Source organism: Muntiacus reevesi, chromosome 1 (assembly GCF_963930625.1).
Source record: "Muntiacus reevesi chromosome 1, mMunRee1.1, whole genome shotgun sequence".
NCBI lineage: Eukaryota > Metazoa > Chordata > Mammalia > Artiodactyla > Cervidae > Muntiacus > Muntiacus reevesi.
In genome coordinates, this window is record NC_089249.1 from 204949785 (window position 1) to 205021873 (window position 72089).

Here is a 72089-nt window from a genome sequence, read left to right on the forward strand (position 1 = left end):
TAAGAAGCGCCGTTGGTGTTACACAGTGAGCTGGCTGTAAAGTCTAATTTTTAAAGAGCACCCTATACTATTGTATTTACTCACAGGATGCACTGTAGGAAACTGCCTGAAATGTCCACAGATATCATCACTATTTAAACACAAATTTCTTCCATGTCTTAGCAGATAGAATCTTCAGGGAAGTTTTTCTTCCTTTCTTTCTTGAACTTCCTTCCTTCCTTCTTTCTTTCCTCTCTTTCCCTATTTTTTCCTCCTGCCTACCTGCTTTCATTTTTATCTTCCCTTTTTGATTTAAAAAAAAAAGGGAAGGAAAAAGATAGTAATATTTATTATATTTATTGAGCACTTCTTTGATACAAGTGTTTCCATGTATATTCAACAAACATAAGGATGCTGACATAAACCCTCAATAACTGATAGCAATCCCTTGATTTAGACTGAAAAAACCTGTCTTGTTTCCAGTGAGTTCATTTCAGTGGATTTTTTTTTTTTTTTAGTAAAAGCAATTTATTAAGTGCACCATTTTAAGATGTCAAAGTCTCATCAGTGGCTTATGTCTAATCTTTAAAATTGCTAATCTCCCCTGTGATTTGCAGAGTGTACCTTTTCTGTTTTTGATGTAAAGACACACACACACACAAATAAAGAGACACAGATACGCACAAACAAGTGTCCTTTCACTATTCTGTAATGTGTATGCTAAGTTTTCTTGGCTGTGGATTCTCTCTCCCCAGTAGAACTTAATCAGCCTCTGGGAAGAATGTGTGGTGTAAGCAGCCTTGACAAAAGCAGCCTGCCTGTCCTTCCAAATAACATTCTCTGCCTTTCCCCAGCCTTCCCTTCCTCTGCCCGTACCTTGCCTCACCCTCTGTCAGCTTCCCCTGGCTCGGCGCCTACAGACCCACGTGCTCCATCTTACACGGGGCGGAGCCAAGCGTGGGAGGAAGGATCTCTGATCCTCAGTAATTTTCCAGAGAAATTCCTATTATTCCTTCAGATTAGACACCTGTGGAATGAGACAGTTACTCACACGGAAACAGGCTGTGTTTATTTAAAGGATTATGTGGCATCAGGAGAGATGGAGAGGCAGTCTCCCCAGCAGGCACCCACGTTCCCCTTGCCTCCCCTGCCTGCGCTCAGCCGCGCCACTGCGCACCTTCCTGGGCGGCCTCCAGCAGATGAGGTCTGAAGCCGCTTCTCAGACTCTCTCCAGCAAAGGGGAGTGAGTGGTCTGCAGCCTTTTCTAGGGGTTTCCTTCACTCTTCGGCAAACGTTTTTCCATTCAGTGAATTCTTTCCTTTACTGCCACTTGATCAGACTTTCTCCTTAGAAGGAATGAGATTAACCTTCAAATATGCTTTGGACCAAATAAATGTTAAAATGAAGACCTTTTTCCCTTTCCCACAGTGGCGTCTAAGCTGCACCGGGAAAAGTTCAGTTTCTCCTGGGTTGCATCAGAGCCTCGAGTTTGACAGGTGTGGTCCCTTGCTTGACCGTCTAATGATAACAACCCACACCTGTTGAGCTCTTTGCTTCCTTCATCTCCACAAAAAGTAGCAGGAAGAGATTATTTATTCCTAATCTTATGACACAGACAGGGAGAGGCTGAGCAGAGTGCCAGCCATGACTGTCTGATTGCAAATCCCAACCTTTCCCCAAGCACCTTTCCGCTTGTGTCAAGGGGGCGCTGGAGGATGGGCCCACACCTTTGTTGAGACCACCAATGCGTCGGCCATGTGCCCCAGGAGCCTTGTTTCCCGGTGGAGATGACGGTAGCAGCAATTGCCCTGCTTCTACAGAACTTGCTCTATGTGCTCTACATATTAGTTCATTTCACAGGGAGGAGGCTGAGGTTTAAGGTCTTGTGGTTGAAGCACAGGGGCTCTGTGCAAACGAAAAGAACTTTCTTGTCCTCAATTAAAAACATTTCTTCTGTTTTCCCAGATCTCATGGGGTAGGTAAGTTTAGGAACCTCTGAGAAAGAAGGTAAAGCATGTTCAGTGTCCTGAGAATGTTGGCCACGGGACCCTTGGAATGGCCAGAAGCACAGGGCTGGATGCCTGGGAGATGCTGGTCTTGGTGACCTGATTTTAATTATATTTCCAGGGCATGCATATAGATTGGCTGGTCGGGATTTTATTTTATTTTTTTTAATTCTAGAACGAAGCAGTAAATCTCCACACGTGGTGTCGCTGAGGATACCTGGAGGGGGATGACAGGGCTGAGAGAGTCGGGAGGAGGTGAAAGTGGAGATGCACACAGGTAAGAGATTTAAGCTCTTGCAGCCTTGGGTGTCTCATCTACAAAACGGTCGTGATACCTTTGCTGAAGTGTTGTAAGGGTCAGAGCAGAGAATGCCATTGGTACGGGGTATGTATGTGGTCAATGGTGGTTGTTATTTATTCTCCTGTGACATCTTATACTGAGCACTGTCATCTTGGGTAAGTTTTTAAAATAAGTGTAAGCCCCATTTCTTCTTCTACAAGGCTGAAACAAATGTCATTAAGGCTGAACTGGTATAAAGCCTAGCCTGGAACCAGGGATTCAGTGGCTGCTCAGTATATGACTGAACCTGACCTCCAGCCAGCCCTGCCTTCCCACAGGGTGACCCCCCACAACCCACTTGCCTCAGTCCTGGAGAATATGTAGATTCCCCAAGGGCATGGAAGCCTCTCAGTTCTTAATCTTTTTTCTACATTCTGCTCGGTCCAATTCCTTTATCCTGGGTTCATTAAGCTCATCCATCAAGCCTCACAGTCTGGTGAGGATCTGGTGGTTTCATTTCCATTTTTAGAGCGCCCAGCACACAGCACGCTGTGACTGAAGATCCTGGCTGACAGCACTCAGAAAATGCGTGGCAGCTGCTGTCACAGGGCCCCTAATGCACTTGCTTCCACAGCCTGAGTTTCGTGACCTCTCACCAGGGGCCAATTATAGCTGACCTGATACTGGGTCTGCCTGGGGTAGGCAGAGTCCCTGTAATTCTACTCAGTACAGAGTACCTGTCAGCACTCCACAGAATCAAATAGCTCCGTGGTGAATACTCACTTTCCCTTTTTTTTTTTTTTTTTGTTTGAAGCACAAGATTATGGACTAGGAAACACACAGCAGATAAGGGAGGATCAGCCCAGTTTTGCTTTGTACAAACATCAACAAAGTCTTGGCACAGGGGGTCGGGCTCCTGAGCGAAGCAGTGGAAACTGGGCAGTTGGCACCTTCTTTGTGGTTCTTTTTCTGTGCAATCCCATGCAGGGTTATAGCATCTGAGCAGTTTGTCTTAATTTTCAACAGAACATAACAAGTAGGTCTTATGGAAAAACTATATGCTGCAGGGTATAATTTTATCTTGCAGTTATGCTGTCTGGGGTGGACATTCCGCCCATACCAACCATTTTCACTTTGCAGAATCGAAAATTCAACCATATGCAAAGTTCATATAAGGTTTTACACACAAACCAACACGTGATGAGAGCCAGAAAAGTGGCAGCAAAGATGATGCAGTCATGTAATTTTGTGAAAAACATGTTCTTCGTGTCTCCAACTCACTAGATCGATGAATTAAAAGAGAATTCTGAAAACATTACAGAATCAAAGTGAGCATGTTTGTTTTACTCAGAAGCAGAAATGGAGCTAATAAGGATGAAGTAGTGGGGAAGTTACCTTATTGCAATCCATAAAGGTGAGAGTTTGCTATATTTGAAGCTTATGGGGGGTCATGTCTGGACATTTTACGTTCAACTGGTGCCCTCTAGTGACGCGGGAGCAGCCTCTGGCTGTGTGTTGTCTCATTTGAAAGTCAAAGAATTCCACTCCTGGTAAGGTATCCTTAGCCAGATTTACAGGGAAGAGAGAAAGGAGAAGTTGGGAAGCAAGGTGCTTGGGAGGCAAGTCCCAGCAGCCATCTGTGGTTCACGAAATAAGGGTGTTACATGCCTGGAGATAACATGTTTCTTCCACAGGTGAGGACGTTCTTTAGTCAGGTATCTCTGAGAACCTCCCTAATACGGGACCTGAGTTTTTCCAGACTGCCTCAGATAATTCTGGTATACTCCAAAAATTGCACAATTCCTCTTGGCTCTGAAACTGCAGAATAACGAGGGCAGGACACAAATATTCCACAGTCCGTAGCCAGAACAGAACATGGACCTCTCGTGAGCTGAAATCCTTTAGAGCCAGTGAGGACCATAGATGCATCTTACATATGTATCCACTGTCAGAAACCCTTCTTGCTGTCACAACAGATTCTTGGCCTGGAAAACCATCTTCAGGGATGATACTGACATAATCTGGAGGCAGATGACACTTTTTCTGAGCTGGTATTATCACCCAGCTGTGAGACATCTTGCTTTCATCTGTCCTGGACACCACTGCCTTAATCCAGGTCTTGATCTGTTCCCATTGAAACTGTTTTTATATCTCCCAAGTTGGCTTCTGTCTCCCTTGCTAATTAATACATATTTTACACTGCTACTAGCTGTTTCTACAAAAATATACATATGTGTGTGTATATATATATATATAGATGCATGTATTATACACATATATATTTATTATCTGGTAATCTTATGGGAAAATACAGTAACATGAAATGATCACAACCCACTTCTCCAGTCCCTTCTTCCATTTCCCCAGCCACAGAACATGCAGTCCTTCACTCTACACACCACATGCTCATGTTCTTGCTTTGCCCTCTATGTAGAACATTCTACCCCATGGCCATCCATCCTGACCTATGTCCTCTCCCCTAGGAAGCCTCCCCCACATCTGCTTTGACAGAAGTGCTGCTCCCACAGTCTTTGGTATCACTTGTTTATGCCTGTGTCTCTACTTTGACCTCCCCCGGAACAAAACTCGAGGCTTATTCTTTTATTTCATTTTTTAAATATTTTATTTTCTTTTATACTATACAGTACTCTACACAAAAATTTGCTAAAACTAGAGTGATAACCTAAATGCATGTTTATATTTTTATTGGGATGTAATTGACATATAGCACTAGTTTCCAATATATAACATAGTGACTGGGTATTTGTATATATTGCAAAAGTAATCAAAATAAGTCTAACTACATCTCTGTAAACAGTTTTCACATATATAATAAGCACATGATTATGTAATATATGTATTGGGTTGGCCAAGAGTTTTGTTCAGGTTTTTCCTTAACACCTTACAGAGAAACCCCAATTTTTTTTGCCAACCCAGTATGTTACAAATACGTAAGTATGCAATTAAGAGCTATAGCAATCCACTGTACATTATATTCTCAAGGCTTATTTTATAGCAGGAAGTTTGTACATTTTGATAACCTTGACCCATTTCATCCACTTCCCCACCTACCAATCTGTTTTCTGTATCTATGAATTTTTTTTTTTTTAAGATTCCACATATAGGTGAAATTATATGGTATTTGTCTTTCTCTGATTTATCACTTAGCATAATCAGGAATATTTATTTCATATGCCCCCATAGTTGCCTAGCATACAGCAGCCATACACATGAGACAGATCCAACTTTATACAACTTTGAAAATCAGCTTCATTTTATCTATATCTCATCAGTTACAATGGAAAGAACATGAAATTCAGCCCTGACAGGACAGGGTTCAAGTCTTCCTGCCACCTCTTACTAGCTGTGTGGCCTTAGGCGAGTAATGAACCTCACTTACAGGATGGAGATAATAGTGCCTTCCATGCAAAGTGAAAGCTAAATTAGGTAATGCACGTAAGCATAGAAGACCTGGAAATAGGCACTCATTGAGCGAAACTTAATCTACCTGTCTGTTACATAATATACATGTGTATATGATTAAGTGGATTTGTTCTTCCTGCAACAACAGCCGAAACTCAGAAAATCTACTTAATTGTCTCTCTGACTTCATACTGAACATTTCTACTCTTTCCACCGTGAGTACATGCACATTTTTACTTGAACTTGAATTTGGCATAGACTGTCTTTTTTTTTTTTTATACTAATGGAAGCTTATTCAAGGGGCAGTTATTACTTCATGGAAATATTTATCTACCATTCCTTAGTTTCACACTAAGAAGCAGGGAAAGGTATGTTTTTACTACCAGGCAGTTTAATCATTTTTTCTCTCTCTCACCTCCTATATATCCAACAGGGCCAAGTCAGCTGAAAAAACAAAATCATATAGGCAAACCTCTACTTCATCATCTTGTCTCAGAAACTCCTGCTGGCAACACACATTTCATATACCCGAAGTGGGGTGTTCTGAAAGAGACAGACAGACTCCAGCTCCCTAATTTACTGCCCTCTTTTTCATAGCATCAGATTCCTAAAACCTTGCCTGGGTGGCTGGCTGTTCCACTGTCAGGAGGCTGAAGCAAGCATGGGGCCGTGCAGAAAGGAGACATTAATGCCAGGTACTCATGCCAGGTCCCTGCTGACAAGAATACTTGACGACACCCTTTTAAAGCATTAGAGGCAAAGAAACAGGGGAAAAACACATGGCCTGCCAAAAAGCCATTCCGCAAACCTCAAAGTGTGGTACTGAGTTTTGCTTTATAAGTGTTCTTTCCATGACAAGCTCTGCTAATTGGTGTTTCAGCTTCAAAAGTATTTCAGTTTTTTTATGTTATAGAAGAGATTTCAGAATCTAATTAGGTATGTTTGTTAGACACACTTGATTTTTTTTTCTCCCTGTTGTTTCCATGTTAAAGAAGTGAAAATAAAAAGTTGGAGGAAGACTTGTAGGCTAATGCATTAGGTCCTAATTTTTCACAAAGTATTGGGATTTATCCTGGATACAGCAACTCTGCAAAGGCGGGAAAGAAAGAATTCTCATCTTGACACTAGTTGGAGGAAAGCATGGATGAAACAGCCCAATAAAAGGACAGGTGATCTAAGTAAGAGATAATTGAATGTAACTCTGATCTCAATATCTATAATATACATGTAGCATCCCGTGCTGCTCTGGCAAAAACCAGCTCTTGAGTTCAGTTGGTTCAAACCCACACTTTGGGGCCCCACCACACACCAGTCACAGAACTCTCCGCATTAAAAGCTTCTCAGGGGAACTGACATGCAGATTTGTACAGTCAGTTAGATTCCAACAAGTCACAATGGGAGCCCGAGACTGGATCTCAATCCTTTGGTCAGGGTTTTAAAAACTGGGCAAATTTGTTTAAAATCCTGACATCTGGATACTTTGGCAGGGGTGGGGGAGGGAATCAAATCTTGCCACTCCAGGGCCCATAGTCCCGCCGGGCAACAGTTATCTGAAGCTGAGAAATCTGTCCCTGATGTATGGGTTATGTGTATACCAGGGCAGCCCCTTAGTGTTTCCCACCTCCGTTGCCTCCCTGAACCCTACTGGCATTTGACTTTGCCTGAGACGGGTTTTTAAGTGCTTTTCGCTATAGTGGTGATTCATTTCTCACAGTTCTATTGGCTAGAAGTTCAAGTGGCCAGCAGGGTATGCTGTCTTCTGAAGCCTCTCTCCTTAGCTTGGAAATGGCTTTCTTCACACGGAGTCTTCACATGGTCTTGCCTCCACTGACCTGTATCCCAGTCCCTTCTTTTAAGGTCACCAGTCATACTAGCTTAGGATCCACCCTATAGGTCCAGTTTTACCTTCAGTTCAGTTCAGTTCAGTCGCTCAGTCGTGTCAGACTCTTTGTGACCCCATGAACTGCAGCATGCCAGGCCTCCCTGTCCATCACAAACTCCCGGAGTTTACTCAGACTCATGTCTGTCGAGTTGGTGATGCCATCCAGCCATCTCATTCTCTGTCGTCCCCTTCTCTTCCTGCCCTCAATCTTTCCCAGCATCAGGGTCTTTTCAAATGAGTCAGCTCTTTGCATCAGGTGGCTAAAGTATTGGAGTTTCAGCTGCAACATCAGTCCTTCCATTGAACACCCAGGAGTGATCTCCTTTAGGATGGGCTGGTTGGATCTCCTTGCAGTCCAAGGGACTCTCAAGAGTCTTCTCCAACACCACAGTTCAAAAGCGTCAATTTTTCGGTGCTCAGCTTTCCTCACAGTCCAATTCTCACATCCATACATGACCACTGGAAAAACCATAGCCTTGACTAGACAAACCTTTGTTGGCAAAGTAATGTCTCTGCTTTTTATATGCTATCTAGGTTGGTCATAACTTTCCTTCCAAGGAGTAAGCGTCTTTTAATTTCATGGCTGCAGTCACCATCTGCAGTGATTTTGGAGCCACAAAAATAAAGTCTGACACTGTTTCCACTGTCTCCCCATCTATTTCCCATGAAGTGATGGGACCAGATGCCATGATCTTTGTTTTCTGAATGTTGTGCTTGAACACAACACAACTTTTTCACTCTCCTCTTTCACTTTCATCAAGAGGTTTTTTAGTTCCTTTTCACTTTCTGCCATAAGGGTGGTGTCATCTGCATATCTGAGGTTATTGATATTTCTCCCAGCAATCTTGATTCCAGCTTGTGCTTCTTCCAGCCAGTTTTACCTTAGTTACCTTTAAAGATCTTATTTCCAAGTTCCTCCACTTCTAAAATACTGGGTTTAGGTATTCAACGTAAGAAGTTTGGAAGGGCACAATTAATTCAGCCCATAAAATTTCTAAAGATAACAAAGCAAATAAGTTTAGTCTCTTCTGCTACAATCCACATTTCAGTAGCAATTAGTTTAAACAAAATGGTAACTGGGTAGATATTGTCTGTGTAAACTAGAAGTCGTATTGGTTTGTCCAACTTACCTATAGCAACCGAATGCAAAATCACAAATACAGATGAGAAAAGGAATCTCTGGAGTGTACTACACTGGTTTCCAGTTCAGCAAATGTTTTTCTCTTTGGCTTGAATGAGCCCCCTGCTCTGCCTTGGAAGAGATTGTGTCATTCTCCATGACCATCCTGAGTTTTGTTCTTTATCTGGAACTCAGCCTCCTGAACTCTTCATTAGTCCTCTCCCTGTCCATAAAGCTATCTCCACCATTTTTAAAATTAGGATAAAATTGACATATATATAATATATAATTGACACTATACATTATATTGTTTCAAGTGTACAACATAATGATGCAGAACTTGCATATACTGTGAAATGATTACCACAATAAGTCTAGTTAATATCCATCACCACACAGTTAAATTTTTTCTTAAAGAACAAAAAAATCTGTTCTCTGAGTGATTTTAACATATACAATATAGTGTTAACAACTAAGTCATATGACTAAGAGCATAGTCATCATGCTACATATTACTTATATAATAAAGGTGCCCATTACCTGCATATTTAATAACTGTAAGTTTCCATTTTTGAACATTACCCATTATCATCTGCTTACCACATCCCAACACTGGAAACCACTAATAGGTTCTCTACAAGTTTGATTTTCTTAGCATTTTTTAAAAATCAGATTCCACAAGTAAATGAAGATCACAATATATTTGTCTTTCTCTCTATTTGTCTTCCACTTAGCATAATACCCTCAAGGTTCATTCATGTTGTAAGTGAAAGAATTTCATTCTTATGACTGAATAATACCCCATTATGTATATATACCACTTCATAATCAGTGGACCCTTAGGTTACTTCCATATCTTCACAATTATAAATAATTAGACAAAGAATATGAGGGTGCAGATAACTTTTTAAGTTAGTGTTTTTGTTTCCTTTGGATAAATGCCCAGAAGTAGAACTGAGGGACCCATGAAATAGTTCAATTTTAAATTTTGGGGGGGACCTCCATACTGTTTGCCACAATGGCTACAGAATTTGCATTCCTATTGACAGGAGACAAGTGTTCCCTTCTCTCCATGTCCTTGCCAACCCTTGTTAATCATTTTCCAGTTGTATTAAGGTATAATTAACATATAACACTGTACACATTTAAGGTATAAACCATTACAATGGTTTGACTTATCTGTATTGTGAAATGAACACTACCTTTAGTTAGCACCTCTCATATCACTAAGAAAACAATAAAAAGAGGAAGCCAGAAAGAAAAAAAAAGCTCCTTTTTTTTTAAACTATAACTCTTTAGGATATACTTTCTTAACTTTTATGTGTATCATACATCAGTGTTAGTTATAGTCACCCTCTTGTACATTTTATCCCTAGTACATATAAGTAGAAGTTTGTCCCTTTTGACACTTGATTGAATTCCTCCTTTCCCCAATGCCCTGTCTTTGGTAAGCACAAATCTGATCTCTATTTCTATGAGGTGTTTGCTGGTTACTATTGTGGTGGTGGTGGTTTTGTGGTGCCATATATGTGACATCATATAGTATTTATCTTTTTCTGACTTTTATTATTTAGCTTAATGCCTTCCAGGTCCATCCATGTTGTTGTAAATGGCAAGATTTTCCTTCTTTTTAAGTGGATTAATATTCCATTGCATATATGCACCACATCTTCTTTATCCATTCCTCCAGCATGGATGCTTAGATACTTCCATGTTTTGGCTATTATAAATAATATTGCTATGAACATGCTAGTGCTGCTATAAATGGAATCGTTTTCTTCATTTCTTTTTTAGATAGTCATCATTAATGTATGGATGCATCACTGATTTTTGTATGTTAATTTTTTGTCCTGCAACTTTACTCATGTGGATGATTAGATCAAGATTTTTTTGGATTTTCCGTATATAAAATAATGTCATCTACAAATAGAGACAGTTGTCATTCTTCTTTTTAAATTCTGAGGACTTTTATTTCTTCCTGTTGCTTGTATTATTTGGTAGGACTTCCAATACTATGTTAAATACAAATGCTGAGGGAGCATCCTTTTCTTGTTCCTAATTTTAAAGGAAAGTTTTCAGTCTTTCACCACTGATTATCATGTTACATGTGGACTTGTTATGACCTTTATGTTGAGGTCTGTTCCTTCTGTATTTAATTTGTTCAGAGTCTACCTTGAACAGATGTTGAATTTCATTAGTTTTTGAGATGTTCATATGCTCCTCCACCCCTTCCATTCTATCAATGTCATATATCATGTTGATTTTTGTGTATGCTGAACCATCTTTGCATCCCAGGGATAAATCACAATGGATCAAAGATGAATGATCCTTTTAATGTGCTGCCAAATTCAGTTTGCTAGTATTTAAGTAAGCATCTTTGCATCTATATTCATCAGGAATATTAGCCTGTACATTTCTGGTAGCATAATTTTCTTGCTTTGGTGTCAGGGTAATAGCATCTCACAACATGAGTTTGGTAGTGTTCCTTCTAAGAATTTTTGAAAGAATTTGAGAATTGGGATTGAGTCTTCTTTAAATGTTAGGTAACATTCACCCAAGAAGACATCTGGTCCTGGGCTTTTCTTCATTGGTAGGTTTTCAGGTGCTTCCCTAGTGGCTTAGACAGTAAAGCATCTTCCTATAATGTGGAAGACCCGGGTTCAATCCCTGGGTCGGGAAGATCTCCTGGAGAAGGAAATGGCAACCCACTCCAATATTCTTGCCTGGAAAATCCCATATACAGAGGAGCCTGGTGGACTACAGTCCGTGGGGTTGCAAAGAGTCGGGCACAACTGAGCGACTTCTTTCTTTCTTTCTTTCAAGTGCTTAATTCATCCTCCTTACAGGTCTTTACCAATGTTCTGTCCTTTCTGATTCCATTGTGGTATGTTGTATGTTTCTATGAACTTCTCCTCTTTAAGACTGCCAGCTTGTTGGCATATAGTGACTGTTACAATCCTTTGTATTTTTGTGGTATCAATTATGATGTCTCATTTCTCACTTATAATTCAATTGATTTAGATTCTGTCTCTTTTTTTCCTTGTTTAGTCTAGCTAATGGCTTATTAATTTTGTTTATCTTTTCAATGATCCAACTCTTAGATTTATCTTTTCTATTGTTTTCTTGTTATCCTATTCTCTATTTCACTTATTTCTGCCCTAATCTTTTCTTATTTCCTACCTTGTACCAATTTTGGATTCAGTTTGTACTACTTTTTATAGTTCCTTAATGCATTAAGTTAGGTTAGTTTGTTTGTTTTTTTTATAGCTTTTGTGCTTAAAGTAGGCATATATTGCTATGGACTTCTCAATTAGAATTGCTTTTGCTTTATCTCAGTTTTGGTATGCTGTGTTTCTATTTCCATTTGTCTCTAGAAATTTCTTTATATCTCCTTTAATTTTTTCTTTGATCCACTGGTTGCTCAGATGAGTCTTCATATCCATGCATTTATGAATTTTCCCATTTTTCTCCAGTTATTGATCTCTAGTTCAATGATCTCTAGTTTCATGCCATGGTGGTCAGAGAGGATACTTCACCCTTCATGAGTTTGCTAAGGCTTGTTTTGTGGCCTAACACATGATCTAGCCTAAAAATTGGTTCATGCGCACTTGAGAAGAATATGTAAACTGATGCTGTCAGATAAAATGTTCTATACATGTCGCTTAGATTTCTTTGTTCTCTAGTGTTGTTTAAATCCTCTCTTATGGATTCTCTGTCTGGATGACCTAAATGTTGTTGAGAATGGAGTATTAATGTTCCATTTATGATTATTTTTAATTGGCATATAGTTAATTTATAATGTATGTTAGTTAGCTGCACAGCAAAGTGATTCAGTGATGCATATGCATGCATTCTTTTTATATATTTTTCCATTATGGTTTATACAGGATATTGAATGTAGTTCCCTATTCCATACAGTAGGACCTTGTTGTTTATCCATTCTATGTACAATAGTTTGCATCTGCTAACCTCAAATTCCCATTCCATCTTTTCCCCCCCTACTTGGTTCATCACAAGTCTGTTTTCTATGTCTGTGAGTTTGTTTCTGTTTTGTAGATAGGCTCATCTGTGGCATCATTTAATAAAAATCCACAAAAAAGTGATGACCTATGGTATTTGTCTTTCTCTGACTTCCTTCACTTAGTATGATCATCACTAAGTCCATCCTTGTTGCTGCAAATGGTATTATTTCATTCTTTTATATTGCTGCATAGTATCCCATTGTATATATGTACCACAACAATTTGGGAGTGGGGCTGTGCTGGGCCTTCATTGCTGCATGAGCTTTTCTCTAGCTGTGGTGAGCAGCACCTACTCTTTAGTTGAGGTGTGCAGGCTTCTGATTTTGGTGGTTAGTCTTGTTGTGGAGCCAGAGCTCTAGGGCACATGGACTTCAGCAATTGTCATATGTAGGCTCAGTAGTTGCAATTCCCAGGCTCTAGAGCACAGGTTCAGCGGTTACAGCTGTTCCAAGGCATGTGGAATTTTCCCAGACCAGGGATTGAACCTGTGTCTCCTGCACTGGCAGATGGATTCTTTACCACTGAGCCACCAGGGAAACCCAGTACTACAACTTCTTTATCCATTCATCTGTCAAATCAAATGGACATGCAGGTTGTTTCCACGTCTTGGGGATTCTGAGCCATGCTGCAATGAACATGAGGGTGTGGATAGCTTTTCAAGTTATTGTTGTTATTTACTTTGGATAAATGCCCAGAAGTAGAACTGAAGGATCCATGCAATAGTCCTATTTTTAACTTTGGGGGGAACCTCCTCCATACTGTTTAATAGCAATTTGCATTCCCATCAACAGTGCACAACTGTTCCCTTCTCTCCACATCCTTGCCAACACTTGTTAATTTTTTTTCCAGTTTTACTGAGGTATAATTGGCATACACCACTGTATACATTTAAGATATAAACCATTACAATGGTTTGAGTTATTGTGAAATGAACAGTGCAGTAACTTTACTAATCATCCCTCATCTCACCAAGGAAACATTAAAAAGAGGAAGCCAAAAAGAAAAAAAAAAAGTTTTAAAATGATAGCTCTTTAGGATGTACTTTCTTTACAACTTTTATATATATCATACTGCAGTATTAAGTATAGTCACTCTCTTATACAATATCCCTAGTACATATTTACAACTAGAAGTTTGTCCCTTTTGATCATGTCCCTTCCCCCAACCCCGTCTTTGGTAACCACAAATCTGATCTCTTTTTCTATGAGGACTTTGTGGTTGCTATTTTTGTGGTGGTGGTTGTTTTGTGGTTCCACATACAGGTGACATCGTTTAGTATTTGTCTTTCTGTGACCTGTATTACTTAGCCTAATACCCTCAAGGTCCATCCATGTTGTTGTAAATGGCAAGATTTTCCTTTTTTTTAAATGGAATAATATTCCATTTTATATATGCATCACATCTGCTATATTCATTCATCCATCAGGGATACTTAGGTAGTTCCATGTTTTGGCTATTATAAATAATGTTGCAAAGAATATGAGGGTACAGATAACTTTTTGAGTTAGTGTTTTCTTTCTTTCTTTTTTCATTTGGATAAACACCCAGAGTGAAACTGGTAGATCACAAAGTAATTCTATTTTGAATTTTGGTAGGAAACTCCATACTGCTGTCTGGTGGCCATGTGTATGTCTTATCTGGAAAAATGTCTACTTAGGTCTATTGCCTGTTTTGTTTATGGTTTCCTTTGCTGTACAGAAACTTGTAAGTTTGACTAGGTCCCATTTTTTAACTTTTTTTCCTACTCCATTGGGAGACTAACCTATGAGTTGTTACAGTTGTTACAATGTCAATTGACATAAATTGTTACAATCTACATCAGAGTGTTTTACCTATTTTGTTTTCCTAGAGATTTATGGTTTCATCTTATATTTAAATCTAAACGACTTTGATTTAATCTTTGTGTATGGTCTTAGAGTGTGTTCTGTCTTCATTGATTTTTACGAGGCTCTCCAGCTTTTCCAGCACCATTTGTTGAAGAGATTGTCTTTTTCACATTGTCTATTCTTGCTTCATTGGTCAAAGATACATTCTAGGTGTTTGGGTTTATTTCAGGGCTCTCTATTCTGTTCCATTAATCCATATGCCTGTTTTTGTGCCAACACCATGCTAATTTGACTTTGCAGTATTGTCTGAAATCTAGGAGCCTTTTGCCTTCTGCTTTGCCTTTTTCCTTCTGTGTTGCTTTGGCATTTCTGGGTCTTTCATGGTTCTATATAAATTGTGGTGGGGGGGGGGGGGAAGCTATTTATTCTATGAATAAGTGCCATGGGTAATTTAATTGAAATCACATTAAATCTGTACATTGCTTTGGGGACTAGGGCCATTTTGTATGAACACTAATTCTTCCAATCCATGAGAATACAATGTATTTCCATTATTATTATACGGCTATTTATTTCTTCTTTTAATTCTGTTGGCAGTCTCTGTGTCTTAAAAAGAAAATAAATCTCTTATAGGCAGCAAATCATTGGATCTTATTGTTTAATGCACTCATTTAATGCCTTTTGATCAGAGAATTTAATCCATGTATGTTTGAAGTCATTGTTGATAGGTAAGGACTTACTATTGTCATTTCCTTTATTTTTTATGGCTGTTGTGTAGAATCATTCCTGGTATCTTATCCTGCTGACTTTGTTTTGGATTCTTTTGGTATCCAAGTGCTTGATGTCTTTATCATGTTGTTTTGTGTAATTACTGTAGGTTTCCCCCTTTTGGTTACAATGAGACTTACATAAGATACTTTAAAATTATAACACCTCATTTAAAACTGATAACTTCAGTAGCATTCCTAAACTTGACACCTTCTCCTTCCCTCCACATTTTAGATTGCTGATGTTACCAATAACACCATTATTAGTGTTATGTTATTATGAATAAAATATTTTGTTAATAACATTAATATTTTATTTTATATAAATAAATTATTATAGTAATCATTATTTGAATTATGGTTATTTTCACTATTTTTAAAACTTTTATACTAGAGTTTAAGTGCATTAAGCACCACCTTTTCCATATTACAAAATCTAACTTTGACAATATACTTACCATTACCAGTTAGTTTTACACTACCTCCTTACATTTTTTTAACATGTTAATTGGTGTCTATACTTCCATTCAGAGAACTCCCTTTAGCATTTCTTGCAAGCAGGTCTAGTGGTGATGAACTCCCTCCACTTAGGTTTATTTAGGAAAGTCTTTTATCGTCTTCATTTCTGAAGAACAGTTTTATCAGATAAAGAATTCTAGGTTGAGCGAGTTTTTGATTTCAGTATTTTGAACATAACATCCATTCTGTCTTGACCTCAAATTTTTCTGTTGAGAAATCTGCCTGTAACCTTATGGGGATTCCCTTATATGTAACGTCTCTCTCTTACTGTTCTCAAAATTTTCTTCAACTTCTAACAATTTAATGATAATGTGTCACAGTCGAGCCCTATTCAGGTTCAACCTCTTTGAGGTCCTTTGTGGCTCATGGATTTCGATGCCCACTTCTCTCCCCAGGTTTGGGAAGTTTTCAACCATTGCAACTTTAAATGTCATTCCTGTCCTTTTTCTTTTCCTTCTGAAATTGACATAATGCAGATATTGTTTCTTTTGATGGCATCCCATAATTCCATAATTCCTAAAGGTTTTTTCATTCCATTTCCTCCCTCTGACTCAATAATTTCAGTGTCCGGTCTTCTAGATCATTGATTATTCTGCACAGCCAAGTCTGCGTTTGAGCTTCTGAATTTAAATCTTCAGTTTAGTTATTGTGCTTTTCTGTTCTAAGATTTCTGGATTATTTATTTTAGTGATTTCCATTTTTTGAACTTCTCATTTGTTAATGCTTTGTTTTCCTAACTTGGTTCACTTGTCATTATGTTTCTACAATTCACTGAACTTCTTTGAGGGTTTTTCGTAATTATTTGTCTGACTGTTCACAATCTCCATTTCTTTACGGTTAACTTTTAGATATGTATGTTCCCTTTGGTGGTGTCATGCTTACCTCCATTTATGTGATCCTTGATTCCTTACATTGGAATCTGTGCATTTGAGTAAGTCGTCTTTTCCAGAATTTACAGGTCCACATTGGCAGAGAAAGTTAATCACTGGTCAGCTCAGTTTGAGTGTCTGGACATGTCTGCTGGTAACATCCTTGGACAGGTGGTGCTTGCTATCAAGGTATATTTTTGGGTGAGGTCACTGCCAAGCTCTGAGGTTCAGAATGAGGATGCCACTGGCTGAAAACAGTTGGATAAAACTGCCAGCTTGATTCTCTGCCCAAGTGAGGCTATAGGATGGGCTCTGCAGCTATCTGGATTCTTTGGTCAGGCTTATTAGGCAGTCAGGGTTGGAACTATACTCAGCAAAGGAGGAGCAATGAGTTAGCTTCCCTGCTATGGCAGGACAACAGGACAGATCCCAGGGCCTGTACAGCTTGTTTTCTGGAGACCCAAATCAAGCAAAACTAAATGAATTCCCTGGTCAGCTGGGGCCAGTGGCTTTGCTTGCAGATGGGGAAAACCATGGGCTGTGTTCTCTGTGTCAAGTTCCACTGTAAGCATGGCTGTTGGATAGACTACACCACTTCCTGTGTGTTCTAGTTAGGTTCCCTTTGAGTTGGCTGATGGTTATATCTAGGAATTGGCGGTGCTTCAAATGTGTTCCCCGTCAGGACACAGAGGGAGACCAAACCTCAAGGCCAGTAAGGCTCTTAGTTTGTGGTCATGACTGGGATCATCTTGTTCCCCAAGTTCTCTGGCTGAACAGAACCACTTGGCTTGCTCTACACTCTTAAGCTCTGCCTGCCAACTCTCTGCTCAAGCATTGCTGGGCTGTGCAGCTTTTAGGCATTCATGCCAGTCTTTCTGGTCAGGCAGGGCCAAGAGCTACACCCAACACGTCTGCTGGCCTGTGTCTAAGCCCCCTTGCCTGGACTGGGGCAGAGCAGATTCCACGACTGTTTAGGCTCTTCATGTGAGGACCTCAATCAGATCGACCTGCACCTGCCAAGCTCCCTGGTCAGACTGCTCCATTCACTTGGTTCTGTGGATAAGCAAAGCTGCTCCTGGCACTTGAGTACTATAGGTATGAACTCGGTCTCCCAAGATCTGACATCTGGTTATTGCTTCTCTCTTCTCCATCACAATCAGATTCCCAGTGGTCATGCCCTTGTTTCTCCTGCACCCTCCAGTGGAGACCAGAGGAGCAGCTTCCGCAAAGCAACCCACAATACTGGGTGTCACTCCTAGGCTTTTCTCCCACCGTCGGCTCACAGCATGGTGCTGTTCCAGCCCAGGAGAGGAGCAGTGCAGCTGGTGTGTGGCCCTTCCTCTTCACCATCTAACGTGGTCTGTTTCGGCCTTGGTGGCACTGGGAAATGCTCAAGCCTCATCTCCACGACTTGGGATTCTCTTAATGGCAGCTTGTCTGTGAATAATTCTTAGTTGGTCGTCTTGTGAGAGGAGGCAAAGTCAAGAACCACCTGTGCTGCCATCTTGGTGACATGGCTGTCTGCAATATCTTAGTATATGCAGAATGAGTCAGGATTTGTACTACAGCAGTGATTCTCAAAAAGGTATTTCTAAAGCAGCCATAAGTCTTTTTACAATGTTTTATATATGGTCATTATCTTGCTTGAAAACTAGTTTAACAATGACATTTCTGGCATTTATCCTAAAAATGATACTCAAAGGTAAAACCTAGTTTAAGGTTTCCTAATTTGGGAAGTTAGAATAATCAGCTATCAGAAATATATTTTCATACCAGCAGCAAAGCCCAAAATAGCCCTCTCACACTAAAGGCATAGTTTTCCTTAAACATAATATTGTAAAATTAAAAGTACACTAGAGCAAAGTCCTCATGCCACTATTTGAATTCAGTTAGATCCAACAAATAATTGTAAGTGATTTACCTGTTAATTTCCTGAAGCAAATATTCAGGATGTCTTGGAAGAAAATGGTTTAGTAAGTCACACATTCCATTTGACTTCTCTCTCTGTAACTTGTTTGTTGTGATGATATGGGAAAAGCAGCTTAATATGATTCCATTATGTCATCTATAAAAGTTAAGTGTCTACTCCATTGTCTAACCGTAGGTACTTATCTCATAAATGTTAGCTCCTCTTTCCTTTCTGACTGCTTTAAATCCTTAAAATGAGTTCACTTTATGGATTGTTCCAAAGATTTCCTTCATCCTTAAATTATTAAATTTCCTTAATAATGACTTTACCAATTTTGTTTCTGTTGCCAAACATTTTTTCCCCTCTTCCAGTTCATTCTGAAACAAAGTATGAATTTAACAGGGCTTTTCCTGGGCTCTAAACTGCTTTTTTCTTGTCTATGTAAAACAATACTTTGTTGTTATTCAGTCCCTAAGTGTGTTGGAACTCTGCCACCCCATGGACTGCAGCACACCAGGCTGCACCGGAGTTTGAAAATGAAATCGCTCAGTTGTGTCTGACTCTTTGCAACCCCATGGACTATATATAGTCCATGGAATTCTCCAGGCCAGAATACTGGAGTGTGTAGCCATTCCCTTCTCCAGGGGATCTTCCCAACCCAGGAATTGAACTGGGGTCTCCTGCACTGCAGGCGGATTCTTTACCAGCTGAGCCACCAGGGAAGCCCCAGAGTTTGCCTTCTGTCAAATAAACAAAGCCCTCAAATCAATATCCTGTCATCTTCTGGCATGTACCCTCTCCCCACCAAAACAAAAGAAAAATCTCTTATCTTGGGATCACAGGCTCAGAATAGGAAACAGTAAAAAATAAACTTTTTTTTTTTTTTAAAGAGGATACTCCTGGAGGTCAAGGGTAAATTAAACTCATGACCAGAGAGGGTTCCTCATGAAAACAGCCTTAACTTCTTGCCTTCAACCTCCAGTGTATCCTTTTCCCACAAATATCCTGACTTCTTTAACCTTGAAGTTAGAAACTCTGGCATACAGTTACCCCTTGAACAACATGGGTTTGCACTGAGCAGGTCCACTTATAGACAGTTTTGTCAATAAATAGGCAGAACAGTACTACACAATCAGTGGTTGGTTGATCTCTGATGTGGAATGAAGGCTATGGAGAGCTAACTTTAAAGTTGTATGTGGAGTTGATGTGGACTTGTATATTTAGGGGTCAGCTCCCCAAAGCCTTCATTGTTCAAGGGTCAACTGTATTTGAATGTTACCTTTCCACTTGAAAGATGGGCAAAGTTGCTATTCCATAATTCTTGGCAGCCAGTAGCAAGTTGAGACAAAAAGGAAAATGGATCCTTCTGATATAATATGAATATGATTAACATTTGAAAAATCACTTGGGATATAAGTTGAGGTATTATTTATTTATGACATATTTACATACGTACAAAATTGGCTTTATCCAATACATCATCCTGCATCAGTTCAGTTCAGTTGCTCAGTTGTGTCCGACTCTTTGCGACCCCATGGACTGCAGCATGCCAGGCTTCCCTGTCCATTACCAACTCCCAGAGCTTATTCTCCGTATTCTGGCTGTAAATGTCCAAGGTTTTTTTTTTTTTTCTTCTTTTTTTTCCCCAAGTTTTTTAATTTATGTATAACCCAACATCTTTTAGAACATAAAATGTTACCAGTTTGGCTTCATAGAACACAAAATTCCTGTTTAGAAATTTTTCTAGCCAAGGAACAAAGTAAATTTCAACAGCATCTTAAACTAATTTAGCTGGCCCTGAGTGTATTAGTAGTTTGCATGATGTTGAATTAATGTATACAATACACTTTCATCTGCTATCTACCTATATTTACTATCATGCTACCATTTTGTCTATATCCATTCATTTCAATTTTCTACCTCATTAATCTTTGAGAGAAAGCACAAAGAAAGGGGAAGTAATAATAAGAGACTCAGAGGAGAAAACTACTGGTATTGGCTCAATCTTTTCTACCCAGAATCTGGGGCCCAGCTCTAGGTTACCCGATAAACTTAGTTAACAAGACACTATTAATATGAGTAATCTGAGTATGTTCTGTCAACTGAGGTTGATGTAAAATTACTCTTCCTGCATTTTTTTCCTATTCTCTTTCATACTTCTTAACTAAAAAGTATACAAACTTCTCAAATTCAGTAAGTAGTTCTGGGAGCACTTCAAAAGAAAAAAACAAAACAAAACACACAAACATGACCAAAACAGTAGTGGCAAAGAACTGTGTTAAAGGTAAGTAGTCCCAAGATGCTTGAGGGTGAAAAAAAGAAATAGTCTCAGCTCAACTCACCCTAAAAAATGCTAGTGGGGGAGTTATCAGGAAGCAAGCAGGAACAGAACAGGACGGCTGGATGCCTGGTGAAGGAGGCTGTGGCCTTAGGCTGATGAGCAGCACATCCCGTGCCACAATACCAACAGTAAAAGGCTGCGTGGCCCAGGATGCTGTGGTGTGCAAGAGATGACTTTTCTTATACCTTGTACAACAAGGAAATCCAAGCATGAAAAAATAAACAAGAAGCTGGGAAAGCTGACTGTGTGCAATCAGTCATGAGCATCTGCCTTTCAAAGGTAACTCTGGGCCAAAAAAGGAACAAGAGGCCAGAATGAGATCATGTATTTATCTTTTCCATCTGCCCTTCCCCCTAGTCCTTACCCACTCACAAAGAGCAGAAGGTGCAAATTAACAGCTGCCAGAAAATCAGCTGCACCCAAACCATAGGATAACTCTCATTGCTATCTGATGACCTGCAGACTGTCCTCTAATGGGATGTCAATGTTAGTTATTTTATGAAAACAATCCCCAAAAACATCAATTAAGATATTTGAGATTTGGTAAAATGAAAACTCGTATTATTTTAGGATCTGTAAAATTTCCCTATAATAGAAGGGAAAAAAGCAGAAATATGAAGTATGGGCATATGCTCCTTCATGCCTAACAGTGATGTGATAAACGGCAGCTTTTTAAAATAAAACAAACAAATGTTAGAGAAAGGCTTCCCTTAATCATGGAAAATGGAGAAAACACAGATGAAGTGTTCCATAAATACCAGTAAAAAGGGAAAATAAGTATTCTGTTCCTATTATGCTATAGCAACTGGCTACATCTGTCTTCTCTCTCTCATTATTTTTAATGACACAGATATCTGAATTGCACTCAACAATCATTATACAGGGCATGGAAATTAACACATAGGTGGAAAATTAATATGTAATTTTATCACCCTCAGGTTAAAAAAAAAAACAGAAGTCAAATCAGTACTTGAAATGATATTAAAACAAGCAAACATGACACATAATGACAGTACAAGATAACAGCTTCAACACCTTAAAAGATTTTATAAGATTGTGCTAATTTTTTTACCTCTAAGGAATTATATAGAAGAGTAAATAAAAATTAAATTACATTTATATAAGAAACAATCTTCAAAAGTTATTTAAACTTTCATATATAGAGTTCAAAAGTATATGACAAAGTATTTATTTTTGATTTGTATAAATCCAAAATTGGTAAAATATATTATTTCGGGGAAAAAGAAGCTTTCGTTAAATACAAACATAATGCACTAAATAAACCAGGTTCACTATAAAACAGTGTCTTTGAAAACCTGCATAAAAAGTAAAGGCAGAATGGCACAAAGTTAGAAGAGCAGTGTTTAAGGCAAACTAAATAAGACATGTCCTTAAAGTAAGTCATATAATCTCATAAACAATAATTTCCTCTCAAAAACTTCTCTATTACAGCTAGAGAAATAAGTTAAAACAGAAATAATGGCTGCTGTCAAGAGTTTACTTGGAAGCGCTGAATAGTATGCAAAAAATACCCAATGCTTCTAATTTAAATAGACTGGAATAATTTGCCACTTAGCTGTCACAGAGCAATGAAAAAATAAAATGTATCATCCCAATGTTTATCATATAGTATGAATGTGAAATGCTGAAACTTACTTAAAAAAAAAAGGAATTTTTCAGACCATATGTGTATAATGTGATAACCAAAAAGAAAATGATCAATTCTGCTATTCTGGCCCATGTTAAAAATATGCATAGAAAAGTGCACCATCTCCCTACAAGTAGATGTCTTACAGTCTGTTGGTGAGCCCACAGCTTAGCATCAGACCTGATCACATGCATACACGAAAAGCTTCAAAGACTGGCAGGGAAGATATCAATCATGAATTAAAAGAAACAATGCCTTTAAACAATATTCAGTAAACATGTTCTTTAGTCAACTATTTCTTAAAAAACAAAATAGTAATCAAGTACACATCATCAAGTTAAATATCTTAGCACATGAATTTGCACCTTATAAATCCGGTATATCAAACTGTCCTATAAAAATATTTATACATTTTTTGAGAACTATGGTACGTGAAATTATATAATCATAAAAAGGACCTGTTTCGTTTCACCTACTGGAATGATACCACACCTTTCTAGAAGATAAAAACTGCAGCCTATGGGAAATGATCAGAACAGCTGGACTGACTAAAGCTGCCCAGTTTAAGGGTCTGTCTCTTCTCTACCAGTAGCTCCAAGTGAGCAAGTGTCAGCAGCCCGGGGCAAGGCTTCTCACACGGTCCTGGGGGGCAGGCGCTGTTTATACATGCCCGCTATCGCTTTGGCCGCACTGTAGATCATCTGCCGACGGGACATGCCCGTGAAAGCCATATGCCAATCAGTCCGGCTGACGTTGAGTAAACTCTTCTCCAGGACTTCACCCACTGTCACCAAAAGGCCAGACCACCTCAGATTGTAGTCCTGGGGAGTCAGACTTTGAGCCTCAGGAAAAAAGAAATTGAGATTTTTAATACATTTAAAAAAAAAATGAAATGTCACTTATAGCTAGTTCCAGTAAAAGTCCCTCAAGTTACTTTTAGTAGAGATTATGACAAACCATGAGAAAAACAGCTATACTGCCGAATTATGAAATTGTAAGGCGACAAAAAAAAATTGCACGTGTGTACTTGATTTAAAATGTCCACACTAACACACTAAATTCGTTGTTAAAGCACAATCTGTCTGTCTTAAATTTTTTAAAGATATTTATTTCGGGCTGTGCTGGGTCTTCATTGGTGCGGAGGCTTTCCTGCAGTTGCATGTGCAGGCTTCTCATTGCGGTGACTTCTCTTGTGGAGCATGGGCTCTAGGGTGCGCAGGCTTCAGTAGCTGCAGCACATTTGCAGTTCCTGGGCTCTAGAGCACAGGCGCGATAGTTGTGGTGCCTGTTGGCCATTTGTATGTCTTTGGAGAAATGTCTATTTAGGTCTTCTGTCCCTTTTTGATTGGGTTTTGATACTGAGCTTTAAGAGCTGTTTGTTTATTTTGGAGATTTATCCCCTGTCAGTCACTTTGTCATTTGTAAATATTTTCTCCTGTTCTAAGGATTGTTTTTTCATCCTATTTATGATTTCCTTTGCAGTGCAAAAGCTTTTAAGTTTCATTGCTGCTATACTGCTAAGTCACTTCAGTTGTGTCTGACTCTGTGCGACCCCATCCCTGGGATTCTCCAGGCAAGAACACTGGACTGGGTTGCCATTTCCTTCTGCAATGCATAATAGTGAAAAGTGAAAGTGAAGTTGCTCAGTCATGTCCGACTCTTCGCGACCCCATGGACTGCAGCCTACCAGGCTCCTCCGTCCTTGGGATTTTCCAGGCAAGAGTACTGGAGTGGGGCGCCATTGCCTTCTCCGTTAAGTTTCATTTGGTCCCGTTTATTTTCATTACTCTAGGAGGTGGATCCAAAAAGATACTGCTGCGATTTATGTCAAAGACTCTTCTGCCTATGTTTTCCTCCAAGAGTTTTATAGTGTCCAGTCTCACATTTAGGTCTTTAATCCATTTTGAGTTGAGTTTTGTGTATGGTGTTAGGAAGTATTCTAATTTCATTCTTTCACATGTTGTTGTCCAGTTTTCCCACCACCACTTACTGAAGAGACTGTCTTTTCTCCATTGTTACTCTTGCCTCCTTTGTCACAGCTGAGGTAACCATAGGTGTGTGTGTTTATCTCTGGACTGTCTATCCTGTTTCACTGACCTATGTGTCTGTTTTTGTGCCAATATCATACTGTTTTGATTATTATGAAGTCAGGCAGCCCAATTCCTCCAGTTGATTTTATTTTCTCAAGATTGCTTTGGCTATTTGTGGTCTTTTGTGTTTCCATACAAATTGTAAAATTCTTTGTTCTAATGCTGTGGAAAATGCCATTGATAATCTGATATGTATTGCACTGAATCTGTAGACTGTTTTGGGTACTATAGCCATTTTCACAATATTGATTCTTCTGATCCAAGAACATGGTGTATCTCTGCATCTGTTTGTGTTGTCTCTTAGAACTTTAAGATGCTGATTGAGGAAGAGAGTATAAGTCTTCTTTCTGCTTAGGCAGGTTTATTCCTAAGTATTCTTTTTGATTCAGTGGTAACTGAGATTGTTTCCTTGATTTCTCTGATATTTCATTGCTAATGTATAGGAATGCAACAGATTTCTATGTATCAATTTTGTATACTGTACTTTCACTGAACTCACTGATAAGCTCTAGTAGTTTTCTGATAGCATCTTTAGGATATTCTATATGTAGTATCATGTCACCTGCAAACTGTGACACTTTTACTCTTTTCCAACTTGGATTTCTTTTCTTTTTTTATCTTCTCTGGTTTCGATGGCTAGGAATTCCAAAATTTTGTTGACTAAAAGTGCTGAGAGTGGACATCCTTGTCTAGTTCCTGACTTTAGAGGAAATGCTTTCTGTTTTTCACCACTGACAATGATGACTGCTGTGGGTTTATCATATATGTTGAGGTAGGTTCTTTCTGTGCTCACTTTCTGGAGAGTTTTTATCGTAAATGGGTGTTGATTTGATTTTATTGTAAATGGGTGCCATTGTTTGTCAAAAGCTTTTTCTGCATTTATTGAGATGATTGTTATGGTTTCTATTCTTCAATGTGTTAATATGGTGTATCATACTGGTTAATTTGCAGATATTGAAGAATTCTTTTATCCCTGAGATAAATCCCATTTGATCATGGTGTGTGAGCCTTTTAAGGTATTGCTGGATTCAGTTTGCTAGTGTTTTGTTGAAGAGTTTTGTGTGTATGTTCATCAGTGACAGTGGTTTGTAATTTTCTTTTTTTGTGATATCTTTGGTTTTGCTATCAGGGTAATGGTGGCTTGTAGAACATGCCTGAATTTTCCTTCCTCTGGGATTTTTGGGAAGATTTTAAGAAAGATGAGTGGTAACTCTTCTCGAAGTGTTTGATAGAACTTGCCTGTGAAGCCGTCTGGTTCTGGAGCTTTTTTTTTAATTATTATTATTACTGGAAGATTTTAAATCATAGTTTCAATTTTAGTACTTGTGACTGAGCTGTTCGTATCTTCTACTTCTTCCTGGTTCAGTCTATAAGGGTTGTACCTTTCTAAGAATTTGTCTATTTCTTCTAGGTTTTCCATTTTATTGGCATACAGTGGCTTATAGTAGTCTCTTAAGATCTTTTTATTTCTGCTGTGTCAGTTGTAAACATCCCCTTTTTCATTTATAATTTTATGGATTTGAGTCCTCTCTTTTTCTTGATGGCTAAAGGTTTGTCAAATTTATCTTTTCAAAGCACTGGCTTTTAGTTTCATTGATCTTTCCTATTGCTTTCTTTGTCTCTATTTCATTTACTTCTGCTCTGATCTTTATGATTTCTTTTGTCTGCTAACTTTGTGTTCTATTTCTCCTTCTTTAGTCCCTTTAGGTGTAAGGTTAGGTTGTTTATTTGAGGTTTTTCTTATTTCTTGAGCTAAGACTGTATTGCTATAAACTTCTCTCTGAGAATTGCTTTTGCTGCATCCCACGGGCTTTGGATTGTTGTGGTTTTGCTGTCATTTCTCTAGTACTTTTTGATTTCCTCAGTGATACACTGGTTATTTAGTATCACTGTTAAGCTTCCATGTATTTGTGTGTTTTTATAGTTCTTTTTCCCTGTAAATGATTTCCAACCTCATAGCGTTGTGATTGGAAAAGACACTTGCTATGGTTTCAATTTCCTTAAATTTACAGATGCCTGATTTGTGACCCAAGATGTGATCTATCCTGGAGAAATGTCCCGTTTGCACTTTGAGAGGAAAGTATACTCCTGCTACTTTCAGATGCAATGTCTTATAAATATCAATTAAGGCACATGTTTATTAATTTTCCGTCTGGATGATCTGACCAGTAGTGTAAGTGGGTTGTTAAAAACCCACTACTATTGTTATTTTTTCAATTTCTCCTTCTATGGCTGTTAACATTTACATTATATTGAGGTGCTCCTATGCTATGTGTATATATGTTTACAACTGTTCTATCTTTTTCTTGGACTGATCCCTTGACCATTGTTTTTTAATTGAGGCATTGTTGATTTACAATGTTGTATTAGTTTCAGGTATTCAGCGAAGTAGTCCAATTATACATATATATGAGTGTATCTGTTATTTTTCAGGTTCTTTTTCCCTATAGGTTACTACAAGATACTGAATAGTTTCCTGTACTATACAGTATATATTGTTATCTATTTTATACAGAGTAGTGTACAGTTATTAACCCCACACTCCTAATTTATCCCTCCCCCCAATTCCTTCCCCTTTGGCAGCCATAAGTTTATTTTTCATGTCTGAGAGTCTGCTTCCGTTTTCTAAATAAGTTCACTTGTATCTTTTTCTTTTTTTAACATATAAGTCAGATCATATGATACCACTTATGAGACTCTGATTTCCTTTGATAAACAGCCAGTCAGAAGTTCATGTAGCAATATGGACTTATGAGGTGTCTGAAAAGGAGGGAGGCAGGCAGTCTTGTAGGACTGACCCCTTAATCTGTGGGATCCACACTCTTTATAGGTAGAAAGTGTCAGAATTGGGTTGAATTATAGGATATCCAGCAGATAGTGGTGTGGGAAGAACTACCTTACCCCCTCACACACACAGAGGAAATGGTTTCAGAAACCTTTTTACTGTTCTATTTCTAAATTTTATTAATTTTACCAATTAGTTAAGTGATATTGTATTATTGTTTTTGGTTAGGTTATAAGCCAGACTCACAGAATAAAATGGAAAACTTGTACCTCTCTGCATTAGATGCATCAGTCATCTACTCTCTGAATATCTTTTATACCTCACTTGTAACACCACTGTGAGTGCGTGTGTGCCAACCTGCTTCAGTCGTGTCCGACTCTGTGTGATGCCATAAACCGTAGCCTGCTAGGCTAATCTTAGAACTCAATTTTTAGGGAGCTAGGTGAAATTTTTGCATTAAAAGGCTTCACTAAGATAATTAAGTTAAATCACATCAAACTGCCAAAATATGACTGTTTTTTCTAACTTCAAAGAGCAATTTTGTATGGTTCAACCTAATGGTTATAAACTGCCATTGTTAATTCAAGAATATTTTCCTAGAAAATCAAAAACAGTATGTAATTTTTCTAAATTGTTGGTATAGCAGTAGGCATAGCATTTGTTTACAATCTCTTAACCACCCTCATATTGGAGTGAATTTAACATTACCATGTATATATAAAAATGCTTTCTTCAACTTCTGAAAAGAAACTGTGGTAAAAATTATGATATCAGTGGTATGTTATTATGGTAACAAAACTTTAAGCAACAATTCTTATTCCCCATCTAAAATGTAAACCCCTAAGAAGGTCACAGGTGGCTTTAAAGGGCTCCATAAACACATAAGTCAAGTTTATATGTGAGTGCATACATCATACATACTTTCTCTTGGGGGAGAATCCCAAGAGAATTCACAAAAACCTAAGGTCCCAAATAACTTCTGAGAGTTTTGAAATGACATTTATGAGTATAAAGAGTCCAATGTAAATAAACTCTTACATTCCATTTTCTTCAGGAAAGGATTGAAAGTAACAAAAATGTAGAAGGAATGAAACTCATTATAGATTAATGCTTACATTCCTCTGGAAACTATGTGGATAAGTAAACATTTTTCAGGAAACTGAAAAGACATTTGCCTTTCATCCAAGGTTTGTAAACTTGATTCTAAATATGCTTCCACATGTTTTTAGCGATGAACAAATTAAAGAGGACGATGAGGACAAAGAAAAAGAAACTAGAGTAACCAGGAAAAATGAAAATGTGAGATAAATGAGACAGTATATTAAAGGTTAACAAAATCAGAATAGGTAAATTTTTTCTAACCCAAAGGTAATGAACACAATCATAAACATAAACAAGCAAAACAATGAAGAAAAGAGCAATTAACCATATAATAGATTTACCTTTTCAAAGACCGCTGGAAAATAAAAGTAGGGAGGTACTGAAACAACGTGGAAGGAACAGAAAATTGAAAAAGAAAAAAGATTAAAAGGAAAAAGAGTGAAGTAAAATCAAGAATATACCATATTTTCAATAAAAATTTTGAGAACAATATTTCAAGCTTTTCTGGAGCATAATGAAAAAGCATAAAACTAACCTGTTGTACAAACTCTAAGGGTACTGGTGTGGCTTGTGTAAATGCTTCCAGATGAATGCCATGTACAGGGTCTTCAACTATGAGACAGCCGATGTCAAACCATCTGCAACAGAACATGAGTTTCAAGTTGTGGATGTGCTAAGTAAGTTCTACGAATTGATAAAGTACTATCCTTCGGTTAAAACACTAGCAGACTAATTAAAAGATAAACCATAAAAACAACATATAAAATTGCCCTGTTGACTTAATTCCAAGAGGAGAGGGGAAAATGGGGAAGAACAAAAATAACTGAAAATCACGCAATTCCTTTTCTTGCTAAGATTTGGGGAGAAGAATGGCAATTAGAAGTGCTCAAATATGCAACAGATAAATTTATTCATCTGAAAATGCAAATAGCTTATCATAATTAAAAACATCATTTGCTAACATATAGGAAATTTTATACTACCAACTCTATGATTAGTATAAGTTACAAAGTTACTAGCTGACTTAAAAAATAAGCTCATTCAGGAAATAAATTCTCTCCTCAATCCTGATAAATCTTTCTAATCACAATTTCTGAATTGTTCACAATGAATCAGACTTTGAGGACAGCTTCATGAAATCAAGAAAACATTCTTCCATTTTAAGATACACATTAAAAAGTGATAAATTTTAAAACTGACTTAGGTGAGGTTATCAGTACATCATCAGAATTTTAATTAACCAGAAGCAGGAAATCATGGTTTTAAATGAGAAGATACCAAGCAAGAAGATTTTAAAATATGCAGATTAAAGTGCTATGAAATACAATACAGATTAGGAAACTTTTTTTTTACACATATTCAAAGAAACAACAAAACAGTAAACAGAATAACAACTTTGCTTGACTGATATAATGGCAGTTTATTATGTCTACAGTATTCATATCCTAAAACTTTGCTTCAAATTGAGAGCCTTAAATAATTTACCTTATATGAATCATTATTTTACTTGGGATATGAATGAATATTTTATTTTACACAGTTGTGTATTGTGCAGAGAACTGCAGTGACTCAGCTCCCAGGCACGGCACGGACTTCCTGAAAAGCAGCGCCCCTGAAGGTACCTCCCACAACGCCTGTGAGCACACACTAGAACTCTCCGTCTCCACCCAACTCTCATGCTCCCATGTGTCAGCCTGAGTATCCCATTCTCCTCCAACTCAAGTCTAAAGTGCCATCACTGTCATGATCACTGAGACCTCTTCAGCACCTCTCCCAAGTGCTGCTGGCCGAGGAACTTTGTCTTCTCCCCACTTCGTCCTGTCCTTCTACCCACCTCCACGCTCCACCCAGCAGGAGGAAGAGTGGTGGCCTCCACTGTTCATGCTCAAGGACAGTCACCAAGGAACACTCTCCTCCTCCTCATCCTCTCCTTGTGGCTGGTGAAATAAGGCAGACTTGGCCAAATCCTATCAGGAAGTCACCTGGACTTAAGAAGAATGGTAGTTCCAAGACTTTGGATTTTATGTAGCAGAAAAAAATCGAAATAGAACCTGAGGAGCTGATATAGGTATGCCAGTTTGTATTTTACCAAAGGACTATCCACTATCACCAGTTACTTTCCAAAAGGACATTTTAATCCATCTCACACATAACCCAATATTTTTAAACTTGATAGGTTAATTTCAGAATAAGGACAGTTCATGCTTACATAGGTATTTTTCCATTTTGGTACACATAATGCTAATTTTCCTCATGGACTGTGAACTGATGCAAAGGTCATCACAGATAGCTAGGTCTTTACTGGCTCTGCTCTGTTAGGGGCCAAACAACATTGGTCTTTTCTTGCCTTAGTTATAAGCATTCATTTCTCTATCTTCTGTGCCTTTATTTCCTATGGGTACATCACAGAGATTAGTAGCCAAAGCAAACTATGAAGTGTTTTGGGTTGTGGGTTTGCTGTTTGCTCTCATGTTCTTCCTTTATAAAGGTACCCTTTAAGACCTTCAGCTGACGCTGAGCACTACCCAGTCTGGACTCAGGTCAGTCGTGACTGCAGTGCACCAAACCACCCCTTTCACACACCTCACTGCTGTTTACTGCAGCAAACAGTGAACTGTCTCAGGATTACCTGAAGACTCTCGAGTTTCTTATAAACAATACCTGGCTTTAAAAGACTGTGAGCTGAGGCATCGACAAAGACAGCACCTTATCATTACACCAAAAGGAGGCTAAATGAGGCCCATACACTGGATTCAGCAGACAAGAATCTTTAATGACTCATACTAAAGAAAGCAGAGGTAAACGTAGTCACAATAGGAGAAAAGATATAGATATCCAATAGATAAATTGAATCTGTTTAAAAACAAAACCAGTGTATGGGCTCCACAGCAGCAGACAGGTAAATAAGAGATACTCAAACTAAAGAATAGAGAGGAAGACTAGAGTGAGCAAGTAAAGGGAAGTGGGGACTGACCACATGAGAAATGGAGGGTACAGTCAGAAGGTGAACAATGTGTCATTGGAGTCCTAGCAAGAGAAAATGGGCCAGAAGCCAATTCTGAAGGTAAAATGGCTAAGAACTTTCCAAAACACACAAAAGACATAAATCTAGTGAAAGACAGAAAGAATCAAGCTTGGTGAATCCACAGAAGTTTAATATATAAGCAAACACATGCACACCTATACATACCATAGTAAAACTGCAAAAACATAATGACAAAAAAGATCCTAAATGCAGCAAAACAACACATTTTCTTCACAGAAACAAGCTGGATAGCTGACGTAACAGAAATGATGGAAGCCAGAAAACAGTACAATGGCATCTTTAAAGTATTATATAAGAAGAGATCTGCCAACCTTGTCCAGAGAAAACACCCTACGAAAATAAAGGTATGTAAAGGCTAAGAGAACTCATGGCTAAAGTCTAATGGAGTACAAAGAATGTTTTAGGCAGAGTGAGAACGATCCCAGACCTAAAACCAAAAATGAAGGAAGGTCTTCAAAGAATAATGTAAGTGAACAGAATGCACAGAATACTAACATTATCTTGAGTTTAAAATATATGCACAATTAAGATAACTTACAATACTGCAGAAGATGTAGGGGGTAAATCATATTATCAACAGTCATAATTTGTACTATAATATAATACCTGGAAAAGGCATGATGGAATCTCTAAGGTAACCCTTACATCAATATTGAAAGGTTAATAGAGGGGGAAAAAATGAAATAATAATGACCAGTGGATTGTTGCTTGGTGCTTATACAGAAAGTTCAAACTTCCCAACAGAGTATTCAAAGCTCTTCAGTCTGTCCCAAAACTACTCCTGACTTTCTATCCAACAATGTTCAGCCAAGCTGATATAATCTCTGACACCTAAATATATCTTAATCATCTTCACACTCTTCCTCCACATAGAATGTCCTACCTATTCTTTTTCACTTATCCAAATTTTAACTACTCTTCAAACTTCAGCTCAAGAACCAATCATTCATGACTCTTATCTGACACTATTCCACATCAAATTTCCAGTGAAAATGTATGTAACATTTCCTATAAATGAAAATTTACACACTTACAGAGTCATTTAAAACTGTTTATCTTGTATATATTTTCTCTCCCACCTAGTCTATAATAAAAAATCCTCAAAGTTGGAGTACATTTTTTGTATACTATAGCTACAAAGTACTAGGCACACTGTTACTCAATACTAAAACAAAAATTAAATGCAACAAAGTGAAAGTCAAAGTCACTCAGTCATGCCTGACTCTTTGCGACCCCATGGACTGTACGGTCCATGAATTCTCCAGGCCAGAATATAGGAGTGGGTAGCCTTTCCCTTCTCCAGGGGATCTTCCAAACCCAGGGATCGAACCCAAGTCTCCCACATTCCAGGCGGATTCTTTACCAGCTAAGCCACAGGGGAAGCACAAAATCAACAAAATCACACAGTAAATAGGAAGAACGTAGGTCTCAACAGTTGCAAAATTATTTCGAAATAAGGCAATTCTGCAAATTAAAAAAAATTCTCCAATCAAAAAATCCATCTATTAAAAGTTTAATGCCCTCAAAAACAATGACAAATCATGTTGTTAGAGGTTTTTTCCCAGCCTACATAGATGAGAGGTAGTGCTCAACAGAACTCAAACCTGGTGACTGCCTCCAGGCCATCTTGCCAGACCTCCCATTACTCTGAACAGCTATGCAGGACGTTTGTGTTCGTCACGGAAGTCAGCATCCAAGTCAAAGCTACACCACTGTATCTTATTTAATTGATAATTATTAACACAGTCTTAGAATGCAGGCAACACAATGTAAATTTTATAATAAAAAAGGAGAAAACAAGAGTAGAAATGTGAGCTAAGCTACACAGGCCACGTAACTAAGGAGATGATATAGCTAGACCATAACATATTTCCTGTCTGGTTCTAAAATAAGATACATTTTTTTACTAGACATTCAGTGTGAGCAATTCTATTTTTGCTCCTAAGAGAAATGTAATAAGCCACTCACTGAACCCATCATACACCAACAAACTGGACAGACTAGAAGAAATGCATAAATTCCTAAAAACACACACAACCTACTAAGACCGAAACATGGCAGCATTATTTCCAACAACCAAGGCATGGAAACAACCTAAGTGTTTGTCCATGATAAACAAAATGTGATTTATATATACACATTCAAACACATATATATATACATGTTGTGTGGTATATATATTTATATGCATGTGCTTATAAAACAGTTATCTTATTCCATTAAAAAGTAAGGAAAACCTTGCCATTTGCAATGATATGGATGGAATTAAGGTAATTAAAGTAAGTCAGAGAAAGAAAAGTACCATATGCGCTCCCTTACCTGTGGGGGTGAGGGAAGTGAGCTCACAGAAACAAAGGACAGACTGGTGGGTGGAGAGGCAGGAGTGGGAGACAGGGTAAAACGGATAAAGGGGATTGAAAGGTACAAACTTCACGTTATAAGGTAAGTCATGAGGATGTAATGTACAGCATGGGATTAATAATGAATTTTGCATATTTGAAAGTTGCTAAGAGAAAAGATGAAAAGATCTTGTCATGAAAGTTCTCTTTGTAAGAAAAAAAAATATAAAAAAAAAAGCCTCTTACTTGTCAGGAAGCAATTCTGCAATGAAGTTTTCTACTGACACAGCAGTCTGTTTCTCATGAATCACTCCAGTTCGACGTAAGCTATCTATCCGTTCCTGGGCACCCTGAATAGAAACAGTGTGTATTAGAAACTATTTCAAGTTAATCATTGTTAAATATGCTAATTGATGATTATATACGTAATATGTGTATACATTTATACCCAACTACATATATACTCATTATAAACATGAAAACACACAGAAGAGAGTAAACAGTGAAGACGTGCGCTCACACTCCCCTTAATATTGACAGTCTACAACATATCCTCCAAGTTATTCCTATATGCATTATTATTTTGGTTACTATTGTGAAATGGATAATTTTATATTCCATGTTCTAACTGGTTATTACTAATATAAGAAAACTATGTGCTTTTTAATGTTTATCGGGCAAGAGGTCATCTTAAATGTTTCAATCCTAGTAGTTCTTCACTTGATTCTCTCAAATTTTTCTAGGCAAGCAGTCTTATCAATAATAAATATGTTGTTTCTGTTCTGAGTCCTTTTATATATATGGCCATGGATGGAGGAGCGTGGCGGGCTATACAGTCCATGGGGTTGCAAAGAGTCGGACATGACTGAGCGACTTCACTTTTAAAATATGCACCAAAATGACAGTTTTTTTTAACAGCAGTGTATTCATTACACCAAAGCTTATTCAAGAAAATAATTGCCATTTATGAAATAAAACTGAGGGGCTGAGAGTACTATACAGATAACTCAAAAATCATGAATTAAAGAATTAAATATATATCTATAGTAGGAAACTAAAACCTGGATTAATGAGGACAAGGCTGCCATTTAGTACTTTCACTTTAATCACTTCATAAAAGTACTCATGAATGATGTTATCAGAATGAGTACAAGAAGCTAAACAAAACATTTCTAAGTAAAACTAGTCATGGATAATACACCTATTTTTATCATGAACAGCAGCACTAAGCAGTGAATGAGATTATGAGGTCAATTCTTCTTCAAAAACAAAAATTAAGAAAGCCAGGGCACTTTTAGAAACAATAGAATTTATTTCAGAGACAAATTAAAAAAAAAAAAAGAAGTGACAACTGTGTGAGAACATGTAAACCAACTTGTCATTAGTTGCTAAACATGAAGATCAAAGAAGATGTGATTTAAACTACAACGGAATCAAGCTATATTTCTGCTTACGCTTGTATCTCGGCTACCTAGAATAGCATCTAATGTAACAAGTACTCAGTAAGAACTTACAACATGAAAAAGTGAACAAGAGGAACATCAAGGGCTTCTAAAGGCCTACAGAGCTAACGTTAGGAATCTAAATATGCAAATATGGCATCACTAAATTGAATGAGGAGATCACTACTGAATTTGGAAGAAAATACAGCAGCTAAGATGAACTTAATTTTTTGTATGGGATAAAGTAAATCTGCCTAATTCACTCCTCCCAAAAGGTAATTATGGCTAATTTTTATTATAAAAATGTTTAAATAAATGTTAATTCAGTAAAAACTATTAGGGGATTAGTGGGCTGTTTAGAGATTCATCCGCAACTTTTTAAAGATGGTATCTCAACTATGCACCATAAAAAAATAGTCCTAGATTATGCTCCCAGGAAACAAACTAAGTCGGTTCATTTTTTACTACCCTATAGCACAGGGTTTTATTCTGCCTAAGATTCACAAAATATTTACCTGAAATTAATTAGCACCTATGAAAGATAGGATGGTGAGTTGGGAAGACAAGTTTACTTCTTGTTTTTATTCATGGAATCCAGAAAATGTAGAGTGGGTAAATCAGCCTCTCTCCTCCTCCGACCAGAGCATTTACTTAAATGCACATCTTCTAGAGTCACAAGTAGAGACACTTTAATATTAGTCCCACGTTTTGAGAAGGGGATTTTAACTATTTTTCAGCAGTGAAGGGGGAATCAAAAACTAGGCAGTTTAAAGGCCTGGATAATTTGAAGTAATTATCTCAGGACTGAAATAAGATGCAGAAAGGCCTCTATAGAGCTTACACTGTGCTCTGAGAGCTTAACATAAGCAACTTGGTCCAAATAACCAAAATTCCACACTTCTTCATAATTTCTAATGGATGGTAACTACGTGTCTGTTGAATATAACCTATAAGACAGTGGTCATAAGTATGCCTAGTTTTTCAGTAAAATTAATATTTAGCATTAGAGAAGTCTTGGGAGCTTCCTAACTTTAATTATGGCTGATTGATTTCCTACATCAAAAAAGCAAGAGAGTTCCAGAAAAACATCTACTACTGCTTTATTGATTATGCCACAGCCTTGGACTGTGTGGACCACCACAAACTGTGGAAAATTCTTCAAGAGATGGGAATACCAGACCACCTGATCTATCTCCTGAGAAATCTGTATGCAGGTCTAGAAGCAACAGTTAGAACTGGACATGGAACAAGAGACTGGTTCCAAATCGGGAAAGGAACACGTCAAGGCTGTATATTGTCACCCTGTTTATCTAGCTTATATGCAGAGTATATCATGAGAAATACTGGACTGGATGAAGCACAAGCTGGAATCAAGATTGCCGGGAGAAATATCAATAACCTCAGATACGCAGATGACACCACACTTATGGCAGAAAGCAAAGAGGAACTAAAGAGTCTCTTAATCAAAGTGAAAGAGGAGAGTGAAAAAGTTGGCTTAAAACTCAGCATTCAGAAAACTAAGATCATGGCACCTGGCTCCATCATTTCATGGTAAATAGATGGGGAAACAATGGAAATAGTGACAGACTTTTATTTTTTGGGTGCTCCAAAATCAATGCAGATGGTGACTCCAGCCATGAAATTAAAACACACTTGCTCCCTGAAAGAAAAGTTATGACCAACCTAGACAGAGTATTAAAAAGCAGAGATATTACTTTGCCGACAAAGGTTCATCTAGTCAAAGCTATGGTTTATCCAGTAATCATGTATGGATGTGAGAGTTGGACTATAAAAAGCTGAGCACCAAAGAATTGATGTTTTTGAACTATGGTATTGGAGAAGACTCTTGAGAGTCCCTTGGACAGCAAGAAGATTCAACCAGACCATCCTAAAGGAAATCAGTCCTGAATATTCAGTGGAAGGACTGATGCTGAAGCTGAAACTCCAACACTTTGGCCATCTGATGCAAAGAACTGACTCATTTTCAAAAGACCTTGATGCTGGCAAAGATTGAAGGTGGGAGGAGAAGGGGATGACAGAGAATGAGATGGTTGGATGGCATCACTGATTCAATGGACGTAAGTTTGAACAGGCTCTGGGAGGTGGTGATGGACAGGCAGGCCTGGTATGCTGCAGTCCATGGGTCACAAAGGGTCAGACATGACTGAGCAACTGAATTGAACTGAAACAAATTCATATGTGTAAAGGAAAATTTAGGTTTAGTTCAAAAAAGCCATTCACTTCAAATAAAGCATATGGAGAGAAAAAAATCTGGTTTGAAATTTTAATACTCTGCTTTATTTTTTTTCTCATTAGCTCCCTCTAGTGTACCCAAAATAAACAACTGATAAAATTAAAAATCAGTTTGATATTTATATCAGTTTCAATGAATTTTAAGCTTATGTTAAAGACTGTGGAAAAGGAAACCATGTCTAAATTTGAAGGGCAAAAACCAATCTAAAACAAATCTGTCAAGTAATAAAATCACAACATTGAACTGTTAATGTTCATAAAACAAGGTTTTAACAGAAAAAAATTCTCCATCAGCCTTTCAAGTTCAGTACCTACTTACCTGAAGTATCTTTGATGTAATGATACTTAGCATAATAAAATATTGAAGACTCAAGCCTTAAAAACCATGAAATTCCGAGTTATATTCCAAAAATCATGTCGTGATCTATCATTAGACAGTATTAACGACCTATCAGCTGACAACTTTATCTGGTCCTTTTTGGTTTTTTGTCTGTTTTTCCAGAACAATCAGAAACCAGATGACTTGCCAGAAGATTTTACTGAGTCACTGTGTCATTTGAGTCCATAACATCCAAAATGTTATTTGGAGTTGTCCCTCTGGATGACACTCAGGAGGATTTCATGTTCTGAGGCCATCAATCTGGGGACATGAGGTATGTCTTTATTTTCTACTGGGAGAGGGCAGAGCTTATAAAGAGGAGACGAGAAAGGAGACTCCATTACAGGCATGTACTCAGTCAGAACATTTTAGGAAAGAATGCGTGTGGAAACTGAGGAAGGAGAAGCAGAGTTGCTGAAACTCTCTGGTCTACCCCGGCCTTGCACAGTGTTTGTGAATCACCAGAAGCGCACAGAGACAAGCGTGAAGACCGTGCAGTGTCTGATGGTAAAGGTACGATCAGAGTATGACAGTATCACAGTATGACACGGCAGCCAGAGTTCTAAGGAAAGTATCTGTTCCAACTTCGAAACAGCTCCCAGAGTGAAAATGTCTTTTGCATTAGACTCTTTAGTTGACAAAATTACTTTTAAAGGTTTACCCTAGCACTTTGAATTGTACTGTTTGTGGTTTGACACCAACTTACCTCAATAAGGCTGCTAGATAATCATTTAAAAAAAAAAAAAACCAAACAAGGCACTATTCTAAGAGTTCACATCTGTAAAATAAAGATCTATGCTCCTGTAGAACTTAAATTCTAGTGGGGGAAAAAAGCATTAAAAATAAAAATAATATAAATTATATAGCAGGTCAGAGAATACTGAATGCTGTAGGAGGAAAAAAAAAAGGGTTCGAGGGATCCGGCGTGCAGGATCAGTGGTGCAGACTGCACTAGGCAGTCAGGGAAGGCCTCGCGGCACGAGGAAGACTTGAGGACTTGAAGGTTTGGGAGTCAACCAGTAGGTATGTGAGGAAAGTGTCTCCCAGAGGGCTAGTGAAAAGGCTTAAGAGAGCAGCCTGTTAGATAAGGATGAAGACCTGCAAGGTCAATACGGTTGGCATGGACTGAGCAAGGGGCAAGACTGCAGAAAACGAAGCCAGAGGAAAAACGGAGGTGTTGCCACTGTGGAGAACAGTATGGAGGTTTCCTAAAGAACCACAAACAGAATTACCATGTGATTCAGCAACCCCACTCCTGGGCATGTATCTTGAAAAGACAAAAACTCTATCTCAAAAAGACACTTACACCCCAATGTTCATCAATAGATGAATGGATAAATAAGATGTGGCATTGCCATTTGCAGCAAAATGATGGACCTAAAAGATTATCATACTAAGTGAAGTAAATCAGAGAAAGACAAACATGATATTGCTTATGTGAAATTTTAAAAAAAAGTACAAATGAACTTATTTACAGAACAGAAACAGATTCACAGATATAGAAAACAAATTTATGGTTACCAAAGAAGAAAGGGGATGCGGAATAAGTTAGGAGTTTGGGATTAGGCTTCTATGGTGGCTTAGATGGTAAAGTGTCTGTCTGCAATGCAGGAGACCCAGGTTCAATCCCTGAATTGGGAAGATCCCCTGGAGAAGGAAATGGCAGCCCACTCCAGTACTCTTGCCTGGAAAATCCTATGGACTGAGGAGCCTGGTAGGCTACTGTCCATTGGGTCGCAAAGAGTCAACACAACTGAGCGACTTCACTTTCACTTTCATTTTGGGGTTAGCAGATACACACTACTATATCTACAAAACAAATAAACAATAACAACCTACTGTATATAGCACAGGGAACTATACTCAATATCTTCTAGTAACCTATAATGGAAAAGAATCTAAAAAAAGAATACACGCACACATACACACACATATATATGGTATAACTGAATTATTTTGCTATACACCAGAACACTGAAAATCAACTATACTTCAATCAAAAAAAAAAAATAGGCCAGTTCAGCCAGGTCATATGGTGCCGTGGAAGCCACAGTGAGGAATTTGGATTTTTACACTAAGGGAAACATAAAGTTCTGAAAAGAACAGTGACATGGGTTGACCTAGTGTGCTGAATTATCCTGGCTCCTCTGTTGAAGATAACCTACAGGGCTACAAGGGTAGAAACTAATGACCTGTTAGAAGGTGAATGCAAGATTTCAGCAAGACCTTGTGATGGCTTCACCCAGGGTGGAGGCAATGAAGACAGTGACGAGCAGTCAGATGCTGGATGTATTTTGAAGGTATAGTGAACAAGATTTCCTGATGAAATAGACATGGGTAATGAGAGAAATCAAGGATGACTCCAGGTTTCTCACCTGAGAAAATGGAAGAACACAGATGTCATCAATTGAGATGGAGAAACCTTGGGGAAACAGATCAGAAGAAAAGTAGTTGAGGACTAGATGTATTGAGACATTCAAGTGAAGGTGTCAAAAAGGCAACTTTTATATAAACCAAGTTTACATGAGAGGTCTATGCTGGAGACATAAACTCAAATCTGTCAGCACACAGCAGCTATTCAAAGCCATGGGACTGGATGACATCATCACGAGGCTGGGGAGGAACGGAAGCGCCAACAAAGCAAGCAGAAAGGAATGAGAGGCAGGGAAGAGACCAAGTGCGGCATCCGTGAGCATAAACGACATTGCAGAGGAGTCTTAAAGCCCACGCTAGCACAAAGAAGACGAACTACACTGGTGACCGTGAGAGCACACCCTCAGTGGAGTGGTGGGGGTGACACCCTGACTGAGGTGAGTGTTAAGAGACTATGAAGAAAAGAACTAGAGATAAAAGTGGTGGCAACTCCGGAAGTTTTGCTGCAAAATGAAGCAAAAGCTAAGGTGGGAGGTGATGGGGAAAGAGGGGTAAAAAAACCAAGGTTTTCTTTGGTTGATTTTTTCCTTTTAAGGTGGGAGCAGTGTTTGTATGCTGATGAACTGTTCATTTGTTCTTGTGTGTCTGTATACTGGTGATGATAAAATGTGTATGAGAGAGACGGCACAACTCTTGGAACTTTAGCACCTAGAAGGATAGAGGGCACTATGTCTAGTACAGTAACAGGACTGGTTTGGGATAACTGACAGTTTTTTTTTGTTTGTTTGTTTTTAATGATTATAGGCCAGAAGACTAGATGAGATTCAAGTGGAGGTGTGAGTATGCAAGTGTATGAAATCTGTCTTCAAAATAAGCCATTCTATCATCTGCCACTACTATGTAAGGATGATAGAGACCTCCAGATGCAATTACAAGGTCGTCTTCCTTTTGCTAAGTGTACTATAAAATCTAATAAGTTTCTACATGCTGGTAAGACCCTGACAAACTCTGGTTATACACAGGCATTGTGTCTATAACTTGCCAGGTAGTTGGGTCTCTAAGGTAAGTTAGTTAAATGGACAAGGAAAGGGAAGACTCAAAGTGAGCAAGCCAAGAAAGCTTTTTCGGTGAGTGGCTGAGTTCCCTCACCAAGTACAGAGAAAAGGGGGACTCGTCAGGTAAATTTAAAACCTGTTTACTATTCTATTCTGGAAATTTCTAAATACATAAGAATCCCATAAACCATAAGAAATAAAGTAAATTATTACTAATAGTGATAGTAATAAAAAGCTTATGAGATGCAAGGGATAACTGTAGCAATGGATTTAAATATTAATACCGGGTTAAGAAGATCTCTTTCAGGACCAACATCTCTCTTTTTGTGCTCCTGGCATGTGGTTCATCCCTGCTCCCAATAATCAAAATTCCACTGTATCGTCATAACACTAGAGAGTTGTCCAATTAAAAACCAAATCAGTATTTCAGTATGTAAAAACCCAACAGCTCCACAGAGACCACAGAATTATCATCAGAATTATGAAAAAATAAACCAGCAGTTTCTATATCCTAAGAAGATGTTCTATTTACTCACTTTTAATCCTGCTGCATAGCCCACTGGTTGTGGGGCAATGTTGGACTGTCCGGCTTCCCCTATAACCACAGCTAGGCCGAAGACCTCCTGGAAGGCGTCTCGGACGGCAGCAACTTTTACTTCTTTATTCGAGGTCACTACAATATCCAGTTCACCTCCAGATTCTAAAAAGACCAGAAGAAAATTTCAAATTAATGAAATTCTCGTAATTACTACATGCCCTAACATTTTATGACATCATTAGTACCAACCTGGTAAAACGACACAGATACAGATTAACCTTTTTATTGGCTGAGGAAACTGAGGCCGACAAGGTCTTGCCCAAGGTAACACAGCTACTTAGCGATGATGTCAGGACTCAGCCCTAGGCCTGTCCATTTTGACTCTAGCGTGTGAGGTAAGCACACACACTTCACCCTGCCACCTAACATCTTGTTCTGAGACTTCTCAAGAAAGCTGTGAAACAATTTGCTCTCGAAACAACACTATGCTGTTCCTCAGTAATTGTCTTTCGGAGCAGCTGAAAGTATTTCCAAATATTTGAGCTTTTTATCATGGACTCTTTCCTGATTGAAATAACGTTCCACAGATCCCATCTTTATTGGAATTTCTTAAGTCATCAAAACCAAAAAGCAGTGGGTTACATAGGAAAGAAAAAGAATATGTCTTTTTTTCCCCTCCATGTGGGACATAGCTCTTGACCCAAGCAAAGTACTGTTCCATTAGGCTTCAGCTCAAAAACCTGTTCAGATTGTGATGACTCATGTCACTTTTAATGATTATAAAAACAGCCAATAAAAAAAAAGTAGAAATTTAAACTGTGTTAAAATTCACTTCTAATAGTTCCTGTGCTTTCCTGACACATTTGAAATTGTTATAGTGATTCCTAAAATATTTGTATAAAAATACGGTTAAGTTCCACTAGAAGTTTGTTAGATCCAAATGGTCTAGTTTTTGCTGCCTGTCAATAGCGTTTTTACACTCAAGTCTTACTGCTTTTTATCTGCTAATAGAAATTTCATTTTGTATCTCTCTTGTTTTTTTCCTTTTTCTAGAAGTCATGCAGAGTACTAGGCTGAGGAAAGTCTTGGGTTTGAGTCCCGATTACTAGCTCCGTTACCTTGGGGAAGTCACGGAGCTTGTTTCCTTATAGAAAAATTCCTGCCACCTCACAGAGCTTGCTCTAAGGATTAATAAGGTAAATGCTTCAAATAGGTAATGGGTCTAACACAATACCCATTAAAACAACAAGAGCTCCAAAGATACGAATTCTCTTCTTTTCCTCATTAAAAATAAGATCCTGTGAAAAGAATATATATACTACAAATTATATCAAACTTGATTACTATGAATGTATAAAATCAATATATATGGTAGGGTCCAATTGTGACAATTAGAAACACAGAGACCAATTCAGTTGAATTAATTCTTCGGTTCAATCTTCTACTTAAAGGGAAGCAAAGTGGCTGTTAGCTCCAGCAAGCTGTATGATGGAGAATAATAATAAATTTCTCTGAACACAAGTTCCTCATCTAAAACTTGGGGAAAATAACACCTAGCTTGCAGATCTCTTATGAGAATTAGTATCTGGCAGATCGAATATTTAATAAATGGTACTTACCATTAGTAGGTCTTGTCTTTTGACATTTACTAGATAGTCAATTATCAAGAGACTCAAGACTTGAGAAAGTTATTAACTTTTTATTGCTACTGAAAATCTCTGTTCAAGTACCTAGTACACAGCTTTGGCCACTAAATTATCTGCAATAGATTTACTAATAATTGGTCATAAATCCTGCTGAGTGATCATGTTATTTCACTTATTGAATATGTAGATTAACCATCTGGAGAATTCTTGATAATGAGGGTTCCAAGGTCGTTAAAATTAAAATAGTTTTCCTAGCAAACCTAGTAATGAGATATTATTAGTAAGCAGATTAACAGCCTCTAAAAATTTTATTCCTGAGTTACACATAACCACATTTACTTAAAATAGATAACTGGAGAAATGCCAAAAGCTATATATGAACAAAGCAACACTTCAAGTGTCAATAGTGATAGCAAAATTCATATAAAGCAACACTAATCATATTTATAAGTAAAATCAGCAAGTATACTAATAATTCAAATAATTTTTACTCCTGCAAGGTTCATGCTGTGAAGTTTTCAAAAATGTTAATGATGACTAAGAAAAACATGAATTAAAAGCACCAAGACTAAACCAACATAAGAACATAGGAGGATTGCCACTGAGTACAAGACCTGTAGGATCACACTCGGTGGCTGACATGAGCACATACTTCACATGGCAAATGCTCTAGTTTTACATACTGATATATGGAGCCATGCCAGGGTCCAGCGTTGTAATCATGCTTTCTACCGAATGTTTTGTTTTATCGAGCACGGATTTCACCATAGGGTTCCCAGCCACACCCTGCACAGAACAAATTCACAAGTAAATACTCATTCTAAGCAAAGATCACTGTGATTACTGGATGGTGAAAAAAAATTTAAGTTTTCAATGCACTGCAGACCTATACTTTTGTAAAGTGTAAGGAAAATAAGGCTATGGCAATGTCAAATTACTATGAAATTTCAAAATGCTTCCTCTCAACTTCTCTTCAACTCATTGTGGATTGACAGTAACCTACAGACCCTACTTCAAGCAACAATGACCTGTTTATTGTATATACGCATATGTGTATGCATATATGTTAATTTCATTTCTATGTATACATATATTTTTACTTATTATTTATTTAGTTATCTATATAAAAGACCAGGCAAAACTTGTCCATTAGGGTCTCAAATAAAGACTGTAATCAAATGTTTCTCCAAACACTCATATTTTGTTCCCTAATAGTAAAAACAATTTATCTTTACTTCCCAGAAAATTACTTATTACTTTAGTATTAATACTCTATATTCTATGAAAGTTTTCTTTTTTCCTACTCCCTATTTGTTTTGTTCCAAAGTCTCACTTTTAAAAAAGACCTATTCCTCTGAATTCTTAAAACCACACTATTAGATAGAACCAGATCTGAGGAGTTCCTTCCATCTATGCTTCTCCCACAGTGGAAGAGACTTAGAGGGAGCAATGCCTCCTGAGATGGCATCTGGCTGATAGGCCATGATTCCACCTGTCTCAACCTACCATTAAACTAAGGTGATTCAAAACAAAAAATGACTTCATAACATTGATATTTAAGACTGTCAACTCATCTTATGCTGAATATTAAAAGAGTTATTTACAAAATCTGTATAGCTGAACTATTACAACTAGTAATTGACATGCTAACATAGGCTCTTAACAAGGAAAAGAAGTGATAGTTCCTACATAAAGAAAACCTTTAAAAAGCACAAAGTAATAAAAGAAGCAAGCTTAGAAAAAATGCCATCTTTCTAATACATAAAGCTAAAATGCTGTAAATCAGTTTAACTCCCTAACAATTAAACAATATGTTTAACATATAATCAAATTACAACCAAACCCTCACAATATTGAAGGGAACTTGACAAAGTGACTTTGGAATCATTTAAGAAAGTGGTTAAGAAAAAATAAATGGAAAAGACCAGTAGAGAAAAATTTTGAAGAAAAAACAGAAAACTTATACAACCAAATGCTGATCTGTCTTTAAGAATGCAAAGACTGCGAACTTACCTTTCCATCTGATTCGACAGATATTCCGATCCCCACCACAGCACAGAGTAGGCTTTCAATAAGTATCAGTGTAACAAACAGTTACAATAATTAAAATAGTGTGGTACTGCTGTAAGGACAGGCAGAGCAGGGAATAAAATACACAGCCCACTAACTGACATTATCAGACACAATTTGGTAACTAAGATGAAGGTGACATATCAAATCACTGGGATATGATTTTAGAATACTTGATTAAGTGGCTGGAAAAAAAAGTAAGTTTGATTTCTACCTCCACAATATATTAAAGTATCAGCTATATCAAACGGTATGGTAAAAAATACTGCCATTAGAAAATTAAATCATAAAAAAACAATGATCACAATGTAGTAGGTAAAGGTCATTTTTATCATTTGAAAAAACTCATAGAAATGACTCCCGAAAACTTAGAAGATTTTGTGTCAATAAAGCATAATAAAGTTGAAATGTAAGATAAAAATGGAGAATATGGCAACATATGACAGCATAAAATAAAATATCTTAAGAGTTCTTATGACGTCACTAAAGAAGAAAGTAATCCCAATTCAAAACTGGGCAAAGCATATGAATACAGACTTCACAAAAAAAAAAAATACAAATGGTCAAAAATCACAGTTTAAAAAAAGCTCAAATTCAATAACAAAGTAATGTAAATTTAAACAAGGTATTATTTTCTTTGCCTATCAAATTAGAAAATAATAATCATTTCTGGCAAGTGAAAGATCTTACAACAGGGTGTTCTGGTATAATTTACCTGGAGAGCAATATATACCTGTAGTTTTTAAAATGTTCACACTGACATTAATTAGGAATTAACTCTGATAAAGCAGAAGTACACAAAGATTTTCATACAAGAGGTTCACCATAATTTTATTAATAAAAATTACAACCAGAAAACGCCAACAACAGGTTAGTGAAAAAAAACACGGGAAATAAATGCAATGAACGACATATTGAGCAAAGTAAACTGAATATTTTATGGCTGGAAAGTTGTTCATGATCACTAGGTAAAGCTAAACAAAACACACAAAATTGTGTCCACATGTCACTACTTCACTTTGCTTTTAATTAAAGAGATATATCTACCTAGATATGCACATCCAGAAGACTAAGAGGAACTAGAGAAAAAGTATAGTCAAAGTGAAAGGCGCTCAGTTGTGTTCAACTCTTTGCAACCCCATGGACTGTATAGTCCATGGAATTCTCCAGGCCAGAATACTGGAGTGGGTAGCCTTTCTCCAGGGGATCTTCCCAACCCAGGGATCGAACCCAGGTCTCCCGCGTGGCAGGTGGAATCTTTACTAGCTGAGCCACAAGGGAAGCCCAATACTGGAGTGGGTAGCCTATCCCTTCTCTAGTAGATCTTCCCGACCAAGGAATCAAACTGGGGTCTCCTGCATGGCAGGCGGATTCTTTACCAGCTGACCTATCAGGGAAGCCCAGAAAAAGTGTAATAAGACTAAGAAAATATTTTACAATGATTTTTCCTTATACTATTTTTTACTTTCAAAATTCTCTTAAGTTTTATAATTAAAAAATTACACACAGTTTTTAAAGTAAATACCCCTTACCTTAATAAAACCCCAGAGTCCACCAGCTGAAGCTTCATCCTGACCTCTACCAATTCTAGGGTCTTCCTGCTCCTCTGGGAAAGTGATGGCTGATGTGGTTCCAGTTCCCTGTGCCACAGATGTCAAACCAGCTTGCTGAGTAATAGGAGTTGGCAAAATACCTAGTTAATGGCAAAAATGTTAACATATGTAATTTATTCCATAAAATATCTCCTATAAAAAAGATGATACAACATAAGAAATGAGTAGTTCAAAACAGCTTTAATCATGTTACTATATACTCAGGCATTTCAACACTGAGATACGAATTCAAAGAATCACCTAAATAAATTATACAGACTCCAAAAAAGAAATTTCTTTCCCTCTTCTTAGGCTTACTACTAGTGCCCTGAAAATGGACAAAAAAATATACCCAAAAGTACTTCATGTTTGCCCAATGTAGTACATGGACGCAAACAGCTATAGCCTGATTCTCCTTAAACCATAAAAATAACTGTTATGAGCACTCAAGCTCATCATACAAAATTCATATAAAAATTAGTAAACATATCCATATATGATATTTTAACTCAAAAAAAATACACATATACATACACATGGGTGTCATACCTGCACTCTGCAAAAATTTTTGTTAAACTAGATAATCCAAACTGGATTAAAAAAAATCACAACAAAGTTGTTTCTTTTCCTAAAATTAGAGAAACAATAGGAAGAATATGACAGGATGAAGTTTTAATACTGATTTCCAATAACCATTCCAGGGAAGCCAAAAAAAGTAAGTGTTCTTGACCTAAAAAATAAAATAGTCCAATACCACCAACTTACGGTACATACACTTATTTGATTTTGAACTTTTACATGGCTAAATAAACTACTCCCTGGATCATTCGGTCCTGATAATTTTTAAGTAAAGCTAAACTCAGACTCCACCTTGGTGTTTCTCTATAACCACACAAAATGTTAGGACAAAATTTTGGAATTTTGTCCGACATTTCCCTTCCTTTGTGGCTCAGCTGGTTAAGAATCTGCCTGCAATACAGGAGACCTGGGTTGGATCCCTGCATTGGGAAGATTCTCCTGGAGAAGGGAAAGGCTACCCACTCCAGTATTCTGGCCTGGAGAATTTCATGGACTCTACAGTCCACAGGGTCACAAAGAGTCAGACACAACTGAGTGACTTTGGCTTTCACATACTAACCATGTTCTAAGTTTTATATCCTATAAAAATCATATATTAAGTAACATCAGTTTTAATACTTTAAATGAAAATAGGAAGCTCTGGAAATCAAGGAAAAGGGAATAAAATATTCATGCAGAGTAACAAGAACCCTCCTTAATGCTGCTAAGAAAGTAAAACGAATGGTGCAGCTGCTTTAGACAACAGTCTGATGGTTGCACTGAAGTCAGCAATTCTGACATGCACCCCAAGAGCAGCACTATTTACAAGAGCCAAGACATGGAAGCAACCTAAATGTCCATCAACAGATGAATCAACAGATGTGGTATATGTGTACACAATGGGGTATTACTCAGCCATAAAGAATGAAATGAGGCCATTTGCAGCAACATGGATGGACCTAGAAATTATCGTACTAAGTGAAGTAAATTAGACAAATATCACGTTACTATTTATATGTGGAATTTTAAAACATGATGCAAATGAACTTATTCACAACACAAACTCACAGACATACCAAAAAAAAAAAAAAAAGACAGTTATCAAAGGTGACGAGTGGGGATAAATTAGGAGTTTTGGATTAACAGAAAAACATTACTATATATATATATATAACAGATAAATAACAAGGACCTACTGTATAGCACAGGGAACTCTACTCAATATCTTGTAATAATCTATAATGGAAAAGAATCTGAAAAAGAATAGATATAGATATATGTGTAACTGAGTAACTATGCTATACACCTGAAACTAACACAATGTTATAAAGCAACTTTACTTCAATTTATTTTTTAAAAAAATGAAGCCCTTCAGGGGGGGAAAAAAAAACTCACCAAGTCTGAACCTAGGTACATACTCAAGAGAAATGAAAACATTTCTATATAAAACTTGCACACCAAGGTTCATAAAATCAGTACTCACCATAGCCAAAAAGTGGAAACAACCAACAGTTTATCAACTGATGAAATGAATAAACAAAACATGGGATAGCCATACAACAGAATATCGTTCAATCCTAAAAAGGAAGAACGCTCTGACACCTGTTACAACACGGATGAATCTTGAAAATATCACACTAAGTGAAAGTGGCCTGTCACAAAAGACTGCATACTAATACAAGTCCATTTATAGGAAATGTCCCAAACAAGCAAGTCTACAGAGACAGAAGGTACATTAGTGGTTCTGAGAACCATGAGGATTGGGAGAGGTATGGAGTGACTGCTAACCGGTATGCAGTTTCTTTGGGGGTGATTAAAAGGTTCTAAAGTCGACTGTGGTGATGGCTGCACAACTTGGTAAATATAGTAACAACTATTAAACTGTACACATGAAAGGGAATTGTATGGGAATTACACCTCGATAAAGCTCTAACAGAAAAAACATTCCCTATAGCCACCTGTTTCAAAGTGTCAATAAGAGAGTACCTGTCACCGGAGGTGCAGAAAACGACGGCATCAGGGGTGTCTGTGGAGCTCTTCCTGCATGTCCCCTCGTAATGTCGTACACTGAGCCGACAGAGAATCCCGAAGTGGGAGGACCCGACGGGGGTGCAGATAAGACAGCGTTTGGGGCAGAGGTGGAAGGCGGGAAGGGGGAGAGAGGAGGATTACTGAAGGCAGCAGCAGTCGGCGGAGAAGCAGGAGGCGGCAGAGAGGTGGCGAGTGGCGGGACAGAAGGAAGGGGTGCAGACGGCAGAAAGGGCAAGGGTGCCGCAGGCTGCACAGGAGGCGGGGGCGGCTGGGGCGTGGAGTACGCCTGAGGCGGCAGGGTCTGCACAGAGGGCCCGCTGGGAGAAGGGAAGGTGCTGGCTGCGGCTAGGAAAGAGGGGAGGGAAAACCACACTTCAGTGACATGCTTTTCATTTAGCCTTCAAAGTATCTCATTACCATCTTGGAAAATTTTTAAATTTAACAGACCCTATTCCCAAGAGTTACCTTTAAATACGTAATTTAAAATACATGAGTATGAGTGCAAATGATTTTCAATTCCCATCAGTAAAAGCAGCAGGTCTATAAAATTAAGTTATGGTATTGCAGATCTTTGCTGTTTCTGTTTGTTTTGCTGTGCTTTTAATAAAATAGACCTGCTTTTCATCTCCGCTAATACGAGCATAAAACCTCACAATTTAGGGCTGAAAAACTTTGGTCAGAAGGTTAATCTCCACAAAGTCACAGAACGTTAGACAAAGCTAACATGTGCTTTTTAGGATATTTCTGTCATAACAAAGATGATTTCTAGTTAATATGAAAACAAAAAATAAAAATGAAAGCAAAACAAAAATGTTTTCTGCCTTTGGGCTTAAATAAAAAAGGCTACTTACCTTCATCCTGGCAAAGATTACAAAAGTTTTAATATAGAGGCACACCTCAATTTATTTTGCTTCATTTTACAAACTGAAGGTTTGTGGCAACCCTTACGTCAAGCAAGTCTATCAGTGCCGTTTTACCCAGCAGCATTTGTTCTTCGTGCCTCTGTGTGACATTCTGGTACCTCTCAACATATTTCAAACTTTACATTATTATTATATTTGTTACGGTGATGTATGATCACTGACCTTTGGCACTGCAAAAAGATTACAACTCACTGAAGCCCAGATGACAGCCAGCATTTTAAAGCAAAGCTTTAGCAAAGTATTTAATTGAAGTAGGTACACTGTTTTCTTTTTTAGACACAGACATAATCTATTGCACATTTAAGAGACTACAGTATAGTGCAATCATAATTTCTATATGCACTAGGAAATAAAAAAATTCATGTGACTTGCTTTATTGCAGTGGTCTGAAACTGAACTCACAGCATCTCTGAGCTATGTCTCTCGGCTTTTGTTAAATGACTCTGAGAAAAGATGACAGTATCCTGACTCTACTCAAAACCCTGATGCTAGACAACTGCACGTACTTAAAGGAGCCGGGGCGGAAGACAGTGCAGCAGCAGCAGCAGCCAGGCCCCCAGAATTCGGTGGAGGGGTCCCAGGGGGTGTTGTCTCTATTCCACTCTCTTCCATCATTTTTCAATTTCAGTACAACTGTAAAAATATTAAAATGTAATAAAGATTACACAGTAATAAAAAGTATACTTTTAAACCTTGAATAGTTAGAAAATAAAGCATTTAGAGAAGAGCTAACACCTATCCTTCTCAAACTCTTCAAAAAAAATTGTTGAGGGAGGAACACTCCCAAACTCATTCAATGAGGCCACCATCACCGATACCAAAACCAAAGACATCACACAAAAAAAAGAAAATTATGGGCCAGCATCACTGATGAACACGGACACAAAAATCCTCAACAGAATACTAGCAAGCAGAATCCAACAACACATTAAAAGGATCACACACCATGATCAAATGGGGTTTATCCCAGGGATGGAAGAATTCTTCAATATATGCAAATCACTCAATGTGATACACAGTATTAACAAATGGAAGGGGTAAATCATAGGAAAATCGCAATAGATGCAGAAAAAGCTTCCAACAAATTTCAATACCCATTTATTACAAAAACGCTTCAGAAAACAGGCACAGAGCAAACCTACCTTAACCCAGTAAATGCCATATATGACAAATCCACAGCAAACATTATTCTCAATAGTGAAAAACTGAAAGCATTTCCTCTAGAATCAGGAACAAGACAAGAGTGCCCACTCTGGCCAATATTATTCAACATAGTTCTAGATGTCCTAGCCACAGAAATCAGAGAAGAAAAAGAAATAAAAGAAATACAAATTGGAAAAGAAGAAATAAAACTCACTGTGGATGACATGGTGGTATACATAGAAAATCTTAAAGATGCCATCAGGAAACTACTAGAGCGAACCAATGAACTTAGTAAAGCTGCAGGATACAAAATCAATACATGGAAATCTCCTGCATATCCATTCACTAACAATGGAAGATCAGAAAGAGAAATTAAGAAAACAATCCTATTTACCATTGTAACAAAAAGAATAAAATACCTAGGAATAAAACTACCTGAAGAGACAGAAGACCTGTATGCAGAAAACTATAAGACACCGATGAAAGAAATCAAAGACAACACAAATAGACAGAGCTATACTATGTTCTTCCTCTGAATAATCAATACTGTGAAAATGACTACATTATCCAGAGCAATCTACAGAGTCACTGCAACCCCTCTTAAATTACCAATGCCATTTTTCACAGAACTAGAACAAAACATTTTTACAATTTGTATGAAAACACAAAAGACCCCGAACAGCCAAAGCAATCTTGAGGAAGAAAGAGCTAGAGTAATCAGTCTCCCTGACTTCAGACTGTACTACAAAGCTGCACTCAATCAAGACAATACAGTACTGGCACAAAAACAGAAACACAGTTCAATGTTTAGAGATAACCTGAGGCACCAATGAGCACCTAATCTTTGACAAAGGAGGCAAGACGATACAATGGAGAAAAACAGCCTCTTCAACGAGAGGTGCTGGGAAAACTGGACAGCTACATGTAAAAGAATGAAATTAGAACATTTCCTAACACCATCACAAAAATAAAACATTAAAAAACTAAATGCAAGTCTAGACACTATAAAACTCTTAAGAGAAAAACATAAAACACTCTGACATAAAATGCAGCTAGATCCTTTCTGACCCACCTCCTAGAGTAACAAAAATAAAAACAAAAATAAACAAATGGGTCCTAATAAAACTTAAAAAGCTTTTACAAAGCAAAGCAAACCATAAACAAGATAAGAAGACATTCCTTAGAATGGGAGAAAATATTTGCAAATGAAACAACTGACAAGGGATTAATCTCCAAAATATACAAGCAACTCATGTAGATCAATATCAAAAAAATAAACAGCCCAATCAAAAAATGTATGGAAGACGTAAATAGTCACTTTTTCCAGGAAGACATATAAATGGCTAATAAAAACATGAAAAAGTGCTCAACATCATTTATTACTAGAGAAATGCAAATCAAAACTACAATGAGCTATTACCTCATACTGGTTAGAACGGCCATCATCAAAAAAATCTACAAACAATAAATGCTGGAGAGGGTGTGGAGAAAAGGGAACCTTCATACACTGTGAGACTATAAATTGATACAGCTACTATGGAGAACAGTATAGAGGTGCCTTAGAAAACTAAAAATAGAACTAACATATGATCCAGCAATCCCACCATTTGGGCACATACTCTGAGAACACCGTAATTCAAAATACACACGCACCCCAATGCTCACTGCAGCACCATTTACAACAGCCAGGACATGGAACCAACCCAGATGTCCATCAACAGATGAATGGATAAAGAAGATGTAGGGGTACATACACACAAAGGAATATTACTCAGTTATAAAAAGGAACAAAACTGGGTCAGGGACAGACCCAAGTCTGTCATACAGAGTAAAGTAAGTTAGAAAGAGAAAATATTATGTATTAACACACATGTATGAAATCTAGAAAGATGGTACAGACGAGTCTGTTTGCAGGGCAGGAACAGAGATGCAGACAGAGAGAACAGGCATGTGGACATGGTGGGGAGTGGGGAGAGGCAAGGGTGAGATAAACCGGGAGAGTAGGCCTGACATATACACACCACCATTATGTCGGGCAGATAGGAGTGGGAAGTTGTGTAACACTGTAACAGGGAGCTCAGCGCAGGGCTCCCTGAGGACCTGCAGGGGAGGGACTGGGGCTGGTGGGGTGGGAAGGCGGCTTAGGGGCGCGGTATGTGTCTTCATATAGCTGATCCACTTCGTTGTCCAGCAGAAACACACACAACACTGTAAAGCGACTATACGCCAATAAAACAAAATAAAAATTACATAGCTCAAATGTAAATACATAACCAACAGATAGATGTCTGTTTTTACTGTATACAATGCCACTTATCTCCAGGTGAAGAATTTGCCAAAATTTTAAGTAGTGAGACTATTTAATGTGCAAACAATCTGACATTTTCATACACCTACTTCATAATTGAGAAATAATTTTATGTTAGCTATGTAATTACCCAATATATTTCAAATAGTAAATTACTAATTTAATTTCTGGCACAGTAATGCATGTTAGATTTATATCTAGACTCCAGTCACTATTACTTCAAAAATAAATTATGTAAAGTATCTTTGAAACACTTCCTTCCTCCTCACTAAGCAGTGTTCATGGGCTACTCCTGTTAACAGGCTACTCCACTTCCCAGGTGGCTCAGAGAAAAGAATTTACGTGCCGAAGCAGAAGATGTGGGTTTGATCCCTGGGTTGGGAAGATCCCCTAGAGAAGGAAAAGGCAACCCACTCCAGTATTCTTCCCTATTCCCAGTTTTTCTTTGTTTACATTCTAAAAGGAACCCCCCATAATGGTTAACCCACCTGCCAAGGCAAGAGAAACGGGTTTGATCTCTGGGTCAGGAAGATCTCCTAGAGAAGGAAATGGCAACCCACTCCAATACTCTTGCCTACGAAATCCCATGGACAGGAGAGCCAGGCAGGCCAGTCCACAGGATTGCAAGAGTCAGATGTGACTTAGCAACTAAACAATAACATAATGGCTAAATGATTAGGTCTCAGCTTTTAGAAAAGTCAGTTTTTAGCAAAAGTGCCACGAGCATTTTTCGTAACAGACAAAAATGGATTACAAAAATGTTAGAAAATTTTCCTTAAAAATTATAAACTTTCAAGCCTGCTTCAAGGATAAAATGAGAACTTCTAAATACATCAAATACGTTTTTGAAGTTTTTACTCATTTCACAAATATTCAGGGAAGGTCAATCACTTGCCAAGCACTACACTGGTGCCTCTGGAAATAAGACTGTAAGCAAAAACAAACAGGATACTTACAGTACAGCCCAGGAGACAACCAATAACACCAACATACAGTGAACTGCAGCCTGAATGATGTGCTCTGAGGATAAGAACAATTCTGTTTGCTAGAAAATGATTTTGACTTGGGGTCAGAAAGGGATGATCAGGATTTAATTAGGAAAGGGAAAGAAGACAAGGAGGGCACATGCCAAAAAAACTGAATATACAGAAAGTCAGAAAGGGACAAAAAGGATTGGAGACCTGGATGGGAGCCCAGACTGTACTGAGATTTACAAGCCAAGTTAAAGAGTAGAATCTTCTAAGAACAGAAAGTCACCATGGGGGCATTCAAACTAGGGATAATGTTACTTGTCTTTTAAATTCTTTGAAGGAATTTTAGACTTACAAGAAGATGACAATACAGGGCAGAGTTCATCAGTACCCTAAAACCAGCTCCTTCCAATGACAGCATCCTACATAACTAGGGTTCAACCATAAAATCTAGGAAATTAACTGGCACAATATGAGTAACTTAAGTATAAACCTTCTTTGGATTTCACCTGTTTTTATTCACATGTGTGAGTCTGTATGCAGTTCTGTGACATTTCATCATAGGCACTGACTCTCGGAGCCGCCACCACAATCAGGACACAGAATTGTTCCATCTCCCCAAACTCCCACGTGCTGTTCCTTGGTACACCCTCTCATCTGCCATACACCCTGACAAACAACTGTTCTCTGTTTTCTCATTTCATGAATGTTACAAAAATAAAACCATACTGCATATAGCCTTCTGAAATTGGCTTTTTTCATGCAAAAGGGTGCTCTCAAGATCCATTCAAGCCGTTGGATGGATCGTTGGTTGGTTCTTTATCATTGCTGAATACTATCCCATTTTATAGATGTTTGATTATCCATTTATTCGCTGAAGGATATTTAGGCTGCTTTAGGCAATTCATATTTGTGTTTTGAAAACATTCCTCTGACCAAAGAATGCAGACTGTGCCATAGGGCATCTACATAGAACAGCAGGGAGACCCTTAAGAAGGATACAGAAGTATTTCAAATAACATTCTAGACTAGTGATTCTCAAACAGAGAGTGAAGAAGGGTGACCTGCCCCTCAGGGGTCATTTGGCAGTGTCTGAAGACATTTTTGTGGTCCAGTGGTTAAGAATTTGCCTTCCAGTGCAGGGGTCATGGGTTCAAACCCTGGCTGAAGAACTAAGATCCCCACATGCTGCAGGACAACTAAGCGTGCACGCTCCAACTGCTGAGCCCGCACGTGACAACGAGAGAAACCAGGCACTGAGAAGATCGATCTCGTGTGCCACAGCTAAGACCCAGGTAGCCAAAGAAATAAATATTAAAAAACCAACAACTACAAAGGATTAGGGGCATCTAGTAGGCAAAAGCTGGAGATACAGCTAAAAATTCTACAATGCACAGGACAGTCACAAGAATTATCTGGCCCCGAACACCAATTATGCCAAGGTTGAAAAACTTAGGTTTAGCCTAAAGTGATGACAGTGGAGATGGAGAAGAGTGGATAGACTCAGGAGATGTTTAAGTGGTAAAACCCAGCAATAGGCTGGATATGGGGTCCAGGAAGGGGAGAGGCGTGACCTGCACACCTGGACAGATGGTGGTGCCATTCAGTAAGATAAGGAACACTGGAGGAGGTCAAAGTGTGTGTCTGATGTTTTGGGAAAGAAGGGATTACACAGTATTTCATATTGGACATGCTAAGTGCAAACTCCTTGAAGCAACCAAGTACAGCTGACTTGGTTTGCAGCTCAGAAACCACATAAATGTGGGCTTCGTCAGTTCACTGATAGTCTCTGAAGTCATGTGCTGAAAAGAGATAATCTGAGAAGACTAAATGAAAAAAGAAGATGGCCCAACGAGGGGAAAAAAACACCTGCAGAGAAGAATGAGAGACCACAAAAACAGGGAAAAAAACAGCAGGCAGCGGTGTCCAAAAACCAGAGAAGAGTGTTTCAAGGCAATGGTATCAGATGCTGCAGCGAAGCCAAATAGGATGATATATGAAAAAGTCAATAGATTTGCCAAACTGGAGTTAAAACTTAGTGAGAGCTGTTTCCAAAAGGGAGTGAGGATAGAAGCCAGTTTCAACTGGACTGAGGTAGGAAGTAAAGCAATTATGTACAACACTTTTAAAAGTTTTACTATGAGTGTAGATGAAAGATCTATGGGCAGGAAGTAGAAAGCAGATATCCAGACAGGCAAAATCCTTTCATTCAACAACATCTACTTCTGCTTCATTGACTATGTTAAACCCTTTGACTGTGTGGATCACAATAAACTGTGGAAAATTCTTAAAGATATAGAAATACCAGATCACCTTACCTGCCTCCTTAAAAATCTGAATGTAGGTCAAGAAGCAACAGTTAGAAGAGGATATGGAACAATGGACTGGTTCAAAATTGGGAAAGGAGTACGTCAAGGCTGTATATTGTCACCCTGCTTATTAAACTTATAAGCAGAGTACGTAATGTGAAAGGCCAAGCTGGATGAAGCAGAATTTGGAACTGAGACTGCTGAGAGAAATATCAACAACCTCAGATGTATACATGAGACCACCCTAAAGGCAGAAAGTGGAAAGGAACTAAACAGACTCTTGATGAGGGTGAAAGAGGAGAGTGAAAACGCTGGCTTAAAACTCAACATTCAAAAAACTAACATCAAGGCAACTGGTCCCATCACTTCATGGCAAATAGATGGGGGAAAGGTGAAAACAGTGGCAAATTTTATTTTCTTCAACTCCAAAATCACTGTGGAATAGTTACTGCAGCCATGAAATTAAAAGACATTTGCCCCTTGGAAGAAAAGCTATGACAAACACAGACAGTGTATTAAAAAGCAGAGACATCACTTTGCCAACAAAAGTCTGATAGTCAAAGCTACAATTTTTCCAGTAGTCATGTACGAATGTGAGAGATGGACCATAAAGAAGGCTGAATGCCGAGGAATTGATGCTTTTGAATCATGGTACCAGAGAAGACTCTTCAGAGTCCCTTGGACAGCAAGGAGATCCAAACAGTCAATCCTAAAGGAAGTCAACCCTGAATATCCATTGGAAGGACTGATGCTGAAGCTAAGGTTACAATACTTTGGCCACCTGATGCAAACAGATGGCTCATTGGAAGAGACCCTGAGGTTGGGAAAGATTGAAGGCAGGAGGAGAAAGGGGTGAGCACAGAGGATGAGGTGGTTGGATGGCATTACTGATTCAATGGACATGAGTTTAAGCAAGCTCCAGGAGACAGTGAAGGACAGGGAAGCCTGGCACGCTGCAGTCCATGGGGTTGAAAAGAATTAGACAAGACTCAGTGACTAAACAACAGATCAAAGGTAGATAATATGGGACAGAACCACCTTCTGGGGACTTTATCACTCCCTGACAAAGTTCTCTCTTTTCATCTCATTTTTTCACTGGTTATTCATCTTCCTACTACAAATGCTACCAATCCTCAAAGTGATTAGTGGGAGTCAAATTTAAAGATAAACATAACTGAATGAAGTGCAATGTTTACACTTGCAAAAGACTTTGTACAATGAATACAAGCCATAAAATGGAATACTGGTCAATTTCTTTCTGTCTTTAAAAGCTAGACTGTTTGAGAACTAGCTTAACGACAGTATTGGGTAAATCTTGGATTCATAAACAATGTGCTCAATCATGTCTGACTCTTTGTGACCCTTGGACTGTAGCCTACCAGGCTCCTCTGTCCATGGAATTCTGCAGGCCAGAATACTGGAGGGGGTAGCCATTTCCTCCCCTGGAGGAATTGCCCACCCAGGGATTGAACCCAAGTCTTCTGCACTGTATGAGGATTCTTAACCGCTGAGCCACCAGGGAATATAATACCATCTACTAAAAAAAAGTTTGTGATAAAAGTAACAGGGAAATGTCAGAGTTGTAGAGGTTCTAAAGCTTAGTCTCAACACAAAAATTATATTAATGTATCAGCATTAAAGAAAAAGTGATGGAAATGGGTTGGAAAACTGGGTCCGTTTCCGGATGCACTCTGCTCTTCCAATTTGCTCGTGACTTGGATTTTCTCTTAAAAGTAGGTGGAAAAAAAAAAAAAATAAAAAAAAAAAAAAAAAAAAAAAAAAAAAAGTAGGTGGCTACTTATAAAGATGTAAGAGGTGGAATAATGAACCTCTGATAAACATAAAATCTTATTAAAAACCATTACTACTGCTAATGCACTACCAGTTCAAAAGATGCTCTCTACTACCCTTTAGCGAGCACTGCTGCAGGAAGGTCTGAGTTTTGTCTCTGCATTCCCAGTTCTGATCCCAAAAATAACTTCTATAAATGTTCATTGACCAAATAGCAGCTGTAAAGGAAAAAGACTGGAATGTCAAAATGTGTCATGTTCGCGGAAACATACATGCTGTCTCTCAAGAACTACTTCCAACGACACTCTTAAACTGGACAAATTCTGCCAATCTAGGACACAGGCTATCCCGCAAATTTGCTCGAAGCAGGTCCTAAAAATGAACAAAGAGACAGCAGAGTGCAAAAGCCCTCCAGAGCGGCGCCAGGCATCTAAGGGGGAACCCACTGTTAAAGAAGCTCCTTCTTAAGTGCCCATCCCCATTTGTTGACCCGGGAGTCTCCTAGGCGGGAGCAGCCTCCCCCCGGCTCTGCCACGTCTCCAGGCGGGCTGGGCCGGGCCAAGGTCGCCTGCCTCCGGTCTCTCCCCTCTGGCCAGCGCGGTGGAAGGTGGAGCCAAACAGCCCGGGGGGCCGGTGTGGGTCCGAGGACTGGACCCTAGAACCGGCCAAGACCCCCGGGCCGCACTCTCCGCAAAATCCACAGCAGGAATGCTTGCCTCATGAAGCCTACCGGTGCCTGGGCTGAACCCTGGACGCTCCAACAGCAGGAGCCCGGACTGCACCACTAAGGAGCTCTCGAGCGACCCTCGCCTCCGGGCCCGGCCGGCCCGCCCCCCTCGCAGCCAAGGCGCCCCTGGGTGCTGGTTTGGGCGCCTGAGCCCCATCCCGCCGCCCACATGCACCCGCATTGCTGCCGGACTAACGCTTACCTGCAGGCTCGAGATAGTGTCTGCGTGGCAGTGAAAAGTGGAGGTTAGACAGGCTAGGTGTAAGACTACGGCTGCGAGAACACGAGCAACACGCAGGTAAGACCCTGCAGCGCGCACGCCCGCCTCCAAGATGGCCACCGGAGGCGCCGGTTCCTGAGGCTGCCACGTCCCCGGCGCGCCGCCCCGCCCCGCGCTGAGTCCCGCCCCACGCCCCGCCCCACTCCCCCAGAGCCCCGCCCCGCTCCCCCAGAGCCCCGCCCAGAGGCCGCAAGCTAAACCTGCTGGAGCACCTGGGTCCAAAGATCTTCGTGCCACCAGGCCGGGCGCTGCCCGCTCCAGAAACACGACTGCCGTCCTTTCCACTACGCAACCTCAGCATGCGAGAATGGAACCCTTGTTATTGGGTGTAGCTCACTTACTCTGCGCCATGGCCGCCCCCAGGGAAGGCGATTACCTCCCCTCAACCCAAGGGCATGCCTCCTCCAGGCGTGACTTCGCTCCCAAAACAGACTTATCCTGTGTATTTTCAAAGATTTCCAGATAAGAACGGTTGCCTCAGGAAAGAGAGAGCAGAGTGGCAGATACTATACTGATTTTCCCCAAGTTCATGTATTACACATATTTTTAATGGAAAACCGAAAATTACCCACTTTCTTAACCTTATGTGCTGCGCTTAAAACAGGTCCTGAAAGTCGGTGCTCAATAATGTACCCTAAATAAATCAATCAATACAGTACAATGGAGGAATATAAAGAATTTGCGATCAGAAGCCCTGGTTTGAGTCCTGACTGCCCTAGTGTTGCTTTTGCAGTCATGTTACCTTATACAGATCGCTTATTCTCCTTGAGTCTCCATGTTTCTATCTGTAAGATAAGAATACTTGCCATCTCTAATCAAGCAGGTAAGAGAATCAAAATAAGACACACAAAAGCTCTTTTTAAAGTGCTGAGTGTTAAATACACGAATAACTGTTGTTTACCTTATTTTCCAATTCTTTCAGGAACTCATCTGTAGAATTAGCATTAATATATTTCTCAGACTTGACAGCTAAAAGCATTTTAAAATACCTCACTAAAGAGTTAATACTGTTTAACCGTGCCCTAACTTCAGACAAAATGATTTGCACCTTCAATGGATTGGTCCCTGAGGTGGTGACTCTTATCATGTCCCCTGAGATGTGTGTAGGTGGCTGTCTAGTTACCCTCCATAGAATGCTGTTTGGGGTGGTGCTGAAAAGAGTTACCATTGCCCATCCCTTTTGGTCAACACCCTTAATAACTGTAAGAACTGTTGGCTTCTCCATTCAATCAACAAATATATATTAGTGTCTGCAATGTTCTGAGCATCACTACTGGAAATGTAGCAATGAACAAGACAGACAAGATCCTTACACTGAGGGAGAGGCAGATCTTCTCAAGGGAGAGGCAGGCTATGAGCAGAAAAATAAAGTGAGTACTGTTTGTGATGGGCACTTTGAGGAAAGTCAATGGGGTGATGTGATCTTCACAACAACTGGGGGAGGCCACCTTGGATGGGCCAGAAGCATAAGGTATCTCTGAGTAGGTAGGATTTTACTTGAGAGCACAGGGAAGCAGCCCTGTGATTCTTTGAACAGAGGGAAAAACACCCAAAGGCTCTGAGGGAGGGTACCTGGCATGCCTGCAGAACAAGAAGGAAATTGGGACCAAGACAGTGGTTAGAAATGAGGTCAGAGAGATAGCAGGGCCAGATGGTAGCCAGCCTTGTAGGCCATCTTAAGGCCTTTGCGTTATATTTGGAGAGAAATGAGAAGCAGGTGGAAAGTTTTGAGCAGAGGACAGATAAGATTTGCCTTCCATTTTAAGTCATATTCTGTTTGCTGTTTGAGAACTGTGAAGGGGATGGTGGTGCAAAGACAAAAGTGGAATGATCACAATGAGGTGATGCTGCCTTAGAGTACAGAGAAGCCTGGCAGCCTGCAGTCTTTGGGGTCTCAAAGAGTCAGACATGACTGAGCACACACACATGCATTAGTGTAACTAATGGGGCAGGCAGGGGAGGGAGTACATGGTGTGGACATCTTTTGAAGGTTAGGCTGTCATGATTTCCTGATGGATTGGATGTGACTGTATTAGTTTTCTAAGACCTCCAAAACAAATTACCATGACTGGTTGGCTAAAAGCAACAGAAATTTATTCTCTCACAGTTCTAGAGACCAGAAGTCCAAACTCAAGGGTCAGCAGGGCCTCTCTGAGGACTCTTCCCTGTCTCATCCAGCTTGAGCGATGCCAGCTGTCCTTTGGATCATGCCAGCCTGACTCCAGTCTCTGCCTTTGTGTCCACATGGCCTTCTCTCCTGTGTCTGTCTTGCCTTTCTCTTATAAACATGCCGGTTATTGCATGTAGTGAAAGGCACTCAGTCATGTCCGACTCTTTATGACCCCGTGGACTATACAGTCCATGCAATTCTCCAGGCCTGAATACTGGAGTGGATAGCTGTTTCCTTCTCCAGGGGATCTTCCCAGTCCAGGGATCAAACCCAAGTCTCCTGCACTGCAGGTGGATTCTTTGCTAGCTGAGCATGTAGGACCCACCCTAAATCCACAATGATCTCATCTAAAGGTCCTTGAGGGTCTAGACCCTATTTCTAAATAACCTCCTATTTACAAGTTTCCAGTGGACATATCTTTTTTGTGAAGGGCACTGTTCTACCCACTATATGGATCATGAGAGACAGGGGTCAACCAAATAAACAGGATTATAAAATGAATTTTGATATTAACCTTGAATTGCATTTATGTTTTACTCATCACTTTTCACTTGAATTTCAAAAGAACTTGTATGTCAGGTATTATTATTACTATTCCAATATTAGAAATAAGAAAACTAAGGCCCTGAGAATTGTGTGTAGACCTGGAATTAGAACCCAGAATTCTTTGTCTCTACCCCCAAATTCTTGCCTAATTTTGAGGTGATGGGTTAGAAGGTATGTTCTTAGACAAAGGGCAGTGGAGGGAGTCAAGGGAAAAATATAACTTAATGACAACAAACAAACTACTTAGGTCTTTTGGCTTTATCTAGTAGTCTTGTCTTGTGCTCAGTCATGTCTAACTCATTGTGGCCCCATGAACTATAGTCTGCCAGGCTCCTCTGTTTCTGGAATTTTCCAGGCAAGAATACTGGATTGGTTGCCATTTCCTCCTCCAGGGGCTCTTCCAGACCCAGGGATCCAACGCATGTCTCTTGCGTCTTCTGCACGGGGAGGTGGACTCTTTACCAAAAGCACCACCTGGGTTACTAGCATATCTCATCAAATTTCTTCCTAGAGGAAGTCTCTAATACATAATAGAGTTCATTTCTGAGCTACCATGAGATATACAGTGCTATAGTAGAATTTTGTTTTTATGGCTCGAAAACAAAGGCAAACCAAGCTAGTTCCCATTTGAGTTGAGGCTTTTTCCTAGCTCAGTTCAGAGCTAACAGATCTATATATAGTCTTAAAACAGTCCATAAATTTTGTACTGTTCATGTGAATATTGATGCGTGTTTCTCCAGGTGGAGAGGAGACCAGGCTGAGGTTCTGAGCATCTGCAGCACAATGAGGACTGGAGACAGAGTTGAATCTGTTTGAGAGACCATGGGCCCTACCGAGAGAACAGCCAGTGAGTTGTATAGCCATGAAGGACATGGCAGCGGATGTGCTGAGGGTACTGGCCCAGGCATAGAGCTCAAGGTCTCATGCCCACACCCAGCTCCTACAAAAGAGGATATGAAGCGCCTTTGGCAACTAGGAATGAGGAGGGTTGTCCCAAACACTGCATGGAACATATGTGTTAGTCACTCAATCATGTCTGACTCTTTGCGACCCCATGGACTGTAGCCCACCAGGGTCCTCTGTCCATGGAACTCTCCAGGCAAGAATACTGGAGTGAGTTGCCATTCCCTTCTCCAGGGGAATTTCCCAACCCAGGGATCGAACTTGAGTCTCCTGCATTGCAGGCAGAATTCTTTACCATCTCAGCTACCAGGGGTGCCATACCCTATACCAAAAAGTATTCTTTGTTTATCCAGAATTCAAATTTTGGAAGCAAGCAAGCCATGACCAAGAGTCTGAGAGGCAGTGTGAGGAAGATTGGGACACAGATGTTGGTACCAGATGCCCTGGGTTTGGATCCTGCCTCCAATACCTGCTAGGCCAACAGCTGGCCTTGAGCACATTCACTTAAAATCACTGTGTCTGGATTTTTTCACCTACAAACTGAGAACTTATATTAATACTTTCCTCAGTCTTTTACTAGTGGACTGAATAAATATGTGGCAAGTGCTTAGAACAGTGCCAGACTCACAGTAATCTCTGTGTTAAGTGTTACTCTTTGACTTTTAAATTGTCTAAATATTCACCCGACAATGACTATTTTAAACCGAAAAGATTTTTATTTGGGTGAGTCTGAGTTGTAATTTCCAAATAAAGGTTTGATGTGCTTGTTTGTTTTCAACGAAAGAAAACTTCATCTAGTTACAAAGTAACTCAACCCCTCAATTTGCCAAGAACACTCCCAATTTATGACTGTATTTCCAGGGTAACTAGTAAAAGCAACCACTCTTTATTCTCAAAAGTGTGCCACTTAGTACAATAAATTTTGTGTTTATGCTAGTTGCAGAGCTATTAAGGAGTTCCTCTGTGCACATGTGAGTTACAGTGTGGAAATGTCAGTAACTGCCTCTTGCCTGCACAAACACAATCATCACCAGAGTCCACTGTGGTTTGCTTCAATGAAGTAACTTATCTTCCTAAAATAAGCATTTATAGGAATAAGCATTTATAGGTGGTCCGGTGGTTAAGAATCCACCTTGCAATGCAAGGGACACTGATTCAATCCCTGGTCTGGGAAGATCCCACATGCCACAGAGCACCTAAGGCCATGAGCCACAATTACTGAATCAGTGATCTGGGGTGTGCAAGTCGCAACTACTGAGCCTGTGCTCCATCACAAGAGAAGCCACTGCAATTATAACCTGCCTGCTGCCTCAAAAAGTAACCCCTACTCGCCACAACTAGAGAAGGCTTGCGTGTGGCTACGAAGACCTACCACAGCCAAAAAAGAAAATAAACGAATCTTTTAAAAAATATGCATTTATAAAAACACTCTATCTCCTTATTGCTTGCATGGCAAAATATTAAAAACTCAACTTCTCAGGCCTTTCCTGATGGTCCAGTGATTAAGAATCCACCTGCTAGAAGACCTAAACAGACATTTCTCCAAAGAAGACATACAATGGCTAATAAACACATGAAATGATGCTCAACATCACTCATTATTAGAGAAATGCAGATCAAAACCACAATGAGATAGCACCTCAAACCAGTCAGCATGGCCATCATCAAAAAATCCACAAACAATACACGCTGGAGAGGGTGTGGAAAAAGGGAAACTTCTTGCTCTGTTGGTGGAAATGTAAATTGATACTGCCATTACTGAAGACAGTATGGAGATTCCTTTAAAAAAAAAAAAAAAAAACTAGGAATAAAACTACCATATGACTCAGCAATCCCATTACTAGGCATATATCCCGAGGAAACCAAAATTGAGACACATGTACCCTAATGTTCATTGCAGCACTATTTACAATCGCTAGGACATGAAAGTAACCTAGATAGCCTCTCACATTCTTATGCTGATGAACAACAGGTAAGAAGGTCAGAGGTCCCAAAGCAGCAGGAGGAAATAAACTGCAAGTGGTATGCATATTTTTTCCCTTCTCTGTTGATGAAACTGTTTCTGCCTAAGACTAACCTCTTTTTTTCTTTTCTCAATCCTTGGACTGATAATGGCTCAACACACCAGTTTTCATGTCAGTTGCTTTATGGCTGGGGATGACACACATCGTGCCATCCTATCTCAAAAATGCACGTTGGGGGAGAGGGGCCTGGTGAAACTCCCTCAACCTGGAGGTGTTTCTTTTATCTGATCAGAAGCTCTCCAACAGACAGAAAATGCCTTGCTAAAAACTAGCAAGGGGACACTCTTTCTTTCCTCTTCTGATGTCTATGTCAGCAGCTTTCCTTATCTCTATTACACTTTAATAAAACTTTGCTACACAAAAAGCTGCAAATAGTCAAGCCTCATCTCTGACCCTGGGTCGAAATCCTCTCCTCTGAATGTCACAAATCCTGATGTAAAACACAGCTCGCAGCAGCAACCTTTCAAATGGATAAAGAAGCTGTGGTACATATATATAATGGAATATCACTCAGCCATAATATTTGAGTCAGTTCTAATGAGGAAGATGAACCTAGAACCTATCATACAGAGTGAAGTCAGAAAGAGAAAAACATATCATATATTAATGTATAAATGGGATCTAGAAAGATGGTACTGATGAACCTTTTTGCAGGGCAGCAAGGGAGACGCAGACATAGAAAACAGACTTGTGGACACAGTGGGGGAAGGAGATGGTAGGATGAATTGAGAGACTAGCACTGAAACATCAACAATGAAACTCGTCTTTATTTTCTAGACTCTTCTCTTCCTGCATCTTCCTCCATCCCCAGGCACCAGCCTCAAGGATCTGCTACCTCACAAGCCTTTGCTCTGTTCACTCCTCTTCCTGACATGCCTTTTCCCCTTTCTGTATTGTGATATGCTTAGTCACTCAGTTGTGTCCCACTCTCTGCCACCCCAGAGGACTGCCAGGCTCCGCTGTCCATGGGATTCTGCAGGCAGGAATACTGGAGTGGGTTGCCATGCCCTCCCTCCAGGGGATCCTCCTGACCCAGGGATTGAAACTAGGTCTCCCACATTGCAGGTGGACTCTTTTTTACTGTCTGAGCCACCCCTCATTTTTCAAGAACCAGCTCAAAGTTTTCTTCCATTATAAATCTTTGTGCATTCCATTTTTGTTGCTTGTGTCTATATTCACTGTTTATTTATGAGTTCCTTGATGGCAATAACTTTGTCTTTAGAGTCCCAGTATATTCAAATGCTTACACAGAGTGAGTACTCTATAAACTTTCTTTTGAATGGATTTGAATTTTCTATGAAGATCTATGCATAGAGCACATACTGCATAAAACACTTATAATCATCTCCTTTTCTCCCCTAAATGAGATTTTGCTAAAAATAATCATGTAGGAGGCAGAACAAATATGCTTCCTTTGGAAAATCTTAAATGTTACTTTAAACAAGAAACCAAGCAACTAAAATGAGTTTTCTGGTAAAACAAAAACCGCACTGATAATATGTGATAACACTACAAAATATTCTAAATCTTTTTAGACTTTTGTATTTTTACGAAGTTAAGTTTGCATAATTTTAACTAGTTGTTTCCAATGCATAAAAACTCCTAAATATTTATATCTGTAGTGGTGCTTCTCAAAGCTTTGAATTTAAGAGCACTCCACTTCTCCCCTCTAGGTTTTACATCATAGTTTAGAAAAAAGAAAAAGGAAAAACAACACAGTTGTTTTTAATAAGCATATTCATTTTCAAGCAATAATTACAGCTCAAAACTTGTATTTATTCTTTTGGCAATTCAGCATTTTCTTAAAGGCTTAGAAATGAAATTTTGGGAAGACAGCCTAGGAGATAAATGACTCTAGGTCACATGCGTGCATGCGCAGTTGTTACAGTCATGTCTGACTCTGCAACCCAGTGGATCATAGCCTACCAGGCTCCTCTGTTTATAGGATTTGCCAGGCAAGAATACTGGAGCAGGTTGCTAAGCCCTCCTCCAGGGGATTTTCTCACCCAGGGATTGAACCCATGTCTCCTGCATTGCAGGCAGATTCTTTACTGCTGAACCACCGGGAAAGCCCCCTAGTTCACATATCACACACCAACCCAACAGCATATACATAGCCATTTGGTGTCTTCCCACTGGCATTCTTTTAGAACTGTTGCTGAGCAGGTCATTAGAGTGAGGTGGAAAGCACATTAGACTAGAAATCTAGTACTGCCACTAATTAACAATGCAACTCTGAAGTTACCTTGTCTGAGCTTCAATTTCCTCCCCTGACAAGTGAAGGATTGCTAAGTGATTTCTGAGACAGATGTTAATTATGGTTGACTTCCGAACAACATTAGTCACACAGTCATGTCAAACTCTTTGCAATCCCATCGACTGTAGCCTACCAGGCTCTTCTTTCCATAGGATTCTCCAGGCAAGAATATTGCAGTTGGTAGCTATGCCCTTCCCTAGGGGATCTTCTGAACCCAGGTATTGAACGTGGGTCTCCCACACCATAGGCAGATTCTTTATCATCAGAGACACCTGGAGAAGGAGGTGGCTACTCACTCCCATATTCTTGCCTGGAGAATTCCATGGACAGAGGAGCATGGAAGGCTATAGTCTATGCAGTCACAAAGAGTCAGACATGACTGAGTGACTAACACTTTCACTTTTACTTTCCTAACAACATAAGATGAGAAAATAAGGCATAAATATAGATGAAAAGTACTAGATAAAATGTTACAAAATGGAATTGCAGAGGATACAAGAATGATGATGGCAAGGATGATGATATACATTGTGATTAACTAGGTTTTCTCCCCAGGAATGCAAGAATGGTTCCATTTCAGAAGAATGTACTGATGATTTAATAAATTTTAAATGTGAGAAAAATCAATCTAATAATACCAATGTGCCATGTGCTTAGTCGCTCAGTCGTGTCCGACTCTTTGTTACCCCATGGACTATAGCCCTTCTGTCCATGGGGATTCTCCAGACAAGAATACTAGAGTGGGTTGCCATTCCCTCCTCTAGGGAATCTTCCCAACCCAGGGATCAAACCCAGGTCTCCCGCATTGCCGGTGGATTCTTTACCATTCAAGCCACCAGGAAGTCTATAATACCAACAGATACAGAAAAAAACATTTGAGAAAGTTCAACTCTTATTCATAATAACTCTTGGTTAACTAGAATTAGAAGGCATCTTTCACCTGATAAAGAGCATATGCAAAATAGCATAGAAGATAGTGTACTTAATGCAGAGCTGTTAGAAGATTTCACTTAAAGTCAGAAATAATGGAAAAAGATTAAAAGTTTTAACAGGAAAAGTAAAAATCAAAACTGTTCTTATTTGCAGTAAAACTTCCTGTTGAAATTTAAAAGAAAAAAATAAACCTGCACCCCCTTTTTCAAGTTTGTAGTGATCTAGTCCATGGCTTTAAATAACATCTATATTGCAGAGATTCCACCATTTATATCTTCAACCATTAACTTCTCTCCTAAATTCTAACCTATTCAGTAGCTTTAGTTTTTTGGTGTTTAATCAGAAGGCTAATTAAAATTCTTGATGTTTCCTAAATCACTCCACTTATACTCTTCCTGGTCAATGAATGGCAATTCTGCTTTTCCATTTGCTTTGGTGAGAAAAAAAAAAAAAAAAAAAACACCTTAACTCAAACTCAGCATCAGCAGCGGTAAGTCATGTTGATAGAGTGTGCCCTCTATACGATGTGATGAAAATGGCACTTTCTTCTGTAGTCTTCCTCCCAAAGACCCATAATCCTGAGGAACCATGAGAATATATATTCTACAACATATCCGACCAATATTCCTCCAAACTGTCAAGGTCCATAAAAAGGAGCACATTTGACTCAGTTCTAGTAAGGTGGATTAACCTAGAGCCTATTTTAGAGAGTAAAATAAGTCAGAAAGGAAAATATTGTATACTAACACATATACATGGAATTTAGAAAGATGGTACCGATGAACATTTTTGCAGGGCAGCAATGGAGACGCAGACAGAACGGACTTGTGGACACAGTGAGGGAAGGAGATGGTGGGATGAATTGAGAGAGCGGCATTGAAACATACACATTACCATGTGTAAACTTAGTCAGTGGAAATTTGCTGTATGATGCAGGGAGCTCAAAACTGGTGATCTGTGACAACCTTGAGAGGTAGGATGGGGTGGGAGATGGGAGGGAGGCTCAAGATGGAGGGGACATACATATATTTATGGCTAATTCATGTTGATGTATGGCAGAAACCAACAATATTGTGAAGCAATTATCTTCCGATTAAAAATAAGTTTTAAAAAATAAAAATAAAATCCATTCATCACTTGAAAAAAAAGCAAGGAAAGTCTGAGAAACTATTACAGCCAAGAGGAATCTATGGAGACAATGTCAGCTATGATGTGGTGTAGAAACAAAGGCCACCCAAATGAGAACAAGAGAACAAGAAAAGACTCTTAATTCAGATCTTGCAGGGTAGTCAGCCACTATCGCTTTAGCAGAGACTCAAAGGCAGGCAGTGCAGTGAGAAAGCTTTTAGTGGGAGGAAGGGAAGGCTTCCAGTACACCCTGATTAAAGGTGGTGGCATGAGGAAGCTGCAGGTGAGCTAACTGGAAGCCCACTGTTCCCTGTGACTGGTTAGGAGTGCATATTTGCTTTTCTGTGGTTGGTCCTAAATTGGAAGCTGTCAGTTACTAATCAAGTCCTGGCCATTTGGGGCCGATTGCTGCAGGGGTTACCATTTGGCTTCCTGGGCAGGTTGTTACAGGTTGTGGGTCACAGTTCTGTTTTTATATGTGGTCTGGCCATTGTCCATTTTTATATTCAGAAGTATCCTGGATGAGATCTTGGAACTGAAAAAGGATATTAGGTAAAAAGTAATGAAATCCAAATAAAAGCCTGGACCTCAGTTAATAACATAACAATACTGGTTCATTGATTGTAACAAAGGCACCGTGCTAATATAAGATGCTAGTAGATGGAGGAAACTGGGTGTGGAGTATATGTAAGGGAACACTCCGTACTGTCTTAACTTTTCTGGGACTCTAAAACTGTTCTGAAAAGTAAAGTTTATTTAAAAACAACACCACCACATTCGAGATACCCTTTATGCCTGCTTTATTTCATCCTCCATATTCAACCCTTTAGCAAATTTTTAGGATTGACCACACCCCCTCTGCTGTATTGATGTCGCCTTGCTAGGTCACTCTGGTCATGTCCGATTCTTCGTGCCCCCATGGACGGTTGCCTGTCAGGCTCCTGTGTCCACAGGATTTCCCAGGAAAGAATACTGGGGTGAGTTGCCATACCTTCCTCCAGGGGATCTTTCTAACCCAGGGATCGAACCCCAGTCTCTTCTGTCTCTTGTATTAGCAGGTAGGTTCTTTACCACTAGCGCCACCTGAGAAGCCCTGTCACCTCAGCCAACTCTGTCACCCTTCCATTGGAAATCTTCGCTAGTTTCCTAAGGGTCCACCTACTTCCACTTCGATCTCTACGATACTTTTCCACAGAGCTTTACCGTGGTCTACAAAGAAACAGAAGGCTTTAACAGGTTTGGGGGGGTCTGAAGAATATGGTTAGTGGAGGAGAGAGAGCTGTCAAATTGCATTTCTAATGACTGAATCAAATACGGTCCCTATAAAAGTCAGCAGTTCTCTTTTCAGAGAGTGGATCCTACAAGCATAGCTAAGTCTTGCTTAGCAAGTATAAATTCAGATTTTTATGTTAACATTTTTTAAAAGTTTGAGCTGATATGTTTTTTTCATCAGTCACGTATAGACGCAGCACAAAATTCAAAGTTATAGAAAGGTGTGTAATGCCAAGTTTCTCTCATAAGCCTATAATAATGCCAAGTTTCTCTCTGGCCTCAGCGTTCCTCTCCTTAGAGACAACCTCTGCTCCATGTCTCACAAAATACAAAGAAACTATAAGGAGCTAAAAATAACCTTGGACACACACAGCTGGGGAGGATTATGGACAGGATATAGAGAAGACCCAACCGCCCATTTGCCATGTCTGAAGAACCAAGAACAAAAGCAGGGTACTTCGTATGCATCCCCCCCACCCCCGCACACCCCACCACACAAGGGTGGGCAGACCACC

General features: G+C 39.0%; 1 protein-coding gene across 1 annotated transcript; it reads right to left on the reverse strand.

The window, feature by feature from the left end:
- Nucleotides 1-22858: 22858 nt before the first annotated feature.
- Nucleotides 22859-60396, reverse strand: PRRC1 (proline rich coiled-coil 1). Its single transcript, XM_065918179.1, has 9 exons — nucleotides 60264-60396; nucleotides 51319-51445; nucleotides 49845-50234; nucleotides 47241-47401; nucleotides 44322-44424; nucleotides 41991-42154; nucleotides 34199-34302; nucleotides 29103-29205; nucleotides 22859-23433 (listed from the first exon to the last, which is right to left on the reverse strand). Exons 2-9 carry the CDS (start codon nucleotides 51425-51427, stop codon nucleotides 23224-23226), a joined length of 1344 nt encoding a protein of 447 aa, XP_065774251.1. The 5' UTR covers nucleotides 51428-51445; nucleotides 60264-60396; the 3' UTR covers nucleotides 22859-23223.
- Nucleotides 60397-72089: the final 11693 nt, after the last annotated feature.

Bases quoted from the DNA above. Each gene is read 5' to 3' on its own strand.
- PRRC1 (XM_065918179.1), bottom strand. From the start codon at position 51,427: ATGATGGAAGAGAGTGGAATAGAGACAACACCCCCTGGGACCCCTCCA. The intron at 34,303-41,990 runs GTGAGTAAATAG...GTTTCTATTCAG, and splicing joins GCTATGCAGCAGGATTAAAA to GGTGCCCAGGAACGGATAGA. The intron at 29,206-34,198 runs GTAAGAGGCTTT...GTTCTGTTGCAG, and splicing joins GCAGAATTGCTTCCTGACAA to ATGGTTTGACATCGGCTGTC.